Genomic DNA, 72,089 nt, shown 5'->3' with positions numbered 1-72,089 from the left:
CTCTATCGACGAACAAAGACCAAACTCCTTCATTTTTCTCGTCCTCAACTCCAGCTCTGAAAGTATCCGCCGGTGGAAGCAGAGGCAGAGGAAGAACTCCACTCTGTTGAAGAGATCAAGTGGAGAAGAACCTGGCTGCACTTGGTATCTCGAATAGGCGCCAAATTGCGAAAAGAAGAAACGACTGGTCCGCTGTTATTAACTCGGTTATAATGTGTAAGCGGTCTACCCTACTAAGAAAGAAAAATCACGAAATTTAAAGGACAACCCTCGTATGTACGTTTTCATATTTGTATATTTTACACTAGTATCACCTTAGCCACTTCTACCACCGTCGAATATTGTCACGTCAAATCCATGTTATTTAATTAATTTTAATGAAATCTTAAAGTTTTTGCTGCCTGTTTTACATTTTTTTAAATTTGTTTACACATTCCCATTGATTTGGTTGTTTGCGTATTTTTTGCTTCACGAAGCAGCGCGGCAATATGTCAGAAAAATTGATCGCTAACACGAAAAGCATGTAACATAAACATAAGTGCATTAAAGCCGCCGAATTGCCAAATGCCGAATATAAAAACAAAAAAAGCAATAAAAACAAAAAAATACACAAATACAAATAAGGAGCAATAAGCCGATATTACATGCATATGTGAATGTGTGCATAAACACATTTCACGGTAATTCGCCGCAATTGCTTTTAAAGGCAAAAATCACACGCAAAATCCAAAAGCAATAACAATAACAAAAACAATGCCAAAAGACGCTCAAATAAAATGCGGATTTTTAAGAAGTCTGTTTGGTGTACTTGCATACATACATATATACATGTGTGTATGTAAGTGTGTGTTCGCTTATAAATTTACAACTGCATTTTCATCGCTGCCGCTTAATTTGTTGGTGCGATATGCAAATTTGCCAATCATATGCCATACATACATACATACATGTCTACATATATCGACAAGTGTTTGTATGCCCTTGAGTGTGTACGTCTTTATATCTCGCACTAAGCCGGCTAAGCAAATTATGCAATTTTATAGCGAATTTCAATTTGGCATTGCAATCAAATTTTGCCTCAATCATATTTTACACCGACGACAACGCTCAACACTTTTATGCAAATGGCAATTCGTTTGCGATTATGTGCGATGATCTATTAAAAATCGGTTATAAAAGTCACACTTCACAGTTTGCGTTTATGGTTTAATGTTTTGGAGGATTTCGTAAATAATTATGAGTCTAAAAAGTAAAACAAGATAAACCGAAGCTATAATACCCTTCACAAATACAAAAAAAGCAATACAAGAACTTTGATCGGTCAGTTTGTATGGTAGCTGTATGCTATAGTGACTCGATCGGAACAGTTTCTTCGGATATTACGAGTATATCGTTGTCGCGCACAATAAGCCATGCCAAATTTAGTGAAGATATCTCTCGAAATGAAAAAATTTGCCATACAAGCACTCGATTCCGATATTTCAGTTTGTATGACAGCTATATGCTATGGTTGTCCGATGTCAGCCGTTCCAAAAAGGAATAAGCTTCTTGCTGAGAAAAGAACGAGTGGAACATTTCAAATTTATATGTATCTCAAAAACCGAGGACTTCGCATATAAACACACGGACGGGCATGGTAAAATTGATAAAGAGAATGGCGAACTCGGGCAGAGCTAGGTAGGGCTAAAGCAGTGTGGGGGAGAAAAAAAAACGTTGATGAGCTCAGCAGAGCTGAAAAAGCCAAAGCCAATAAGAGAATGAGCTCCACATAGAGCTGGAAGATAGAAAAAATGCCAGTATGAGCCAGTGAGTGTCAAGCACTTTCTAAAAGATGGAACCAAGGGCGATGGAAATATGTTGATTATGAATCTTAGGAATCTTAACCTTTTGAAGCTTTAGGTAAAGTCCGCTGAGAACTAGTAAGACCTACGTAGAACCCAGAAGAGAACCCAGAAAAGAAGTCCGATGAGAGTCAAAGAAAAATTTGATGAGCAGAATAAAGCTAGACAAAGCTAAAGATAATAAGGAATTGAGCGCCATATAAATAGAGCTGGAAGATAGAAAGAATGCCAGAAAGGACCAGCGAGTGTCAAGCACTTTCTGACAGATTGAACTTATGGCGATGAAGATGTGTTGATTATGGATCTTAGGAGTCTAAACATCTAGAAAACTTGAAACTTTATGTAAAGTCCGCTGAGAACCAGGGAGAGCCAATTAGAACCCAGAAAAGATGGGAGAGTTTGGGCAGCGCCAGGTAGGGCTTAAAAAATCCGGGGGGATTCAAAGACAACCCTCATGAGCTAAGCAGAGCCAGAAAAAGCCAAAGATAGTAAGGAAATGAACACCACATAAAGCTGGAACAAACAAAAAGAGCCCAAAAGGGGCCAGCGAAGATCTTTCTAAAATATGAAAACTATAGGGATGGAGATATGATGATTATGGATCATAATATTCTTTAAATATTCGATTTTTAAAGCTTTAAGCACAGTCTGGTGAGAACCAGTTAGAGCTACATTGAGCACAGATGAGAAGGAAGAACTCGGGAAAAACTAGGAAGGACTAAGGAAGGCCAGGGAGAACCAAGGAAACGTAGGGAGCTGAACAAAGACAAAAAAAGCCAACGAGAGTAAGTTAATGCCACATAGAGATAGGAGATTTAAAGAGAGCCGGGAAGGGCAAATGGGGTCAAAAAGTGTTAAATAAAGTATGCAGAGAGCCAGAAAGGATCGAGGATAGTCAAAGAGTGTTGAAAAAAGCCGCAAAGAGCAAAGCTGAGGAGAGCGAAGGAAATATGAGAAGAGATCAAGAATTTCAAAGAGAGCCGGGAAAGGCAAGTGGAGGTCAAAGATAGTTAAATAAAGTTTGCAGGGAGCCATAAAAAACCAAACTTAGTCCAGGATAGTCAAAGAGAGTTTAAAAGACATGTTCGTCTCCACATGAGAAAAAACTACTTATTTGAAATTATGGATTTATATAATTTTCTAAATTTAAAATATAACCTCACATTTACGAGTATGCTGTTTAAAAGCAGCTATGCTTATCGGATCGAAATTCAGCTCAATCAATGTCTGATGTCTGCTGGTTAAGCGCTTCTATTGAATTTTGCTACTCGGCCACTCACACCTCGATTTTGCTTGGGAACCCTTCTCCACACCGCCCACCCAACTGCTTTCGCTCACAAACGAGATTTCATGATCGCAATCACCTATAAATAAACAGCAACGCTAATGAACATTTACAACAAGCGAACAACAACCAACGACAGCAACAACAAAAAACAAAAATAACCAAGCAAAGCTGTGACAACAGCCAACTTGTCGCCAGCCATGTTTTGCCCGTTGTGCGCGTACAATTGTTGCTAAATTCTCACATAATGCCACAACAACATAACAACAAAGCGCCTGCGGCGTTGGCTTGTATACAATTATACTTGTTTTTGTAATTATGATTGGTGTTGATTGTGTTATTTATTCAAAGATTTTTTTCCTCGATTTACTTCATTTAATTGTAAGTACGTGTACTTGTCATTCGTTTCAGTTCGCGCGTTGGTAAAAAAAAAGTCGTTTAGTAATATTTCTCGAAATTTATTATTGACATTATTATTTTTTATGATTATCTTTCTCTTTGTTGTAATGAATTGCAATCACAAATCACTCAATTAATGAATTAATGAAAATCAATTTATTTTGCTAGGTGACAATGAAGTCCGTACTCACTCGTCAAGTAGGGCGTGGCGCAAATGGCAGGCGATTAATTAATGACTGGTGAGTAGAAACGCTTTGGAATAATATTACTAGAAATATACATATATTTACAGTTGTATTACATATGTATATATATGTAAATTTTGTAATCGCTTGGAGATGGTTTGAATAAGTCACAAAGTTCGTTTACTAAGCGGTGTGTTTAGTTGTATTGAATATCCTAGAGGGATTGCTGTGAAATGAGCTGTCAAAGTGAACAAATATTTCTAAGTATTTGTTTATTCTACTGCGATATATTATTGGACTTTTTAACTCGTTTGAAGCTGTTTAGAATGAGTCACAAAATCAATGGTATCATAGGTTGTTTTGGATTTCCTAGAGGGATAGCTGTCAAATGAGTTATTAAAGTCAGAAAATTTATTTTTTTTTATTAAACTTCGATAAATTACCGGAAATTTTCAGCTCGTTTAGAGATGTTTTGAACAAGTCACAATGTCAATGATACTACAGAGTATTTGAATTTCTTAGCTGTCGAATGAGTTGTCAAGGTTTGACATGTACATGACCTATTCTGAAATAACCCTTAGAATGCACGGAGTTTTCAAAGCTCTGCTCTCATTCATTTATACTTTTAGCGTCCACTTATCTTCAATGAGGAGATGCATCTCTGGTTTATGACATATAAAAGTGAGAAAATATACCACAATTGAAGTTTTAACAATCTGGAAGACATCCTAGATACCAGAAAAGCGAATATCTGGTGTCTTTTGCTCTTCCAAAACTGAAGATAGAGCTAATACGAGTATAACGTTTCATTAACGTTGAACACGAAAAGCAAATGATTTGCGACTTTATACTCCTCAAACTACTTTGGTCACATCATTTGACTCCGCGACACAATTCTTTGTGGGAGTACGTTAAATTAGAAGGTAGTGAACAATCGATAGGATAGCTTTCATGAAACGTAGTCCCGTAAACAATTTGCCAGTTAAGCGGAATATTCACTAAAGGCCATAAAATTTCGAGTTTTTAAAGAATATGGTCGATTCTAAAAAGGATCTCATTTGGACAGCTCACAACGCCGGACCTATTGTGGTTTCTGAAACTCTATAAATCAATAATCATAATTCCGCAAAGCGTTTTGAGCCGATCACAAATTTGTTATGGCGGTCAGTATCGACTATGTCTTCTATTTCGCCAAGAGTATGACTGGCGAGATGTTTCAGTGTCAGTCTTGCAAAGACTGGACAATGGAGAAAAAAGTACCTGGATTTTTCACCTAACATTCTTCTATACAACCTTTAAAAACAAGCGTCCAACAATTTGATTGCTACAAGATTAACGGTTAAGCGGTTCAGTAGATCTCCTACGCTGTATTATAGGCCAGAAGGACCTCACAGTCGCGTAGGATCTGGTCGTTGACCATCATATGTTAAGCGCACGTGAGATCCATAGATCTAGTGCTAGAGCGCAAGATGATAACGGAGATCCGACTCATTTCCACTCCGATGTGGGCAGGGTACGGATGCCCCAGTTTGAGAGCTTATCGGGTTTATAGTTTCCAACGATTCCGTTATGACTAGGCTCCCAAACGAGTCTGTTGATGAAGTAACTTGATGTTATTTTTAATGAGAGACAGACACCTTGAACAATTTTGAGCGCAAAGCTTACGAGCTGAAGACTAATATCGCCGTTCTGCTATCGAAGTGAATTCTCACTTCACTGAAAGAAGCTGCTATCCCGAGCAGTGCGTTTACTTCTACCATAATAACAGCCACTTCTGCCCGAAAGACCCTACAGTAGTCCGGTAGTCTAAAGCTAAGCTTAAGGGAGAGCTCCTTACAGAAAACTCCCTCTCCAAGCTTCTCTCCTATCTTCAAAGCATTCGTGAAAAGCTCACTGCGTCTTTTCTCCAGCGACTTCTTCCAGTTCACATATCCGTCGTGAGTATTTGAGCATAGAAACAGCCAGTAGGAATAGCCTCTATAACGCAGTAGTCTAAGTTTTCATGGATCCAACTGTAGAAGGAGAGAATTCCAGCGGGACTCTGTGTGGACTCGTTTATATATTCAGCTTCCCTGAACCTTGGAGTTATGAATAATAGTTTTCTTCCTATTTGAAAAGGTTAAGGTAATCTGAACATTGACTCGGGTGTACCAAAGGAAGCGACCGAATGTTCTACTACCAAAAATTTTTGAGCACCTTTAAGAACAGCCGTAATACGCATATACATATGTACATTCATACATATAATGAAACAGGAAAATTCTCACATGACTGCACTGCAAAAGACAATTTCAGACAGTGCGTCTGATATGACAGCGTTCCCATGAAACGCGTCGGCTTTGCGCTCACTTATTGTCCTAAGAGACGCTTGAATCCTGGGATGTCTGTCAAACAAATGTCGCTTTATTCGAATTACCAAACTAATTTTTAATTTCTTCTTTTAATTCTTGATTTCTTTCATTATTTTTTGCAGCGCTGCGGCATCTTTGGTACTCATTGTGTCCGTACGTTAACGCAATTACTCCAAAAAAAATTATATTTAATTTTAAGATAAAAGGCTAAGTGAGTGTGATTATTGTGGCATGAAAAGCGAAAATATGCAAAATTACAAAAATAAAATAATAAAGCCACTCAAAAGTGGAAGTGATATTGAAAACTTTCAGAAGTTGCGCCAACAAAGCGTTGCCGCCTGTCCACTTCATTGATCAAATCTCCAGCTCGTTCTGTACAAAGTGAATTTCGAGTGCAGCTTAGAGTCGCGTAGACTTGCTGTCGCTCATCAAAGACTCGTACATCAAGACGCGTCCCATTTATCAGTCAATGCGCACAGGTACACAGCGAGATCTTCCTATCTTACGCTGATGAGTTCGCCAATGACGAGCTTAAATGTCGTCAGTATGCGCTACATACAAGCTGGCTCTATCGTCCGATCCGTCAAGATCAATGGTACGCTGTGCGCAGCATGCCAAGCAGACATGCAGATCCGCTTAACATTTTGTGCTTGCCGTCCGTCTGTCGGTTACTGTGTGATCCTTTTGTTTTAAGCAAACCTCTGCTGACTGATCCGACTGTCTAACATCCGTGCGGCCAGCTTTTCGTTTTGCATAAATCGTAAATCCTTTTCTTTCACGGCTCGTTTGATTTTTGAGTTGTGTGAATTACAATCGCGGCCGGTTTTTGATGTGACCAAAAATTCGGGGGAATGCAGTGCGATAAGATGAGAAGTGTTTTTCGGGATCTTTTTGTAAATATTTATTTTCTTTTTCTATAATTTTTTTCATTTGTTAAGCATCCAAGCATTACCTGCTATTGGTTTCAAATTAGTAGCACTCAATTAGGCACGAATATTCAGTGTGATTCTTCGAAGAAGGTTCTGAAGAGATTTTTCTGGAATATTTCGGTGACAAGCATAGGCAGAACTTGAGGAAAATATATAAATATATAAATGTATGTAAGTTCCAAAAATGGTGTATGTGATCTTGTAATAATATGAAGGCACATTATTCGATTCATTATAAAGGCCTTGCTTCGAAAAAATTACATGAAAAATTCTAACCTTCTACTTTTGCAGGCAAAGATAACTAAGTTCCTATAAACCCCCATAACTTATATATATAAGTAAGACTCCGAAATTGCTTCATCGAAACAGTCAGAGCATATAGACTGAAATTCGCAAGAAGCAGAAGTTGCGACGGACCATCGAACGGACGACCGACGGAGAGCTGCGCACAGCTTTTTATCGTTTGAGATAGCATAACGTTCTAGAAACCCTACACTCTAGAGAGTTGTTAGAAGAAAAAAGAAGTTTAGACTCCGAGCTCTATCGATTAAAAACGGAGAGTATTCCTCTAAAGTTGCAGCATTTTTGAAAGAGTTTTACAATAGAAAAGAAGCTATGGTCTTCAAGAACGACGCATATCCGTTGCGTTACTTCATACAAATAAGTGAACCGAACAGCTTCTGAGGACAAGACTGTTGAGAAGACCTATTTTCAAATACATACTGATAATCGTGACAATCTATGGAGTTATCTTCTAGTTTCCATGAAGTTTCCCCAGAGACAGAAGAGCAAAGCCTATAACACTAGATAGAAGAAAGATTCAGTGAAGAATTATCTAACCAAAAGGCCTAAAGAGAGAAATAAGCTACTGGGAATGACTTTAGAAGAAATTTTCAAGGTTTCTACTATATAAACGAAGCTAAATCGTCACCATTGCTCAAGCAAAGCAACAGAATCAGACCAAAAAGTGAAACAGTTTGACTTCGATACTCAAATAGCAGAAAAAAAGAGAGAGCAACGATGATTACGCTTCGGGCTGACAGAAACCTCGTTAGCCAACAGGACACCGGATGTGTGCCAAACCGACCAGCACGCTATGCGCATGCGTAAACCCATAAATACGCAAAATAAACCGAAAACAAATATTAAATGCAATTTAAGAAAAAAATATGGACAAAATGCCGAAACCGCGAAATGTTAAACGGATACAAAATGTCTACCGCACAGATGATGCGCATGAGTTAATTAAAGCTGTCAATACCTACGCTGAACCAACTAATACATACAAACGCATTAGCCGGCATTTAGGCTTTGTGTAGCTGCCAACAGCGCTATAAAATGACAGCACTGCCACCACCAACAACAACAACAACAACAAGAGTAATAATTGCAACTAAAAACCACGGCCACAACTATAAAGTCATTTCTCAAAGTTTCCCAGCTCTGGAGTGTGTGTGTGGAGTGAGGAGCCAGCAAGCATGCGACCACCACAATTGACTTCTTCAGTGATGCCCACCACTTTGGTGCGTCGCTTGGTTGAACTGTCGATCAGGTAAATTGTATGTAACCTGATTCCTATTAACTCATCAACTCGACCGACCGACCGACCGAACTCAAAGGCGACCGAAAGCCAGCAGCCCCAAATGTTGTGGCTAAAGGCGCTGATTGAGCCGAAATCGATGTGCTTTCAACATTTGCTGCCGCACTGCAGCCGTGTTTGTTGACTTTTTTTGTTGTAAACTTGAGCGACTTTGAAATTTCGGACGTTTGCGATGGAGTTTTGGGTGTTCGCGCGCGCGAGCGCTCTCGGTCCCAAAGCGGCAAATTAATGGTCGTGTTGCTGTGGTGTGGTCCTTTGGCGTGCGGGCAACCAAGCTGCCTCGCGCGCCTGTGTTTGTGTGTGTGTGCGTTCGGTTGTAGACTCGCACACCTTACTAATAGGCCATAAATAATAACCAAAGAGGTCACTTTATCATAATATCGGCTGTTCGGCTGTTGAGGGAACACACACAAGTGCTGCGTTAAATGGCAAGGAGCCTCATGTGTCTGTTTGTGTGAGTGTGTTTGTGGAATCGCCGCATGTGTCCCAGCCATGCAATGTAACAAAAAGTTATAAAACGAAATATGCGAAAAATTAAGCAAACATTAAAATGGATCGACCGAAACAGAGCAGCGAAGAAAATAAGGAACGGCTGAGTTGGGCAAGCCTATGATGCACTGAGGGAAACATTTGGCCACAGCTCAAAGTTCAACAGTTCAACGCACGGAACAGCGAACATTAATATCATGGACCTGTGACTAGAATCTCATGGACCACGTGCCACAAAGTAGGTCTTAGGGGATCCCAAGAGTCGAACATCGAAACCTCTTAAAAATATCTAGTAAGATAAGCAAATAACTTAGACTGCGTTCATGATTATTAAAGCATCGGAAGTAAGTGAGAAAACGTCGTCCATTATGATATTCTAAGGTGGTAGAGTGATTGTGGATCACACGAAGTCCTACCACAGTGCTTTCTCTATCTCTCTAAGTTGATAATGGCATTAAAAAAAAACGAATCGAACCGAAACCGAAACCGAAAGTGTCATGAGCTTTATTAGATTACCTGTATGCCTTGGCGAGCTTGTAGGCTTACCACGCTTTATTGCTACCAAAATTTTTTCAGTGTACGTCTTGTGTGGACAACAAATTGGCGCAAAACCATAGGGACAACAGCTAAATTACGTTTAATGGAGCGTTGTGGCATAAAAACCGCAACACAACTTAATCACATTGTGGACCGCAAAAAAAGCGAAAATCAAAAATGTCGGTATCTCATGCAGCAACACAGGCTGACTTTACAGGCATTCGCCGCAGTACATTTCTACATACACACACATTTCCCAATTGACTTTGGCCACCTAATGAGCCTGATTAACCACACACATACCAAGACAATGTTGCGATTTTGCAAAATCTTGCAGCACTGAAGACGCTACGCGGCAATAATATATATATAAACATTTATCATGTAGTCCCGAAATTTCGGGATCCCGAAAAAATAACAGTTTAAAATAATATGTAATGTCGATCAAGCCTTTTTGAAAAAACGAGTCCTGAAAAAAATACCGAAATTTCGGGGTCCCGAAAAAGTAACAGTTTGAAATAATAAGTAGTGTTGACAAATCTTATTAGCACGTTTCAAAAAAATTAGTCCCGAAAAAATCCCGAAATTTCGGGATCCCGAAAAAGTAACAGTTTAAATTAATAAGTAATGTTGTTCAAATCTTATAAGCATAATTTAAAAAACGAGTCCCGAAAAAATCCCGAAATTTTGGGATTTACAAATTACGTGCAATATTGAGTATACATATATACATATTCTGTTTTAATTTAATGCTTTTCACCGAACTCCATTTGATACGCTTTTTTGACCTCCATCTGCTTTAGAAATTAATTTATGTTGAGTTTATGAGGGCACTGCAGAGCACACCTGGTTGGCATCTACGGTTAATGTGCAATATGTCATTTGGCTGTGGTTTTCACTTTGCATTGCTCAATTTTACAGCTAAAACTGCTTTTACTCATGCTATTCTTCAAAAATATTTATCCTGTGACTTAAACTGTACGTAGCTACTTCCGCTGTGGCTGCGTGTTTACTCCTTTACCCTTTGTGATTGTAGACCATTCGTCTTCTACTGGTTCCTTTCACCTTGCTGCTCTCCCTGTCTCTACGGCTATTAATATATTGTCTCTGCTGTCGTAAATGATGTCATTAAATCGGTTCATTTTCGCACTGCGGTGGTTTCACCGAAACCAACACCAACACTGTTACTAATGCAGCAGTTACCAGTCTGAGCCCCGATAATTTTATGCACAATGTTGAAAACATAAATTTTGCAGACATCTGCTGACAGATGTCTTAATTGAAATTTAAGGTGCTGTTGCTTTAACAAACACACCAACCGATATCGATAGCAAGCTTTGCAACACTTTTGCTCCGGTGTAGCTGACTCTGGTGTGGTCCTCCGGCAAGGTGTGTGCACCAACGCTTTACTAGCTGGGAACCTTTTTCCACATGCTGCATTCTTCTCCCATTAGTCATGGCTACAGTTGCATTATCTTCAAAATGTGTTTAAGCTTGTGTGAATATATAAACCAAATGAGGATTGTGAAAGTTTATTTGGGTCAGAGGTAGGTATACCTACACAAAATGAGATAAGCGTCAAGCTATCAAGGAAGATTTGATAAGACCACGTTGATAAAGAAAGTAGTAGAGTTACAAAGCAGAGGAGCTTAGATATTTACAATTCATAAAACTGATGAGAATTCTAGAGTCTTTATAAATTCGTGAACGAAATTACATATATCAGAGTCTATACATAAGTCATCACATACTGGAAGTTCAATTCTAAAGACCAAATAGTGTGAAGACAGAGCTACAATCCGATATCCTACTCTCTTGAGAGATTTTTAAAGTCTACTTTAGCGGGAACAACAGTAGGGGAGTAAAAACTTGTTTTAGGGTTTATAAATGATTAAATATTGAATAAAAATTGCCGTTTTGACATTAGAGAGATGTTAGATGCATTCAACAGCTCTTATCGATCTACTCGTCGTATTCTGGTTGTACTTGATTTATAAAGAAAAATCAATAAAACTTTTCTTTGCATAAAAATAACGTCAATTTGAGATCAAAAAGTGTTTTTCAGCAAGTCCATATCATCCAATTCGGGTCAAAATTATTCGGTTATCATTGAGCGGTAGCAATTTCCATTCACAGTAACATACCGGTCTTGATCATCACGGAAGAAGTACACCGCCGGTCCATAAACTGCACCAAACCGTAATTTATTTGCAATGGTGCAACCACCGAAGAAATTGTTCATATCGGGTCACTATAGCATATAGCTGTCATACAAACTGAACGTTAGGAATAAAATCCTTGTTTGGTATTATTTTTCATTTAATCATATCAAGTCACTATATCCCAGTTGCAATACAACCTGAACGATCAAAGTGCTTCTAAGCAATCTTTTGTATTTTTGACTGGTATTAGAACTTCAGTGTAACCGAATTTAAGCTATTTTCTTGTTATTAAAAAATCCGTTTAAAAAATGAGACAAACATGCATGCCAAAATGTTTCCTAATAAATTCATCAACGCTCACATCACTTTTTCCTAACACCCATGCTACCCGGCCGTTGCATAAACAATTAGACAAGCTGCACTTGCCCCTGAGGGATACATTTCCATCGTGCTGTCGAGCTGCTGATTTCGCGGTGACTTCGTTATCGTAATTTATGCACTTGTTTGCTTCTAACTCGATAACTCAGCGCACAACAAAGGGCCAACCAAGTCAGCAAAGAATGGAAATTACAACAAAATAGCTGCAACAACAAAATGCTAGCAAAGATAAAAACACTTGAGCATTAAACAACAATAAAAGCGGTAACAAACTACACAGATCTTATCACGCGGCGATCATCAGAACCAGAGCAAGCCACAATAGCGCTGACACACACACACACACATGTAATGTGTAGGTCAGCGACAAAAAGGTAGAGTGTGGGGGAAATTTTTGTATAAAAGGTAGCCCGACAAAGCGTTCACTTTGAATATAGAAAAGTGGTGACTACAACAATGTTGCTTTTGTTATTGTTATTGTTGTTGTTGTCACTGCTGCTGCTGCTGTTGGTGGTGGTGCTGTCGTTGTGTTTCGTTATCGATGGCATGTTCTGGGATAATGGCTGAAAAGGATCCCCCATTATGCGCTACAATAACAGCTTCATAAATGTAAATTAGAGCTCGTTTAGCAAGCGATGGCCCAGCCGTCTCTTTCCTCGGCTGCCTGATACTTCTTTCTCTGCAGCGCGACCAATTTCAATGGCCATTGAGCTCGTAAATAAATGCCAAATGACATCATTATCGGTTGTTCGCGTTTTGTTGGCCCCATTGCTTTTGTGCGTCGTCGTGTTGTTGTTGTTGTAGTTGCTATTGTAATTGTTACTGCTAGCAGAGAGAGATATTGTCAGTGTGACGGTGTCAGTGTCAATCGTATTGTTGTTGTTGGTTATGTTATAGTTGTTGTTGTGCTTTGAGATATTGTTGTTGTCGCTGTTGATGTTTTTGTTTTTTTCAACTGCTTCTGTTTCATGTTGCAATGATTTTAAATGTTGATGCTACTGATATGATTGCAACGGCCAGCGAGATAGTGACATGCGCTGCTAGTTGTTGTGGCTGGTTGATTGTTGTAATTGTTGTTGTCGTTTTTGGTGGTAGCGGTAGCACTAACTGCGTTGTTGCTAGTTGATGGTGGCAACAATGACCGCACAATGCGACAAGACAACTGTTACGCATGTGGCATGCCACCGCCAACAGCCACGCCGGCTTGTGTGTGAGTGTGTGTATGTGTATGTTCTTGATTGCGACACGCGCTCTTATCACTCGTTCACATCAGTGGAATTGGTGATAATGGCATGTAAGTACAAAATGGCTTGTCAGTACGTTGAGTCCGTCGAAGGGGTTCACAATTAATGGTGGCTCTACAGTTGGACTTACTAAAAAAAAATGTATGCTTATTTGGGGTTTCACATCGAATTTCTTCGTATGAAATAGTGGTACGTCATAAATACTCGTATGTATAAGAAGTGGTTAATCAGACGAAGCATGGCAGATGAACTATCACTTCACAGATTTTTTTGATATTCGTCATTTATGTATATTTTCGAAAACTAACAGAGAAGTATATGAAGATTTCTAAAAAAGTTTGTAGGTTACTTTACACTGGCTGGCTTTCACGGCTAGAAACATACGATGGACACTAGATATCTAATTTTGGTACTGGCCAACTAGGGTAAAGCTTAAAAATTCTACGAAAATAAGGGGCGACTCACAGAAGGTTTCAAGATCGGAGCATACTCTTGTCTTTAGCCCCCCGAGGTGATCTAGTTACTGATGCCCAGAGAATTCTGAAATATGGAGAGAACACTTCACCAGTTTACTGTATGACAGTGAAAGCATAACATCAAGAGATGACCAACTCGATTCCCTAATCGATGGCGATGAAGCAGACATTCCATTGTCCGGCTATGAAGAAGTCCGATTAACAATTACCCTTCCGAAGAGCAACAAAGCGACGGGGACCGATAAATTGTCGGCGGAACTATTCAAACACCGTGGCAAAGAACGAATAATGCTTCTTTGTAGAATATGGTCGGAGAAAAGCTTGACCGACGATTAGAATTTAAGTGTGCTCTGCCCAATCAACAAAAAGAAAGACCACACAATCTGTACCAACTGCCGTGAGATAAGCTTCATAAACATCAAATATAAGGTTCTATCGAGCTTATTGCGTGAAGCATTAAAGCTCACCGTCAACTACCTGATTGGACTTTATCAGTGTGGCTTTAGACCTGGAAAATCAACAACTGACCGGATATTCACCATGCGCCAAATCTTGGAAAAGACCCGTGAGAATCGAGAGAATCGATACCTCTCCAACTCTTCATCGAATTCAAAGCTGCTTTTGGCAGCACGAAAAGGGGCTGCCTTTATACCGCGTTGGCTGAATTTGGTATCCCCACAAACCTAATACGGTTATGTAAACTGACGTTGAGTTCCGTCAGGATCGGGAAGGACCTTTCCAAGCCGTTCGATACCAAACGAGGTTTCAGACAAGGCGACTCCCTATCGTGCGATTTCTTCAATCTGCTGCTGGAGAAAATAGTTCGAGCTGCAGAGCCTAATCGAGAAGTTACCATCTTCTGTAAGAGTGTACAGCTGCTGGCGTACACCGAATACAGCGGTTGCTGGCTAGCCCATGTCGTCAGAATAAACGAAAACACTCCAGCTCTTAAAGTATTCGACGCAGTACCGGTCGGGGGAAGCGGAGGAAGAGGAAGACCTCACTATGTTGGAAAGACCGGAAAGAGAAGGACCTGTCCCCTGTATTACTAAAATTCATTAATTGTTTACTAAATGTAGAATTTTGAATTAAAGACGAATATTTCTTCAAAAAAATTATAAAACATCAGTTGAGGTTCCTAAGTACAAGCCTTAGGCCAAACTCATAATAAACCTAGCATTTCTATACAAAATCGACGTAAATCGAAAAGACCAAATTAAGTACTCATCCATGCTGTTTGTTGTTGTTGCCAAGCGAGTTCACTTCGTGCCATGATTTATGTGGCAGTCAACACCGAAAGGCACAAGTCCAACCACAAACCAAAAATAAAAACGAAAACCAAAGCCAAAATTGCCTCACAATATTTTAGCTATAACTTTTTGGGTGGCCGCGCACGAAACAATGCGAATTGTTCTTTGAAAATCGGCAATAACAAAAACCAACAGCAAAAACTAAACTGCAAGCTTCTGCGCTTCATCTGCCGACAAACGCAGAAACACGCCACAATCCCAGGACGCATTATATTTATTATATCATTGTGTGTATATCGGCAGCGCAGATAATGCAACTGTGTGTATGAGCCTTCCCCTTCTTCTTCTTCTTCTTGTATACCAACCAGCAGCAGAAGAGAAGACCAAGAACGGCAGCCGCAGCAGCCATCATCAACGGGGATTGACCACCGCGATCTGCTGGCCAGCCAGCCCGAGACGTTGCCACACACAAGCACGCGCACACCCATACACGCCCATATGAAGTGCTTATTGAGTAGGCGTTACGCATGCGCAGCGCATTTCAGTTTGACTCTCAGGTCTTTTCGAGGGCGAATGCGTGAAAAAAGCTCATCCATTTTAAAAGATCTGACAACTGGATACAAAACGCTTGGATTTGTTTGCTCTTTATGTCTTAATTTGCCGCGACCACCAACATAAACACTTTATTGTGCATCCATTGTGTGGTTGGTTTGCTATTATTACTTGATTTTCGTAATTTCAACGGTTTTGCTCCCGGTGTATGACTGGTCTTTATTTCTGCTGCTTCTAGGAATTCTCAAAAAATTGCGTTAGAGCTTAGTAAAGCTCAATGTACCTCTTCTTCGATTAATTAGAGATATGGCCAGATGGAATATTCTTATTAAACTGCTTTCATGTGGGTTCTCAGGTTCAACTCAAAAGTGTATAGTTCGCAAAAAATAAATTGTTTTGAAAAATAAAAAGTTTAATATGATAGTCTAAAAATCCAAATGTTCAGTTCTGCTTAAAATACTGGCAGACATTTTATTATGAAAGCCTTTTTGAACTTTAAAGCTTTCCTTAAAAGCTCTAAATATTTTTCGTAGGGATTTCTTTCAAAGTAATAATTTTAATAAACTTGGATTTTTACTTTGAAAGCTTTTGAAGCCTTTTTGCTCTCTATAAAAGCTCAAATCAAGTACCTATATGAAAGAGGCTACACATTTTTAAATCTAAGACTTAAAGCAATGTGATTATGAAAAGCGTTTTATATGCAGGCGTAAAAGCTTTCTGTGAAAGCTACAAGTATTTAACACTCTGAAATTTATTTGAGTAATGAAATTAAATTAAAAACGTTGCATTTAAGGTTAAGAAAGCACATAATAGCCTTTTTCATAATAGCTTTAAAGAGTTAGATTTTTACTTTGAAAGCCTTTTGACCTTTTAAAGCTCTCTATAAAAGCTCAAATCAAGTACCTAAATAAAAGAGGATAAAATATAGAGCTTAAAAGAGTGTGACTGCGAGCAGCTTTTTATTAGCAAAAGTAAAAGCTTTCTGTGAAAGCTCTCCATGTTTGATTTTCTAAATTTATTTGAGTAGTGAAATTTAAATTAACATTTGAGATTAGGAATGCATATAACAGTTAAAAAAAACTTGACAGTTTATCATGAAAGCTTTTTTGAACTTTAAAGCTTTTCATAAAAGTTTTAGATATTTTTCGTAAGAATATCTTTCAACGTAATAACTTTAAAAAGCTTGGAATTTTACTTTGAAAGCGTTTTTGCAATTTAAAGCTCTTTATAAAAGCTCCAAGTATTTTTCTTTGAGGGTTATTATTTATAGCTTCGATGCAGCCGAAGTCAACGTTTTTTTTTAATATTTTTTCGAGGATTTCTCGAATTGCGGTTTCTATTATATGTCCCATATTGTTATTGTTGGTATTCCAGTCGTCTTTATAGTTGCTTGCTCATAACCGTTATTGTTAATGGTAGCAATATTGATGTTTGTGTAATTATTGTAGTTGTTGTTGTTGCAGCTTGTCGCTGTAAATGCCACAATATTCACTATGCAGTTATGCCACAAATGTGCAAATGTTGCAGCTTGCGCTTAACAACAAGCCGACGCACATATGTACATATGTACATGTAAAAAAGAAAAAAACATTGTCACACACACATAGAGAGCGGACTGACGAAACCCACAAACACACACTCACATATACACACACAAAAATGTGTTTGCAGCAAATATCAGCTGCATGTTGTTTCCAGTCAAGCTTCATATGCCCATCTGTTTGTCTTAACCACACTTAAAACTGCACAACAACAACAGCTATAATAACAACAACGGCGTTCGAGTGCAGGAAATTTCAATTTCAATTTTTACTTAACAACCAAATCGTGCAATGGCGTCCGTTTGTCTAACTCCGACCATTATTTGTGGCGGCTGTTGCAGCAGCAACAACGCGCGACAACGGCAGCAAAAGCCAGAGCGATGTAAAAATAAAAACAAAAACAACAGTAAAGCATAGTAGAAGCAACTGCAAACTCATCGCCAACTTAATTTGCAGCTGCAAGCGACGCAGCAAACGACAAACGGGCAAAATATATGCAACAAATCGAGCAACAAAAGCAACTTGCAACATTATCAACATCATTATTATTGGCAACATTTTTGTCATGATTATCATTTTTATGCGCATCCAAGTGCCTAGGCACCCCTTCACCAGCACACCACACATATTTTGCCACATCATCACACACACACGCACACATATACAAAGGCAAATACAAGCAGTTAGTTGCTGTAACTACCTTTTTCTGTGGCTGAGCGCACTGCTTACATATATTTTGTGGCATGTTCGCATCATTGTGTCTGCCACAGCATGAAAAATGCAATTTCAATTTTGTTTGAATTGCTTTGTTTCACCTTGTGCCGCACCGCACCGCATCGCAGTGGCAGCCAGCCAGCCAGCGGCTCTTCCTGCATCTCGGTTACTATCGCAGCCGCAACCTTACTTAGCCTTCGTTTATTATTATCTGCTCGTATTTACTTTTCGCTTATTTAAGCTAATGCAGCAGCACATCTGCCATTCAGCCGTTTGGCCATTTGGCCATTATTGCTGCAACAGACTAACAGTCGTCTCGCTACAAAATGTCTAGTGCAACATGTGGCTGCGGCTTCCAAGTGGATACATCTGCTGTACTCACATATGTATGTATGAAAGCGGACGAGTGCTGGTTGTTGCTGTTGTTATTATTGCCGGTGATAGTTCTTATAGCCAACATATGCCGGTTGATGCCACAACGCACATGCACACATGCACATATACATACATACATACGAACAGGGTAAAGTATTTTGCAACAGAACCTTCGTTGATGGGTGTGGGGTACAAAGCTACACGCTGCAAGCTGGCTTGAAAGGCTTATAGACAATTAACCCGTCAATGGTGAGGTGAAAATTTTTATTATAAATCTCGGTTTTGAAGGTTGAAAGGAAAAAATACTTTATAATTGTACCAAAATTAGTTTGTTGTAGAGAAACTTATCTTTTCATGGATTTTTGCTAAGGAATTAGTGCTGTTGTCGAAGTAAGAATCCAGAAATAGAGAAACTCAACCACTATCGGTCAAGTTCTCGACCCCGGCAGTGAATAATAGAGAACCCCAACTACTATCAGCCCAGTTCTCGACCCCGATAGTCTATAATAGAGAAACTCAACTCCTATCAGTCCAGTTCTCGATCCATTTTTCAAACAACCACGTTATCATTAGATCCAAACCTGAAGAAATCTAAAAACACTATAGGCCTCATAAAGTCGAAAGAATGAGTTCTGCTGTCGAAGTAAGAATCTAGTAATAGTGAAACCCAACTTCTATCAGTTCAGTTCACGACTTCGACAGTCATTAATAGAGAAACCCAACAACTCTCAGCCAAGTCCTCGACTTCGACAGACAATAATAGAGAATCCCAACTCTTATCAATCAAGTTCTCGATCCGTCTTTTCGAACATCCACGTTCGCATTAGATTCATTCCAGAAAGATTCATCCAAGAAACAAAAAAGAGATTTTAAGCCTCCTTCGGAACTACTTTAACCTTTTTGTGGAACCTTCGGGGTAAAAAATTGCCGAATGAGAAACCGCGGAAGATTTATTGTGTGTTTTTATGTAGAGGATTGATAGAACAGGCACACAAGTAAAGCCTTTTGAATATAATATATATATATCCAACGTATCGGACACATAAGGTAGAAAATTATAGAGCCCTTCCGGCTTTTGAACCTTCCTCAAAACTACTCAAATCCTTATGTCGAACCAGTAGGTTAGGGTAAATAATTGCCAAATACACAAACGCGGGACTTAGTAGTTGAAGAAGCATCATAGAAAGCTCAGAAAAAAAAGCTCGACCATCATAAATAGCCACATTCTCTCTCAAGGATCGCACCAACTACCTTGGACAGCAAACTGTTTTGGAAGCACTATGTGAAAGTAAGAGTCAGGAAAGCCAGTAATGCTGACGGCTCTCTCCATCTCTCAAGCACTGGTGGCGATGGAGTTGGTGCGGGAATATACCGTCCAGAGAGAGGACCACTGCAGTATATTTCCTATTGCGAAAGCAGCGAAGCTAGCCTCCAATTTCAGGCAATTCCAGAGTCGACATCTACGTAGACAGCCAAGCAGTAATCACGGGAGCAACCTCGTGACGCATATCGGCCAGAAGTCACTTGGGAAGCAGGACAACAGTGGAAAGTGTTGCCAGAAGTAAGCAACTTCACTTCTACTGGGTGCCAGGCCACAAAGACATCGAAGGCAATGAAATAGTGGACGAGATTGCCAAGAATGGTGTACGGCTAACATCCGAAAACGTGATCAACATTGGGAAACCCATGCATTGTCTATACGATGATCTCAACAGAAGCATGGTAAAAAAATCTAAACCTGATGGAACGAGGTGCAAAACTGCCAGTAGATCGGAAGTACACCAAATTCCTATTTGCACTCGATAGAAGAGACTGTTGGAGCATGATGGGAATACTAACTGGTCTGGTGGCGACACACGCCCGCAAGATGGGGCTGACAGATCGAAAAGACTACAGGAAATACCTAGAGCAGGGCACCAGGGAAACAAAGGATCATCGCTTGTGCACTTGTCCCGCATTGGCAAGACTACGTTGTAAGCATTAAAGGAATAATAATTTTCGGACGATCTGAGGTCGGGAAAAGGAAGAAGAGAGGCGTAATTAAACTTTTAAGGGCTAAGAATGGTTTATCTCGATTTCCGATAAAACTACAGGGCCTACAGAGAAAAGTTTTATGACGGTATTGTAGGAATGAAAACATCTATAACTCTTATATAGAGACTTTTTTCATATAACCAACACTTTATCAAATAACCAAATTATAAGATAAAAAAATGTTCACCAACCACAAATAACCCACCCACGTTCACCACGGTGTTAAAGAATGCATACAACTGCTTATCCACATGCTAGACCACCACGGAATTCTTGAGGCTTGTAAGTGGCGTTTGCAACAAGTCACTGCTTGCTTACCATCAAATTGTTATTTTAATTTATTTTCTTGTATTTATTTAGCTTTTATAAGCACTTGTTGTTATCCCTGCGCCGCATGCCAGTCGTATCACCTGCACACACACACACACACGCACACTCACATGCATGCTAGTATGTCGGTGATGCTCCTAGTTTTTTGTGCGCTTTTGTACATTTGCTGCCTCTTACAAGCGTTTAAGCACAACATTCTCTATTCAATTTATTTCTGTTTGCATTTCGACTTTTGGTTTTAGCTTTTTGTACAACTCAACAATTCAACTCAATCGACCGCAGAAAGCAAATAACATTATAAACACGCAAGCGAGAGAGGTGTAGAGAATAGGCGAAAGAGAAGAGGGAGGAGGCGGGTGAGTGTGGAAAAAAATGCCGCCACATCGAGGGACACACGCGTAATTGCGCCCTAGGGCCGAGTGTGACAGCAGTTGAGGGCGCAGCAGCAGCAGCAGCAGTCAAAGGATTGTGGTTAGCACGATGGTGAGGGGTGATGAATGCGACCAGCGAAGTGGCCACTCCAGGCCACAACAGCAATAGCAACAGCTACAGCATCGACTTTGATTCTATTTGTAATTCTCTGGCATTTGTAATTCCTTCTAGCTGCTGCCGTGACGACGGCTGACGCGCTTGGCCTGTTGTGGCATTATACACAAGACAAAAACAATAAGCGCAACTTCAATCCTGGTGAATCTGCAACTATTTAAAAGCATTGCTTTGTCTTAAGCCATGTACGATTATGTGCAGCTAAGGCAATAAGCATGAATATAAATTGCATTACAACAATTACAAAAACAATTACTGTCTGCAGGGTTGCCGTGGGTTCGGTGATTCTTTTTTTTACAAAATTTTCTTGAAGGATTATGTATTTACTTTAGTATTTTTACAAGAGGAAACATTATTGTAATATTTTATATATATTTATAAGATAGTAGTAGAAAAGTACATAGTATAATGCGTAATAAGTAGTATACATTTTGCAATACAGTAGAATCCCGATTATCCGAACATCGATTATCCGAATACCCGATTATCCGGACTCATTCGTCTCGGCTCTAGTTGTCAATCGGATCCCATTCAGTTGTTACAACTGAAACGCATCAGGGGCTTGGCTGCAATGAAACGATGTGATTCTTTACGTCAAAGACCAATAACAAGTTATTTCCAACCAAAATTTCAAATTATATAGGCATTATGTAATACATTATTTATCGTTATAGCTCGGTTTTTATATATCGTACATATTATCTAAATTACACTTGTAAAACTTACATAATTAAACTTTATTATATGTAATTTAAATACTGTTTGATTTGCTTTGAAATCGATTATCCGGATTTTCGATTATACGGAATACCGCTGGTTTTATTTGATCCGGATAATCGGGATTCTACTGTACTAATTAATGTAAGAACTGAGGTGTGCGTCTTGGATAGACGACTGAGCAAGAGTTATGGCATTCGGCTACGAAAGCTAAAAAAGCTATGTCTGAACAAAAATGAAAATGATTTTATAAAAAAGTAGTAGAATCGGAGTATATTACTTTTGCTTGACATTTTTGTCGTTTTCACGTCTTCATATAACCTCATATAGTTTGTACATTGGTAGAGAATATATTACTATTTTATATACCAACTGATCAAATTTTACCCGGACTCACAAAAAACTACACTCTCGCATACTTTATTACAAATCTTTATTATTACTTTAAAACTAGTCTCCTGAGCCAATACAAGCTTGCTGAAGTTAAATGCAATTACTCACACTCTTGTAGCTGGGATGGCGTTCCGTGTCTTTGGGAAATTTTGTTTTTTTTTTTTGCGGTGTCATTTCTGTAGCGCCATTCCCTACATTGTTGCATGTTCATTTTGATACATTTAGGGTTCTTAACTACGTTGTTAAGCAACTCTTTTGTGACCTCAAGGTTAGGTTAGGTCATGAGCTCCATCATATCAAGGATCTCACTTGGATAGCTTAGAACGCCGGTTTGTTATGTTATCTAAAACTTCTATATAAATAGATCATAAGACCCTTAAAAATCGAAAAAGGGATTTGAGCTTATCACAAATCTGTTGAGACAGCTTATGTCAGTCAAATCAATGGGCTATGTCTTCTAGTTCATTCTTGGAAAGGCTAGACAATGGAGGAGAAGAGCGACTCCTACTCGACATCGTTTTAGCAGAAGATCTTAATTTTTAATGATTCTATCATTGACAAACTTCATACACAATACATGAATGTTGGTTCGATTCAATAAGAGCTGTAGATCCTCTGCTGCCTCTCTGGCATTAACACGATGATTTCACGGCCTCCACAGAATGTTTTCTGCTACTCAAATACTTGTATTCCTGATAAGGTAGACTCTCCATAATATTTCTGTCATATATTTAGTGATTTCGTTGCGGTGATTCCATCGGTAGCTCAAAATTTCCCTCTCTTTTCGATTTCATATACATTTTTTTGTAATAAAAAATAAGAGTAAATAATAACTTAGTGGTATTACTAAGATATATGAATAGTTCTCATAATATATATTCCAGCCGTGGGGAGATTTTAAATAAATTAGTGCACCCATCAAAATACCAAAATCTTTCAAAACCTCTATAGTGGTTCATTTCTAGGCTAAGTGTATTAAAAATTTAACCCTACTGGTGGTTGATGTCTACGACAGTAAAGAAGAAGAAGATAACAGATGATTTCTTAAAAATTTATTATATAAGGAACATATTTGCGACTACTAAGGATATTCCACTTAGAACATGATCTCGAATCCATACTCCTTTTTAGATATTCAAAGAGCCACTGCATGGGTCCCTGGAGTTACTAACCACATTTACTACTTTTAAATCTTGAGTAGATGAATAATATAATTTTTTCCCATAATTCCGTCTCTTTTACACAAATTTATTATTGCTGGCAACCCTGATAGCAGTAATACCACTAACAAAGGAATTTTATAAACAGAAAATGTTGCTGACATACAGAAGCAGGCAGCATTATTTGAGCTATCTTATACTAATACCACAACAACTTGAATCAGAAGTAAACAACATAAAAAAAAAACAGCAACTGGGGAAAAATCAAAGTAAACAAGATTGCTGCTAAAACAAGAATTAAAAGTTAATGATGCTTTTAAGTTGGCTCAAATGGATTTGAAAATAATTATGTCTGCAGAGACTTGTGGCACACACACACCGAGGTTGAAATGGAGACGAATATTTTTATATATGTAATTATTGTTGAGGGGGCTTGACGCAAAATCAACTTTTATGTTAGTTGTGTTGACCAGACCAGCTGTTACAGCTCTTAAAAAATGAATGAAAATAATGAAGGAATTCGCTATATTTTCCAATTTTTGCATAAAAAAGGGTAAGAACGCCACGCAAGCCACCAATGAAACTTGTGAAGTTTACGGAGTCGATGCTGCATCAGTTCGTGTAGCGCAACAATGGTTCGCTCGCTTCCATAGCGGAATTTTTGATGTGAATGATGTACCTCGATCTGGTCAACCTATCGTTGAAAAAGTCGATGAAATTATGAAAAGATTCACCACGACCAGGTCACATAAGCAGTCATGACATTGCTAAGGAACTTAACATTCATCGGTTTTGAACCATTTAAAAAAGGCTGGCTACAAAAATAAGCTCGATGTTTGGGTATCACATGAATTATCTGTGAAGAATTTAATGGACCGAATTAGCATCTGCGATTCTTTGCTGAAACGAAATGAGTAATACCAAACTTCTTACTATAATAAATAAAAAAAAAATTATACGAGTAACAGGAAGACAATATAGAAGGTCTTAAGTTGAAGATCTCCAGTCAGTCTAAATTTTTCATATCCCGTACATTTTAACCGCCACTACATTTCGTTTCGTTCAATGCAGAACTTCCTTAATGGAGTAAAGTTGGCTTCAAGAGAAGCCTGTGAAAATTACTTGTCGCAGTTTTTCACCGAGAAACCAAAAAAGTTTTGCACTGATGGAATAATGTTTCTAGCGGAAAAATGGTAAAAAGTGGTCGACCAAAATAGTACATAAGTATTTGGTTCATTAATGTTCATTATAAATATGAAAAAATGAAGTTTGATTAGAAATACGAAAAAACTTTTTCGACTACCAATGTACATGTGAAGAAACAGTTAAAATTTAAGTTACGCGCGAAGTTCTATAAAACAAATGCTACGCAAAAGCAATGGAAACAGACAAAAAGTGTATAGATACATGCATATTTACTTACATTCTATTAGGTATATACTCTTCTGGGGCCAAAGCGTCTGCATTACATTCGCAGGTAATTAATATTTGAAAGCAAATTACGTTGAGAATTAAGTAGTAAAAAACTAAATTGAGTTGAGAAATAAAAATATGTCTATGGTACACGCCCACCAAGGTCTAGTAATTGATTGCAGAAGGAAACAGCAAACACTAAAAACAAAAAATGAAAACAAATTTCAAAAAAAAAAAACGAATTGAGCGCTCAACCGCCGTCAAAATTTGTAAATGGGAAAATGATAAATGAGAAGTGAAAATTTATAACTGAAATGAAATGCAAAGTAATCTTCCGCTGCTTCGGTAGCGACACTAAACAACGTGATTAATTACACACACCAAGAGAAGTTGAAATTTTCCAGGAGTTGCATTTGCCTTCCGCCCTTCACACACTCACAAACACACATGCGCACGCACATTCTTCAAAAAGCGCCGCATTGCATTAAACAAAATATAGAAAATTTAGTGGAAAAACTATTAAGAAAAAACGTAAAAAACGACAAGTGAAAACTAAAAGAAATGAACACATTACACAACGTTAACAACAACAGCAACAACAAGAGAATGATGGTCATAATAGAAATAACAAACAAAATAGCCATTAACTGTTCGATAATTTCACTGATTATGCGCAGCTAATTGCCCTGAAACTACCCCAAACAAAGCGTGGATATGGCGAGCAACGGCCCAGCAGCGGTGGCAGCAGAGCGACAACAGCGGGCGCCGGAATTTGTATTGCGTCAGGTGCGCATGCGCTTCACAATTCTTATCTATTTGTGTGTGCGTAAGGCCGATCATTCTACTCGTATGCAAACCGCTGCTCGCTCCCTTTGGGTCTACTAATTTAGTTATATTTTTTTGGCTTGAAGTGAGCAGCTCAAGTCATTTGTCTTGTGGAAATTTTATTTCCCAGCGCCTTTTCGTTTTATATATATATTTTTTTTAATTATTCATTTGTTGTTTTGTTTATTGGTTGCTTTAAGCGTGTAATTTGTGCGTCTAAGTTACCAGCGGAAAATTGAAAAACAAAGAAATGCACGCGGTGAGTCAGCTGTTGGGGAGAGATGTGTGTGGCAGCTCGTTGAGGAATGAAAAGGAATTACGTAGTGCATCTATACATATACATATATAGGGTAGTCGAAAAAGTATTTTCGTATTTGTAATTTAATGAGCCAAATATGTACCATTTTGGTCGACCACTTTTTGCCATTTTTTCGCCAGAGACATTATTCCACGAGTTATAACTTTTCTGACTTCTCGGCGAAAAGTTGCGACAAGCAATTTTCACAAGCTTCTCTTGAGGCCAACTTTACTTCATTAAGGGAGTTCTACATTGACCGAAACAAATGATCGATCCGATGGTGCAAGGTCAGGGCTTTATGGTGGATGCATCAAAACTTTCCAGCCAAGTTGTTCCAGTTTTTGCCGAGCCATCAAATATGTGCGTGGTCTAGCGTTGTTCTGATGGAGAACGAAGCCCTTTCTGTTGGTCAGTTCTGGCCGTGCATCTTTCACAACGAAATTTCCAGAACGGAAGCGAGCGAACCGTTATTGTGCTAAAAAAACTGATACAGCATATTGTCTCCGTAAACTTCACAAATTTCAAAACAATTTTAAAATTTCTGCTTAATATTTTAATATTGTATATACATGCCTCCCCAAACATTTTATTTATAAATACAACACATCGAAAAGCCACTTTGTTGCCTTTTACGCATTTCAACCGCCTGCAAGTCTTATCAGCGCCAAAGATCGCTTAATTACTTAATCATAAAATTCTCTAATCGTCCGCTTGCCGTTTTCTCTTTAGCCTTTGTTCTTTTCTTTCACTTAAATTTTCAACATTTTTTCCCCATATAGCAGCCACTAATTTACTAATTGACTACCAATAAGATGAACTGATGAAATTAATTGTTATGAGCTTGCAGGTGAAGGTGACATTCCTGGCGAGACAGTGTCCCAATGAATACGACACGAATAAGAAGAAGAAGATGATGAGGAAATATGCATATGAATAATATAGATACGTACGAGTACAGGCTAAAATAAGTCTCAGGCGACACGAAGTCAAATAATTTACAAATATAATGGCTTGCGAGGCAGATATAGTTCTAAATATAAACAACTGAGGCTACTTTAATTCATATTTCTGGTAAAGTTCAGATACTAACTAGTGACTAGTTTGGTTAAAAAACCTTTAGATACTGGAAAACCTCAAGACGGATTGCTCTACGTTCTCGCAAAATTTAATAATCAATTGAGCATGAATATAACTCATTAAAGTGGTATAAACACTTAAGACAGAGAGTTATGCCAGTATCTTTGCATTGTAACAAATGTTTGTTCGATTCACCACTCTACATAGTTCAGAGCAAGCGAGGTTAAGTTTACTGATATTTTTAGACTTGTCTTAAAAACTATCTGATCAAATTTAACCCGGACTGGTCCGAAGTCGCATAAGAAATGCTTAACAACATATTTGAGGACCCTAGATACAAAACGCCTCATTAATCGTGACAAAACCTAGGTTCACGAATATGACGTCGAAAGTATGCAACACTCTAGCGAATAACGCTCCAAAAATGCGTCGAAATCTGAAAAACCAAATTCGCTGAAGGTACTGAAGACCTCGCAGCCGAAGCTTAAATATCCTACTTATCCAAAATCGACTCCGACGTACTTTATACATACATATATTTATATATATGGTAAATGTGTTCTGTGCAAAGAGTAACCGTATGACTGTAACCACCTCTTTGCTTGCCCAATAAATCCCATTTATCTATCATGGCTCTAACTATGGTCTGACCCCGTCGAAAAGTTTCCTTGGTCTTTCATAATATGATTTCGATAACAGCTAACTAACGCATTGCCGCCTAAACGGAGTCTAGTTAAACGCTAAAACAACAACATTGTATTATCTCTCGGTATACTTGGGATGACTCAGTCCGGGTAAAATTTGATCTGATAGTTTTTCTATGGTATTCATATCTTTTCTGTTGTGAACTTTGTGTAAGTAAGGTTTTGACCGAATCGGGATCAAAAATTCGCACATAATCGAGTTTTGAGTTTTATGAAAACTCACTCGTAAAAATGGACCCTATAATATCTATATCCGAAGAAGCTCTTACGTTTTTAAAGAAAGTTCAAACAACAAAATGATGCAAAATTGTTTTATCTATCAGTATACCTGGAATGACTCAGTCCGGGTCAAATTTGATCAGATAGTATTCTTATGGTATTCATATTTTTCCTGTTGTGAACCTTGTATAAGGAAAATTTTGGTCGAATCGGGCTCAGAAATTCTTAAATGATCGAGTTTTGAGTTTAATGACAACTCGTGGACCCCATCATATCAATATCTGAAGAAATTCTTGCGTTTTTAAAGATAGTTCAAAGATTTTTTTTGAATCTAAATACAGTTAAGCTCAAAATAGCAATTATTAGGACCTGAAAATTTCATGGAATCAAACTAACCCTTTCTCAACACAAAATCTGGAATCTCTTGTTTTCAGAAGTGAATGAAGGGTACTACAAGGACGATCTAGAACCATTTTAATTCTCTTAACTTCTCTTTCTACACTCCAATTTGTACTAAACACTAACACAAGATCAAAGCAATCGCCCTAGAAAACAACTTTGCGCCAAATTAGAATTTCTAACCTCAAAATAGAATGCGTATAGCTCAATTCTACAAAGTAAACCTGCTTACAGCAAAGCTGAAATTAAAAAGAAAACCACCAGCCACTACCGCACATTTGGCCCTCACCGAGATCATTAGCCAAGTGCGCTCATGTTGAAAATGCCAAAATGATTTCCAGATAAATTGCATGTCAAACAAACACACGAAATGAAATTGTTACAAAACGCAGCAGTGGGGCAACAACAAACCAACCAACAAGCAAACAGAAGGCGCGGACAGACTGCGCGGCAGCCAGAGATATAGAGATGCCAGTGAATAAGCAGCAAGGCACGCAGTGTGCGCCCATAAAGCAGGGCACCACCGAGCAAAGGACTACGAACAGCGAACAAACAAATGCACACAAATACACAGGCAAGTGAATTTCAGGTTATCTTGCGCCATTAGGCCCATTAAAACAAATAAAACGTAATGCGATCTACAAATGCCATAATGGCTACGGGCCAACTGCGTCATGTGATCCCGCTAATGCGCGAGCGATCCACCGAAAAGCAAAAGCAAATCTATCTTTTTTAGCTACAGCAAGATCAACATCAACCATCAACAACAAAACCACGGGAACCTCCCAAGCGCACCGATCCCGTCTTCTCAGCTACGGCTAAGGCTAAGGTTAAGGCTGTGCGCCCGTGAATGACGCGAACTGCGACGGTGACCGCGAGTTCGCCTCACTTTATGATCGCGTATCTCAAGTTTATCGCTTCATTTTCCATGTTTTATGCGCATTTTATGCTCGCTTGCAAAAACCACACACATACACACCGAGATGGACAAATGCAGGGGCAGAGGCAGCTAGCCAAAGCTGCCACGGCAACTGTGTGCCATCATGTGCCGCGCATTTACCGCGCCACACCTTACTTTGCCCTTCACGCTGACGAACGACCGCAACCAAACTGTCTGCCATCTACGGCTGGTACGGGCGGCTGGTGGCCACAGTCGTGGCAGGGCGAATGCCAGTCACAGCTAACAGCCGCAGCAATGCGCGCATCCACAGCTATTATGTATGCAGGCAAGTAAAACAAAATGAAATAACCGAAAAACCGAAATAAAAATTACAGTAGAAATTCACACTCATAGAAAAAACGAAGTTTGTAACTCAATCCTTACATTTTGGCTGAGATTTTGGTGAAAGAAGTTGCTCATAACTTTATCTGCGCGTGTGTGCATTTTCGCACAATAATTCTGTGTGATTTCAATGTTTGTTTTTTTTTGGCGCACAATAAAGTTGGCCAACATGCGCCGTCATCTGCCCCTTGGGGGTGAATGGTGAATGAAATGTTCGGACCCACCAGAAGCACCAACACCACTTTAAATATTGAAATGCACTAATGCAAATGTGAAGTTAGCATTGCAAGCACTTGCAGTTCGCTTAAGCTCAGCTCTAAAAATTTTAAGCGGAGCTCTTCATTCTGCATTATTTATGTATGTAAGTAAATGTACTGTAGGTACATATTGATGTACAGTTTTATTTGATAGCCAGCACGTTTTATGCCCTCTGTTAAGATACACTAAGAATTATTAAAGAAGCTTTACGCTTACTGCATTTTTAGCCAGTAGTGAACTTACTGCCAACTCGTACTTTTAATCGTACAAAACCTTCTGAAAATTACTTCTAATACTCAGTGGCGCATCCAAAATTTCTTTCTAGGGGATTCTGCAGAAAAAAGTCTCCTTCCAATATATTTCTAACTTTAAAGCCACTTCTTCGTCCTTTTCTTCTTCTAAATTGGAATTATTTAGAATTATTTTCGCCGGAAACCCTCCATAGATCCGCCACTGGCAGCACTACATCACAGAGATATATACGGAGATGACTTACCTGAGGAGAGAGCAAAAAAAGCATCTATTGCCTTATACTGCTGCAGAGGAGCTATTGGCAAAAGATGGGGTCTCTCACCGAAAGTGGTCCTCTGGCTCTATGACACCATAGTAAAGCCCATCTTGTTCTATGCTGTCATCATGTGGTGGAGGGCTTTAGGGAAGACCACACTGGCCAAGAAACTCGAAAGCGTTCAACGGGCTGCGCTAATTAGTATATGTGGTGCATTAAGATCTACCCCAACCATGGCACTTAATGCAATTTTGAATATAATGCCGGTGGACATTGCCGGTAGGTACATAGCCGCGAAGGTGGCTATCAGACTCAGAGAATCTGGCTTCTTAAAGGAACGTTGGAGGAGGGGGGCAGCAAGCTTTTTCATGGATGGGTCAAAGCTTAGGGGGAAGGTTGGTGGGGGGGTCTACTGTCGGGAGCTCCCGACAGCTTCAGACTGCCCGACTGTGTATTCCAGGCTGAGGTCGCAGCCATCAAGGTAGGTAGCAGCTGATTTGCTGCTACGGAGTGCATTCACCTTTAGAGAAGTAACTATTCACTCAGATAGTAGAACGGCTATATTAGCCGTGAACTCATTCGCAGTGCGTTAAGGTTGGTCGAAGAATGTCTAACGTCTTTATCTCTAGCAGCTAGAGTTTCTGTGATTAGACTGGTGTGGGTACCGGGCCGTAGCGGAATTGCAGGCAATTGCAAAGCTGATGAGTTAGCAAGGAAAGGTACCCTAGAATCATTATCGGTAGAATGGGAACGGATCGGTGCTTCTGTTTCTTTTTGTGGTCTACTACTAGATAGCTGGGCCACGCGGATGGTCGTCCAACACTGGGCCAGCACCGGCACCTGTGCGGTTGCAAAAGCCTTCTGGCCCAGGATAGATCGTCGGAGATCCAATGATCTCTTAGCCCTCAGTAAGGCTTACCTCTCATTGTTAGTGGGTCTTTTAACAGGCCACTGTCCTATTGGCCTACATGCGGTAAGAATGGGAATCTTACCGGATGCCGACTGCAGAAGCTGTTTGGAAGAAGATGCGGTAGAAACAAGCCAGCACTTCCTCCTTGACTGTCCCGCTTTTGGGAGGTCAAGACTCAGACACTTGGGGACGCATACCTTTGGACACCCCACCGAACTGGCGGGTGTTGAAGTTAAGCGTCTGTGTAACTATGTATTGGCTACAAAGCGTTTCGCCAATCTGTAAGTCCGAACACGGGAGTTACTTTTCAATGGCATCACAAAGGACTAATTGTTAGTCTACGTGGGATCTTTGATCAGCCATCTTACCTAACCTAACCTAACCTACCTGATAAGCCTTCTATATGAATACAGGGCAAAAATATCATTCTTCGCGCTCAAAACAATCAAGAAAAACCTAAACTAACACAAAAAGCAAAAAAAAAAAGAATTAGGCAGGCTATAACTGTACAAAAAGAGAAGTAATGAGAGGTCAAGAAGAGACCAAAACTATTACTAGAAGTTGCAGCGAACCGAGGTGGAGTTAAGATAGAGCCTTTTAGCTCAAACAGCCAAAAAAAGCAGAAAAATTACTCCGAGCTCGGCTTGGACTCAACGCCAGCACGGAGCAGAAGAATACAAAGCAATCGTTCCCACGACAGTCAAGCCTACGTAACCGGAAAGAACTCGTACTTTATCAGACCAAGGACTGTCAACTCGGCAGATTTCTGCCGATACAACTAACTACAACAGGATACACAGCAATCCTGCGGCTAGATGTTGCTCTGAAAGTGATGACATTATTAAGCTATTCCTAGCCGGTTAGATCCACGAAATAACAGACCTTGGCCGAACAAAATTCAGGTCAATTCCGCCATCATAGAACCGGCTGTTGTGAGAATTGCTTTATTGACTCCCTTCCAGTGAATGGCGTGACTTGGAGTCCAAAGACCCAAAGAGAAACAACTGTGAACCAAGCGCAACTCCGAGCTGGGTATTGTAGCAGATTGTAACAGATTTTTTCGGCAAAAGCCACGTGACACAAAGTAGTTTAAAGAACATTGTACAAAACTTGAAATTCCCTTATATCACGTGATGATAAGGCTCTTCAATGTAATATGTTACAGACGATGTGATATTACTGTACTGTATAATCGAACTTAATAAAATTGTTAAATCACCATTTCGCTATAAAGTCATATGATATGGATGTGACATTAACATGTGATGTGATGGGACACAATGTAAATAATTGCATACGAAATATAACAGACTTTTTCTGAACAAAATTCACGTGACATAAAGTAGTATAATGAAAAACTAATTTTACTGGACAAAAATCACGGGACATAAAGTAATACAATGAACAGCTATATTACAATGCACAAAACTTGGAATTGCTTTATGTCCAGTCATGTGATAAGACTCTGAAATGTAATATGTTACAGATGATATGACATATCTACACTATCTTAGCAACGATGCATAAACATGTAAAATTAACCAATTCTTCAGCAAAGTAAAATATTTACAGTGTACTGAGGGAATTGCAAAAGCAAACATTGAGTCACTATCAAAAACACGACAACTAGTCTACCAACATCCATCCGCAGTCCAAACTTGGCACAGCCACCAGATCGATGGTTACTCACCGCCGATGAACAATCGACGAAAGAACTGTGTATGTTGAAAGCGTTTGCCAGTGTGCGCGTAAAACTTGCTGGCCCATCCTTATCCTGAGTTAACACAGCTTGGCATTGGGCCACAATGTTACGGTACGATTTTCCATGGGCAAAGTGTTTATTTGTTTTATGGATTTTCCCAGCGAATGCTACGCTTCTTGTGCGGCTCTTCCGCAAATGGAAGTATGGTATTTACATTAACATGATTACATTGATATACAATTGAATGCTAGTGAACACAATAAAGGGTGCTTTATATACATATACATTTTTGATGGAATATATTCGGTAGTCGAAAAAGTCTTTTCGTACTTTGTCAATGGATTTCGTTTCAGTCGTATATCTTCAGTGCTACCAAACACATTGTGTCATACCATACAGTGTTGGAAAGATGAGATTTTCAGTTTCATTTATCCAACAAAAAAAATATATTCGGGGAAGTTGAAAAAAAGTTACAGCTGTTCAAAAATTAGGGAAAAAATTGAAGAAATTCTTATATCTTGAAATTTTTGATTAAAAAGCCAAGCCACTAATGAAATTTGTGAAGTTTTCGGATGCTGTATTAGTTCGTGCAGCACAACAATGTCTTACTCGCTTCCGTTCTGGAAATTTCGATGTGAAAGATGCATCTCTCTGGTCGACCTATCGTTGAAAAATTATTGGTGAAATTATGGAAAAGATTAACCAGCACCCTCACATAAGTAGCCATGATATCGCTAGGGAACTCAACATTCACCATCAAAGGGTTTTGAACCATTTAAAAAAGGCTGGCTACAAAAAGCAGCTCGATGTTTGGGTACCACATGAATTGTCGGTGAAAAATTGAATAGACCGAATTAAAATCTGCGATTCTTTGCCGAAACAAAATGAGATCGAACCATTTCTGAAGCTAATGGTAACAGGAGGCGAAATCAAATACGACAATTAGGTGCGAAAAAGATCATGGTCCAAGTGTGGTTAAGCTCAACAAATATTCGCAAAGCCAGGATTGACGCCTTGAAAGGTTATGCTGAGTGTTTGGTGGGATTGGAAAAGAATCAGCCACTATGAGCTGCCCCAGTCGAAGGATTTATTCTACATTTTACTGCCAACAAGTGATGAGATTGAAGCGAAAATCGAAAAAAACGGCTAGAACTGATGAACAGAAAGGGCTTTGTCTTCTGTCAGGACAACACTAGACCACACACATTTTTTATGACTCGGCAAAAACTAGGAGAGTTTAGCTGGGAAGTCTTGATGCATCCACCATATAGCCCTGACCTTTCACCATCGGATCGATCATTTGTTTCGGTCAGTGAAAAACTCCCTTAATGGAGTAAAGTTGGCTGCAAGAGAAGCCTGGAAAATGACTTGTCGCAATTTTTCGCCGAGAAGTCAGAAAAGTTTTACACTGATGGAATAATGTCTCTAGCGGAAAAATAGCCAAAAGTGGTCGTCCAAAATGATACATATTTGGTTCATTAAAGTTCGTTTCAAATACCAACTATCCATCGCCTACCCAACATGGACCAAAGAAATGTACTTAAGATGATCGGTGAATCTTAGGATTTTTAGAGAGGAACCCCGTCGAATTCATATCAGCACAGCTTTGAATAATATCAAAGGATTCGTACTAATCTGCTTTCATATTCATAATCTCTATAATTGGATGAGTGATCACCATTTCTAATATCAAACCTTTAAAGAATCCAACGGATGAAAAATAAATTAAACACATTATCAAAAAATTAAAATTATATACTCATACATATATATATGTATGTGTGAGTGATCAGTGCCATAACTAGGTATATATGCACATACATATATAATTGGCTGTCAAGCATTCCTGCGAGCCATTCAAAACTTCAACACTACCGCCCATTCATTTTCAACTAACCGCAAATTTATACTGTTTTTTATGGGTAAAGGAAATGGCCAAAGCCATAAAATATCTGCAATACAACCTTCGCATATACAAGTGTGTGTACATATTTATAAATAACTACATTTGTATGTGTGTATAAGTCGACAAAATGGCTAACAAGCTGCTAACAATATGATCATCGTCACTGATACAAAGCAAATTGCCAAACAAACATATAACGCTACTCATATTAAGAATATATATGAGTTGTATGTGTATGGGTGTCCCATCAAGCATCTCTCCTACGAACGATTGGTGCGCATGCGCAACGCCATAAATACTGATTAAGGCGGCAAATAAAACACAGCTTACACACACGCATATACCAAAGGCACACGAAGGAAAAAAATGAACGCTAAATGAGCAATATATGAAGGAAGAGACATTTATTGTGTTTCACTTCTTCTTGTTTGGCGTAATAATTAACGAGTTTGTTCAACAGTTACAAAAAAAGGGCCACCAGCGAATTCAAAAAATATAAAAAAGGCTAAAAATAATAACAGGGAAGAGTTGGGACACATATGTATATACATATGTATGTATATGTATAAACATATGTCTAAAATTCCTCTGTTGCAGGATGCGCCACCAAACGGAAGCGTCTGTGGCAATTTTGAAGCAGCTACAAATTGCTTCTACCAATATTGATATAACAAGGCGTAAATATTGTTGACAAACCGTTTGACGTTCTGACTTGTTGCGTTCAGTAAAAGATTGAAGAACAAACTAGAATCAATATATAGAAAACAATATACGCTGAAGTGACATTTTTCTTGCCTTGAACCAGTGTCTCACCTGGTAGTTCTAATTGGAGATAGGCTGCCACTAAAGCTCAATCGTTTTGAGTATACTCTATTTGAAAAAATGTTTCATATTTGTACTTTTCAATACCAAAAAGCGTTACTTCTAAGCGAAATATGGAAAATTCACAAAACTAAAAATATAAAAGCGGACCTTCCACCAAAGTTACGTCTCATACGGATCGAATTTAAAGATAAATATGATATCGATAAGCTTTCACATGGTTAGTCATGCTAGAGGTAGTTACTTCGAAAACTTCTTTCAAGCCTATTTTCTTATCGGTAAACGAAATTCGAAAAATCCTCTCAAGCCTTTTTGACACAGTTGTTTTCATCATGCTTCTATAGGCTATTTTCTTATCGGTAAGAAACTTTATAAAGCTATAGCTGTTGTTGTAGCGGCAGAATTCAGCCGAGTTGACAGTCCTTTGGAGGATAAAAAAATTCAGGTCCATACCGGTTACGTAGACCCGACTGTCGCAGGAACGGTAGAGATATACAGGGTTCGTTTGGAAATTAATAGGACTGAATTTCTTCTGCCAGACTGTACTTCGTAGCGTGCGCGTACCGACTGGATTCGGTAGAGGGCGCTCCTAGCTAACGAACGATCGGCTGATCAGTTGTCTCCGAGCACCGGGAGAGTCAGCACTGTGAATGATGCAAGCCGCAAATTTCGCATAACTTGCAGGTAATATTCCTTATTGACCATTCTTCTCTGTGGCAAGAACTCATGATGCACCACGCTCCTGCAAGCGAAGAAAACTGTCAGTTACGATTCGCAATACTTTTTGAACACACCTCGTACGCGATTACAGGCCTTTTTATAGGACCGGGAATGAATGAATGAGCAAATCCAAAGTGAAAACGATGCTCTTTGTTTTTTTGACATCAAAGGCAGCGTCCACCATAAATTTGTTCCTCCTGGACAAACCGTCAACGCCAAGTTTTACGTGGAAATCCTCAAGAGACTCAAACGAAGGGTTAATTGGGTCCGACAAGATATCGCAACAGATTGGTAACTACACCACGATAACGCCCCGGTTCGCACCGCCTTTCTTGTGAACAGCTATGCCGGCATCCCAACGCTTTCGCAGCTGCCCTACAGCCCAGATATGGCCCGCTCCCGAACTTTTTTGTTTCCTTGCCTGAAAAATGCCGATGAAAGGCAAGCATTTTGAAACGACAGCTCTCAAGGCTATGCCGGAGAATCAGTGGCGGATTAAGAGTATCAGAGCCTATGTAGGCCCTCTATTGCTTAAATGGAAATGGAAGGAATGGAATGGAAAGTAGAAAATGAAAGTTCATCAAAGTAGAAAGTGTAGTAGGTATAATTTAAAACTAATAAGTAAATAGGTAAATTTATTTGTTTTAAATTATCAATTATAATAATATAACACGGCTATTTTATGCTTTTTATTTGTAAAATAACGCCAGGTTTGGTAGAGCTTCGAATAATTTTACATTTTACATATTAGTGGTATCACTCCTCTCTACTGTCAACTGTACTGTTCTCCTGTACATCAAAAGTGACATTTCATATACTTCCAAGCTTAAGCATGTTCAGCGAGCAGGGCGCGCAGCGGTCAGGGCCCTGCGGGGGTGTATGAAGGGTCACTCCCGAACTGCTCGCGCTTTGTGATTTCGGACATATTTATTGTGGACGAATCTCGATAAAATGTAGGTATAAAGTGAAACGCCAGCAGAGGATGGAGGCCCCTGGAGAACAGAGGCCCCAAGCACGTGCTTGTAGTGCTTATACGTTAATCCGCCACTGCGGAGAATGCTTTCCGTGACGCCTTCAATGCTTCGAAATCGCGCTAGCAGCGCTACATCGACGTAGAAGTATCATATTTTGAAATTTTTAAAGGTTTGTAACGATTGTTCATTAAATTTTTATAAATCGACTCAGACTTTCCGGACAAACCCTGTAATTTTTGGTGATAGTAATGGATCTAGCTTCGCACTACAAAGACTTTGTGTTATATGGGTACATTATTTGTAGGATAAGACTAATATTCTGAAAAAATTGCTATAAACTCAATACAAATACACTTCCCAAGAAGAGAAAAAGTGGCCCCTTCCTGTATGGGAATATAGGCATTTCTACACTTTTGGTTTTTTGACTTTCGAAGCGAAAAAAAACTATATGCGCCAAGAAGAATTCGGACAAAATCATCCCGATCTGTATATATAAATATATTCTAATAAATATGTGCTAAACACATAGCTTCAACAATGAACTTCATGCAAGTGACCGCCCCTTCAAAAAGACTATCCTTTTCACCACTCCTTGCCAACCAACAACAAACACAAAGCGCCAACTATTTAAGTATATTCGCACAAAAAGCGCCAACCCACGTCACTTCACTCACACAGCTAAGCACAGCCACCAGAACATACACACACATAAGTATAAACATACATACACACAGTCGCACAGCGCTACACGCCGTCAAAATGCGAGAAGCTATCATCATTTGGTGTAGTGTTTTATTATTGTTAACCAGTCAGCGAACGCAGCAGTTGTATTGGCATTTAATACAACAAACAAGCACTTCAAGTCAATGGTGGCGCTTGGAATTCACAGCGCCACCAAAAACAAAACGAAACAGAAGTTATGAGTGGCGCACAAATCTACATACAAACATACGCATGCAAGTAATATACAAATGTAGTTGGGTGTGTGTGTGTGTGTGTGGCTGTGAAATATATTAAAGGATTGACGCTGATGGGTAGCGGTTACTAACTGCGTTTGGGGCTCTTGCTGCACTGTTTTGTGACTCAATGATTTGTTTAAGCTCCGCTTGTTATGTTATTGTGTTTGTTGTATTTGAATTTCGGAATTCGTTCTGGCTTGTTAAGAGTTGTTAAGATTATGATATACAGCAGTCTGCGGTCGACGGTGCGCGCCACGCATAAGCACAGCACATACAGACACAGGCACTCGTAGTTATATAGGTGTGTGTGTGTGTGCTTAAGGCTCAACGCATGCGGCGAGCGGCCATTATGGCGCACAGCAGGCTTGTGGGAAACCGTATTTGAGTTGGACATGGGAATGAAATTTTTATTAATTTTTTATTTCACTTTTTTTAGCGTTTTTTGTGGTATTTTATTTTTTTGTATACCCTGAACAAGGTATAGGTATCTCGGTATGTCCCTCCGTTTTATATATGTGAATTAGTCTCTCAGTTTTTGAGATTTCGATCTGAAATTCTGCACACATCCATATTTCTCCAAGGTGCTGTTTATTTGCTAGGATCGCCGATATCGGACTACTATAGCATATAGCTGCCATACAAACTTAACGTTCAAAATCAAGTTTTTGTATGGAAAACTTTTTCATTTGTGGAGATATCTTCAAGAAATTTGGTAGGGATTGTTATTGAAAGTAACGGTACAAATATCTGAACATAATGTTCAGATCGAGCGACTATAGCGTATAGCTGTCATACAAACTTAAAGTTCGAAAACAAGTTTTTGTATGGGAAACTTTTTCATGTGTGGAGATATCTTCAAGAAATTTAGTATGGATAATTATTATAAGCAACGGTACAACCTCCGTACAAATTGTTCAGATCGAGCGACTATAGCGTATAGCTGCCATACAAACTGTGCGCACAAAATCAAAATCTTGTATGAAAACACCTTCATTTGTGAAGGGTATTATGGCTTCGGGTCTCGTTTTTTATTGCTCATTCAGAAATGTATCGTTTTTTTCTAATTTGAATGCAGCGCATATGATTTGTATGTTTATATATGTGTGTGTGTGTGTTAGTTCAATATTTACCCTTTCGACGCCCTGTTGTTGCTGTTCTGTTTGTATCTCACAGTTGCAACATATAATCGATTTATAATTTTTTTCCATGCGCCTCGCTTCGTTGTTAGGCAGATTTGGACTGTTGTTGCTATTGTCATCACCATCATTCTTATTGTTATTTTTTTTTAATATTACTCTTTTAAGGATAAGGGGGTGTGCAGCGCGGGGTATTCTATGATTTGTTTCATTATTTCTTTTGCTTATGCCTTAGTGTTGCTTTATTATTGCTTTTGTTGTTGTTGTTGCCTTGACTTCCACTATTGGTTTTGGACCACCGGCGCTGCTGGCCGCTGCTTCAGCTTGTTTGCCATGTTTTATTAAGCATTCCTCATTCGACTCTTGTTACCTTTATTATATGATTGTCCATTTGTATGCATAAAAATCAAATGTTGTTGTTGTTGTTGGTGATATTTTTGGTTTTGGTGCATTACATGCGTTTCATTCGCCAGCACTTACTTTCAAATTACTCTTGTTTATGGTAACATTTAAATTGTGTGTGAGCGCCTGCGCCTGCGCCTGGGCCTCGGTCCAGCATTCTCAACCTGTGCAATTGATAATCACGCTACTTTTATTTGCCTGCTTATACTACACATTTTATTTGATTTTTTCTTCATTTTGTTTCGAAATTTATTTCCAGCTCCCTGGGTAGTCAGTCATTACGGCGTTAACGAAAAAAAATCTCTGTGGCATTTGCGTCGATAGCACTAAAGTGCTTACGTTCCTGCTCCAACCACTTTTTCTGCTGTCTCTACCACTGCTGCTTCTTCTTTCTTTCTTACCGGCTGCTGCTTGAGTAGTGTGCGCAGTATGTGGACATTGCTGGTGGTTTATGAATAATCATTGGCCATCAACGGCATTTCATCGTCGCAATCACTCTTCGACAAGCAGCATCATTTCGTGCTTAAGTGTTAATTAAAACCATTATGGAAGTTGTACGATTTCTAGGAAATGCATTTCTTTATTTCAGTGCATTTTCTGAAGGAGTTTTCGGTTGAGTTTTTGTTGGTGTACAAATTTTAAGTGCCGCACAGAGGTTAATACCATGCTGTAGGGAGTTTATAGCCGCAGAATGTGTAAATACCGTCACATTTGGGACTGCTTGTAACTAACTTGCTCGGAATCAAGTAAAGAGTTATGTATTTGGAACCAAAAAGTCTTGACTGAAATCGAAGTAGATAGTAAAGTACCAGCATAGAACAAGCAAGGAAGAAAAAATTAAAATTTTTGCAATATCACTTCTAAGCAACTAAAATCTTATAATTAGCAGCCGCTCTAAGGGTTGCAAACTGAAAAAAACAACTTTCAAATTATCACCTTTTGTTATCAAAATTTGTGTGTAAAGTTTGCAAAACCTTCAGACAGGCTCAAAATTTTCAACCCCCATGGAAGTTAGGGCTATAAAAAAACTGTTTTCTCATTAAATTTTTCATTGCTCTGTAATTCACAGCGCCTTTTTCGTCAGCGAGTCACATTTATAGCATCATTGTACAGTGAATTATCAGCGGTCCGTAGCCCCGTGGTTGAAAGGGTTGACTGCATTTCCCTCCCCAATTGCAGCAAAGCAATAAAAGCAAATACCAATTCTCACCTTCGTGGATCATTCGGCGGTGACTTTTCTGAGCGAAAGCTTCTGTCACCGCTACCATCGCAGTGTCAAAGCGCCGCAATGTAATAGACTCTCTAATTGCGGTGAAAAAGCACTCGCTGGCGATCCCCTAGGCATATATGCCAAGCCCAATTCGCTTCTACCACTGAGCAGAAGCGACAAGAATAAAATATGGATAAAAAGTAATTAATTAAAATACTATAAACAAAAAAATCTCTCATATGAATTGCAAAAATTAGCAACCAACAAATTAAAAACAACATTAATTTGCCGTGACCCCTCTTAAGGGAAACGGTGCCAGTGGGAACTACGAAAAAATGTGTGTGATCGCTTTTTTGGAAAAATTAGTCTAGATATAGAATATAATTTAAGAGCACAGATGGTTATTCGAAAGATGGTTGATGCTGGAGCTCAAGTCAACCGTAAACTTTTCTTCATTTTTTTATGACAAGCAGAAAAGCTCAAAAGTCTCAAACCCGAAATATAGCAACGTTGCTCTCACTCTCTTCTATTTGCGCTAACATCTTAGACAACATCATAAGCATGCTCACTCTTCACAAGAAAACAAGCAAGGTATGGAAACTCACAACTGCGAGAAAAGGTCATTAAGGCGGTCGACCTTGCACACTTTGTCAGACTTTATAAATATGAAGACCTAAGAGTCAATCACTTCAACAGAAGCCAAATATAGATTGGCAATGATGATATCAAGTCCGCGACAGATTCCGCTTCCTCGGTGCCATTATAAAAACTGATAGTGGAACCGGATCGTATGCCTACTGTAGGCAAGGCAAGAGCGACGTTTGGATGCAATTGAAAAGTAAAACCCTCTTTCGGCGGGTAAAGACCAAATTCTACAAATCCTTCATTATTCCCGTTCTGCTACATGGTGCTGAGGCATGGACAAGAACATCAACTGATGAGCCGGCCTTATGAGTGCTCGAGTAAAAGTTTTTTCGGAAGATTTTCTTTGTGCACTGGCAACAGCGAATACCGAAGTCAGTGGAGCCTTGAACTGTACGAGATATACGGCGGCAGTAACATAGTTCAGCGAATCAAGAAACAGTGGCTAAGTCTTGTAGTCTCGACGAACAAAGACCAAACTCCACAAGTCCTTCACTATTCCCGTCCTGCTGCAAGGTGCTGAGGCATGGACAATGACATCATTTGATGAGTCGGTCTCAGGAGTTTTAGATAAAAAGGTTTTGTAGAAGATTATTGGATAGCTAAGAACACTCCAGCTTTGCAGGTATTCGATTCACTACCCGTCGTTGGAAGCAGAGAAAAGAAGAAACGACTGGTGCGCTGTTGTTAACTCGGCTATAACCGCGTAAGCGGTGTCTACGTCAGTAAAGGAGAGGCATCCAAAAGCTTGACCGTCATTGGTAGATCCGGGTTTGCTATAAAGGGTCAACTGACAAAGAATCATTGGTTAAAAGTAGACTTTACTCAGTATCTTCTTCAACTATCTTGCGAAGTTGTACGATCTTTGCTTTCAGCTAATAAGAAACAATTATCCGAAATTAAAACAAAAAAAAAAACAGAAGTTCTCAAGGCTGTTCGAAAGTTCTTGGCAAACATACTTTAATAAAGAAGTGTTAGTATGAAGAAGAATATTTCCCGGAGACAACATGAATATTGATAAAGGATTGAAGAGACTTTGAAAAAATTGATATTTTAAAATCATATCAAACAACCTCAAACCATGACAATGACAAAATAGAAACATTGAGAGCGAAAATATTCAAAAAATACCTAATCTAGCGCTCATTACTTAATAACTCATTCAACTTAAACAGAAAATGTTAATAACATCCCTACAAATATGGGCTATTTAGTGTCACCACTTTAATCTTCGTACATATACATATGTACATATGTATGGCACTTGCGCACAAACTGCACATTGCTTAGACACAAAACGATTACACTTGAAATTCTCCAATTAACCAACTTGGAAAGGCAAAAATTCCCACCAGCGCAATTAACACTAGATCAACGACAACAACTTAAATGTTAACTGAATGCGCTCAAATCAACACTATAGTGTACGTTAAAGGCCTACAACAACTGCATTTGTACTTATGCCCAACTATGCGCCGGTAAGATTTCACACTCCAAGTATTATGGACTGCCATCTAGGTCCAAAAAAGGCACTCCGCTTGCCGCATTCCATTTAAAGAGTTAATCACGTTTGCGGTATGTGGTAGCAACGCCATGGCATGAGGTGTTAAATGCTAGTCCCACACACCCAAACAAACAGGCAAAACATATGTACGAACAACATGTTGCAACAACATTTAGAACACTGTTGTTTACAATCGTATACACAGCGTTAAACAGCAAAATAAACACGTATGTATGTATTTATATAAGGGTGTGGTTAGACGTGGCAAAGAAGAGGGCTTTTTCAACTCATTTTGTCCAACAAACGGAAAATTCTTTTGGAAATTAAGCGTTTTTCTTAATTTTTCTGCTAAAGGTATATGTGACCTGGTCTACGAAAAGGGAGCTAACGTGCGAAAACTAGTTTTCTGGGAAACAGCTGTTAAAAATAAACAACTCATTTCGTCAGTTTCTCGTTATAAATTGATTTTTTGACACCTAAGCCCCCTTTCCGTAGACCAGGTCACATATATAATCTTCGGCAAATTTCCAAGTGCTTTATATTGAGTAGTCGAAAAAGTATTTTCGTATTTTGTCATTATATGTCGTTGCAGTCGTATATCTCCAGTGCTACCAATCACATTGTGTCATACCATATAGTGTTGCAAAGGTGAGACTTTAAGCTTCATTTGACCAAAAAAATAATTAAATTCGGGGAAGTTGAAAAAAAGTTACAGCTGTACAAAAATGAGTGAAAATAATGAAGAAAAAATGTTGCTACTGCAAACAATTTTCAAAAGTCGTCTTGTCTGAACTCACCTTGTCTGAACACACCTTAAGCTATGCTTACAAATAAAAGAATTTCGAATGGTTTTGATTGTGAGAGCGTTTAGCTATTTTAGAAAATTGTACCAATGAATTACGCTACAAAAAAACACTTTCAAAAAGAACTGCCACAGCGTGCACATAACTTAACATCCCCCTAAGGATAAGCGCCGTAGCGTGTAGGTTATCCTAGTTGCATGTAGTCGCATGTCAACATATGTTTGTGTGTAGAAAAATGTGCGCTATGACGGAAAAAAGCTGCCTGCGTTACGTCGGTCTACGCTTGCGCTTAGCAGGAACTTTAATGCATTAAAGTTCCAATTTCAGTTGAAATGAAAAATTCCAAAACACAATAGCACATACTCACGCACGCCGTTTTTGCTCCTGCCAAGTGCGCGCCACACACAGGCCATAAACAATTTGACGCGCTCGCCTGATATCTACGAGCCAAGGATGCTTGTTGCCGCTACTTATACACAGTTTGGTGGCAAAAAGCATCTTAAAGTCCTAAAAATGCGCACTTGATGTGACAGTGACAGTTTTCACATTTCAAATTACCTGACAATTATAGTTTGTTAATTTTTTATGGCTGGCAAGTGGAGCGAAACGTAATGTTGTGCGGTTGTATTGTTGTTGTTCGTATTGACTTGGCGTGTTAACAAATTGAAACACTCTTTAATGTGTTGGCTTTAAGCCAACTACTGGCTGCTGCGCATGTGTGTAGCGTGTGGTTGGTTGTAGTAAAAATGTTTAGCAATTTATTGAATTGGTGGTTATTGCTGATGGGCAGTGATCATAAGTTGGTTAGTTTATTAGTTGTGTGCTTGATTGTGTGGCGCAGGCGCTATAGTGGTACATTAAGCTTCACACGTAACCATTCGTATAACACTTGTTTCTAACATGAGCGATAGATTATGGAAACAGTTTTAGCTTATATAATGTATACAAATATGTATGTGTGACAAATAAAAGGCCTTTGAAAGCACTGCATTTATTCCACGATCTATAAAAAAACGATTTCAGCCCAAAATATACACAAGTGTTCATGAAAATAGTAAAGCAACAAGGCCAGAAAGTATGTCCACCCACTTCCAAGCGCAATAATCACACTATCAAAACTTTCCAGCTAAACATTATGGTATGGACTTGCATTTCCTACCATGGTGTCGGTCTTATATATTTGATGAGTGACATCGTGAACAGAGCAGAGTATACTGAAGGATGTCATATTACCATTTTCAAGCTGGAAAATGCCCATAAAACAGCCGTTTGGACAGTCCAAAGCATACGAGCACACTAGCTAATGAGGCAGAATGCATCTAGATAATGGCCTGGTCAGCGCAGTCACTGAATCTGAATCGAATCGAAAATTTCTGTGGATATGTTGAACGTAACCACGCACACTTTTAAATTCCACTTGATTATTTTACTTTGCAGTACACAAAACAAGAACCAATTAATATAACGGATTAAACATTGCACGAATAATGCCTTTATGCCACCTTATGACCAAAAATTGTTCAAATCCAACAAACACTGTTCAAGCGCTCAGGTACCGAGTGTTTGGAACCCGATACCTATAGTTGATTTTTCTTCGAAAAATAATTCAATAATTGCAATTCAGGGATAGACATACAATGGTATATCATGCAATGTTAGCATTGAGTTGAATCAGACCAATACTTCCCTCAGCCCCATATAATATAAAGATAATCGAACTGCCGGCAGACGTTGTACCGCATATATATCAGTGTTAAGAAAATGAGCTGGCGTGTTTTCCTCATAACAGTGTATCTTTGTAACTACCTAAAATAGATAATTTTAGCGAAAAACTTGGCATACCACCATATATGTATGTACATATGTATATAACTAATGTCAGAATTTTCCGAAAAATGGCAAAAAGTAGTCGACCAAAATGGTATATATTTGTTTTTTATTTAAAATAATAAATAAATAAACAAATATATAATAATAAATAAATAAACAAATATGTTAAAATTTGATTAAAAATACGAAAATACTTTTTTGACTACCCAATACATACATATATAATACCTAGGATATGCTATAATCAAACCTCTCATATCAATTTAAAGTAAATTAAATCACAATGGCTCTCAAACTGTTGTTTTTGGAATTCCACTGTTCACATTTACTTAACTGGGAATAGTGAAGATAACGTAATTATAGCAGCTAAAAAGGGAATCCACAATAACAGCCTGAAAGTATGCAAGCATTTATTTCCACACACCGTATTGCTGTAGGATGTGGAAGCCTTAAATAAATTGCTGGTAAAATTTTTTTGAAGCTTCACATTAAATGCATTAATTCAACCAGAGAACATAAAAAAAAGAAAACACAAATAATAAGAAAATAAAAGATCTTTCTCTGTGTAGAAAATTCCGTGCGAGAAAGGGCTTGTATTCAGCTGATTGTCAATTGGCGTAAACTAACGAAAAGAATAAAATGATTTAGATTATTAAAGGCACAGACAATAACACTTGAGATGGTTAAAACACCAGTCACGTGGGGAAACAGGCGCCTACGATTGTCGGGCTTATGTAACCGAAACATACGAGGTTTGTTTTTAAGGCTTCAAATTTACACTCAATTCATCTAGAGAATTTCATCGCTGTAGCTTCCCTTTCGCGAATGAAAAATTGTGTTGTCAACAAAATGTTTAAAAAAGCATAAAAAATGATAATAAATGATAATAAATATTATCGCAAAATACAACGGCTGAGTTTTGGCTTCTTTTAAATACCCAATTTCACAAACTATTGTTTAAATATATAATTTTGATATGCTGAATTGTTCAAATAAAATATATGATTGTATATAAAATGTTGAAAAATAGTAAAAAAAAAACTTTTAGCACCTCTGAAACACTAAAAATACCTAAACTCTTAAAGTCGTTTTTCTCCGCTCTAAATTACGGCTTCTAGCCTATAATGCACACTTGAAAAACATTTGCTATCATATTTTATTTGAATACTAAGGGATAATAACACTTATAAACACTGTTCACTATATTGGCTCCCAAACTGGCAGAATAAATCGTTCCCAACTCACATTTGAAAATGATTATCGAACAATTTTGAAGCAAAGTACTTGCAAGCGCACAAATAATAGCAACAGTTTGAGCACCACCGCAAATTAAACTTAAATCCAAGAATGATGTGGATTATAAAATATGGAAAGTATAGAAAGATCTACAAACAGGATACTTTCTACAAAAGCTCCTGTCAACTTGCAAATAACGAAAAAAGCTCATCAAAGCAAATCAAGGAGGAACAGCAGCGAAGTGTGCGCAGCTTACAAATTGTTGGGTACACACCTGAAAGGTGTCATTTATCATTTTATCTCAAAATATAAGTAAATATAATCGAAACTATTGTTTATTATATTTTGATAATTATTAGACTCTAGCGCCATCTATTTTTTATATTTAAGCCCTCACCATTGCAGACCTTAGTAATAACTCACTCCTCATAGTGAATGGTAAAATTTTTAGTCCAGGAAGTGCAACACTGTGCTTTGCCATGATCCGCCGCCATTAAATCAGTTCCGTAAAAAATTCCGTGCGCGTTTGATGAAATTTGGTTATTGTCGTAAATTGTGAAAAATATAAAAGTTTTTGTTTCAAAATCGACAGTTAAGTGATCGGGAGTGTGTAAGTAAGTGAAATAAATGAGAGTGCAGTGTTTTCTTATAGGTTTGTTAGGAAAATGTGTAATTATTGGTTCGTTAGGAAAGTGTGTCAGTGTAGTGAGTGGTGGCAGTGCGTTTGCAAAAAGAAAAGGTTTGAAAGGTCTTAGTGTTATTGTGAAAAATAAGGGAAAAGCAAACGTCAGCATTGGATGTGCAGTGATTTCTAATATAAGGTAAGTGCTTCCTCATCAATTTCGATATGAGACTCCTTTCAGGTGTGTACACATAAATTTGTAAGCTGCGTACGCAACGCTGCTCTTCCTCCTTGATGTGCTTGGATGAGCTTTTTTCGTTGCTTGCAAATTGAAACGAGCTTTTGTGGAATGTATCCTGTTTGTAGATCTTTCTATACTTTCCATATTTTATAATCCACATCATTCTTGCATTTAATTAGCAGTGGTGCCCAAACTGTTGCTTATGTATGCGCTTGCAAGTACTTATGCTTCAAAATTATTTAATAATCATTTTCAAATTTGAGTTGAGAATGATTTATTTTGACAGTTTGGGAGCCATTATAGTGAATTATGCTATTATTCCTTAGTATCCAAATAAAATATGATAGCAAATATTTTTCAAGTGTGCATTATAGGCTAGAAGCCGTAATTTAGAGCGGTTTTTGATAATTGATGCAAAGTTAAATGATTTGTTTAAAATCATTTGTATTTATATTTCAAGAGCACACAAAAAAAAATCATAATGTGGAGGCTACTCAAAAATTACAGGCCGATTTTTTATGAATTTTTAACTTTCTTGAAATTTTTAAAAATTATACTAATTAGTAATCATTTTCTGTTCATTCAGACGATAGAGAAAGAATATCAATTTCAATGATCAAGCAAATCGACAGATTAGAACTGGAGATAACTTGAGAAAAAACACTTTAAGAGCTTAGGTATTTTTAGTGTTTCAGAGGTGCTAAAAGTTTTTTTTTTACTATTTTTCAACATTTTATATACAATCATATATTTTATTTGAACAATTCAGCATATCAAAATTATATATTTAAACAATAGTTTGTGAAATTGGGTATTTAAAAGAAGCCAAAACTCAGCCGTTGTATTTTGCGATAATATTTATTAGATTTTTTATACATTTTGTTAAAAACATAATTTTTCACTCGCGAAACGGAAGTTGGCACATAACGGACTTTTGGCATCCGCAGCTTGACAGCGACGGTGTTGCCAGCGATGAAATTCTCTAGATGAATTGAGTGTAAATTTTAAAGTGGTAAAAACAAACGGAAGTTGAAATATTTTATTATTAAAATATATGTACATAGTATATATGCATATGAATTTACATAAAAACGGGCTGTATCATATAGAAACAAATATTTTATATAAAGCGAAAAATTATAATAAATACTTTTAAATTGCATGTTACTATTGAAAATCTAAGCAAAAATAACATAAACATATATTTCTTAAATAAAAAAATAAAGTTAAAATTAATAATATATTAAACAATATATTTAAAGATATGCCAAAAAAAGGCAAATGTTTTAATAAAATAAAAAATTATATGACTTGATTAAACATTTGTAACTTTAAATTATATGCAATAATTCTTAAAAAAAATTTAGACGTTAACATTTTAAAACAAAAATCTAATACAACAGTGTGTAGTGTTGATTTATTTACAAAAAATGTAAATTGCTTGCATTTCAACAGTTTGACAGGTTTTACAGGCAATTTAACATCAACTCTCCATATGTTATTAAAAATGTAACAGCTCACCTGATTCGTGCGCCTATGCACATACTTGCACATGCATGTACGAACGCGGCATTTTCTTGCTACTGCTTGCACATGCATTCCTTCTTTGATAATACGTTATTATTGCGAATCACCGAATAATTAGACACTTGCTTATCTATGTAAGCACTTTTACATAAAAACAAAAGCATTGCAGCTAATTTATCAAAGATGCATATCTTTTCACTAGCGCAAAACCGACCCGAACACATTAACCGAACACAATATTTAATAAAACACACGCGCACACACCATTTCACGCTTTTCTTACAATAAATGCATTTAATAACATTATAACTATGCAAATACTTCACTTGATATGATATTTTTAGAGATTTTTACACATTTATACACTTTTTATTAACCACAAACTGAATTTTTCACCTTCGAAAAGGAAACTGAAAAATAACGGCATTTTTAGCGGCAGCAGCTTGACATCGACTGGGTTGCCGTTAGTGTGTTTATAGAGATGATTTATGAAGCAAAATATTGAAACTTTAAAATTAATTAAAATAAGTAAAAATTATTATTATGTGTATGTGTATGTATATATTCATATACATACATATGTAAAATAAAAAGGAAAAACTTTAGTATACAACATACATATGTATATTGTCGCTTATAATATATAAATTAAAGTTTTTGATTATAAAAATTGTAGCGGAGAATTTTTTGATATATTATAAATTCATTTGTATATATGCATGTATTTTTTTCTTACCCTTCCCTTTCAACAACAAAAATAACTCATACAAAAATGAAATATACGCACTTTATATTTATTTTGCTATAAATATTTATTACTTCCTTTCAATTATTGCATAAAATAAATGTAATCAAGCTACATACTGATATAATAAGGCGTAATTTATAAAATAATAAATTTTAAATATTTTTATTTCAATAGTTTTATGTAACCCCATGCAACTCAGTTACATCTGGGCTTTTATTTAGGTTTTTATATACATAATAAATTGTAGAAAACAAGAAACCAATGTTTACAAATAAAAAGAAAATGTGCTATAGCACTGAAAGAACAGTGTGATGGTCATAAGACGCCGCCAGCACTACAATATTTGCAATTTATTCGTTGATAAAAAAAAAAGTGATAAATTAGACAAATGATCAACACTACACTCTTTTTTTTCGTTTTCACCGTTCAACAGCATCTCAATTTGGCGTGTACCCTGTATCTGCTTTGCCGTTCCTAACTCAAGACTGGCGCCTGTATTTCTCTCCCCAATGCCGACAGCTCTTTGAGGAAAAGTTTCGCATTGCTCAGCGTCGATGCACCATAGATGATGCGTTTATTGACATTCGCCGTTTGCTTTTGCTTGATGTAGTCCACCAAATTTTGGTATTCAATATAATTGCCACCGCCTACGATGAAGACGACCGCATCTTGGAATGGTGCACGATTCTTTGGTAATACATCGCCGCCTTTTAAGAGTTTCGGATCCAAGTAAAGATAATCATCGGTTTCCGAATTGCTGCGACATTCCATGACCTGTTCGGTGATTTTCGTTACCGGCAGGCTCTAAAAAGTGGGAAAAAGAAAGCGTAAACAATTTATAGCGCTCATTACATACATATGTATATTTTCTGTACATACATGTCTTTTGACCACCAAATTTTTGACACCCTCCATCACAAATGATGAGCCTTGCGATACCAATTTCGAGAACATAGAAACGGTACGTGTACCACCGCCCTCGTATTGCGCAGCTTGACTGAGTGCCGGTGAGCGATTCATAATACCCTTCCAACGCTGTACATATGCAAGTGGCGAAAGATCACAGCCGGCCTCTTGCAGCGCTTCTTTCATGCGTTCAATTTCAAATTCGGGTACATTTTGCGCACATATATAATAAATGATGAACAATCTCAACTTATCTTCGGGTAAACCGAATTCGGGATCTTTAAGCAATTCCAGCAACGGTCGATCGAGCGTTTGTTTCGACATGATTTTCTCCTCTAACTCAAAGAAAGAGTCCAAACGACGCGCTTTTATATAGTTTAAGATTGCAGTGGCGATTTTTGTGTGCATATCTATAAGACGCTTCTTTTCCATCAATTGTGGCAATGAATTGACAGCGTTGGTAAGACGTGCCGTGGTATCGTTAACCATGGAGAATGCCACTTCAGTTTCACCATCAATACCCATAGAGGTTTTCAGGCGTTTGATTTCGTCCTCCGAATTGCGGTAGGATTCTAATTCCTCTTGTATTGCTTCGGCCACTGTAGGGAATGGACTGCCTTTGTGAGTCACCCAAAATCGATCATTGCGATCAAGATCGCAAGCTTTTGGTTTTTTACGTGTACCTAAAAGAAACAGTAACGTTTATTAATAAACTAACCTAATATAAAAAAATAACAAGTACCCGTGTTTGTTGCACTATCATCCTCGACGTATACTAAATTTAGACCCAATTCTAGTACATCGTGCACTAATGCTTGATAAGACCATGTGTGATGTAATGGTGTGGCTAAATCTAAATTTCTATCCAACAATAGCAGCACAGGACGCTGGAAACTAAATACACCACCACCGGCTTGCGTGGCATCCATGTGGAAAAGATTGGAGCGCGAATCCCATAGGTTCTCACGCAATTTTTTCTCTAATTTACGTGCCACCATCTCTGCAGCGCTATTACGCGGACAACGTATAATTGGTACGTTGCCTAATGTGACAAATACGGCAAATAGTGAATCCACTATAGAGTCCATTAGTGCTTCCATTTCCTCATCGCGCGTATTTGCACGATTTATTGAATAATATGACAATTGCTCACTCTTCTGATGTTTCAATATGAAAAAGTCATCTTCTAAACTGATAAAGTTCACATATTGATCGTATACACGATGTATATTAGCCACACAACCGGCTTGCAGTGCGGCGGCAGCCAAATCTTCAATTTTTTGTCGCGTTATGGGCGCCAAAAAATTTAAATGGTAAACATCGTACAACCCGTTACCAAAATCCTGCTGAATACGATCCAAATTTTCATCGGTTGGCAAGCAAAAGTAAACGGCAGGCACATCTGGTATAGAGTCACGGTCGGAATGTAGTTGTCTAAAATAGAATTTGTATAATGTGCATTTTTGTTGTGGTGCCTCATAAAATAATGTTTACTGAACTCACACATGTAAAGTCACGCCCAGTTCGCGTAACTCTTTAATGGAAATTATAGGCGAAATGATGTCCTGTCCCACCCGATCAAAGATTAAGATTTTCCATACGGGCTCTGCAGCTAACATTTTCGGCTGCTGTGTATTCAAATTGAGCATCTGCTTTATAGCATCTGAAATGGTTAATTATAAACTTTCATTATATATGTGCAAAATATATAATAGTGAATAGATACTCTATTTTGCTAGTTCATCCTTCTGTATATAAATTTTCTTCGGAGGTTTTTGTATTATAAACTTTGTCTGTGTGACCAGCCACTTACTTATTTGTCTGTCACGTAAAGTTAACATGTTTTATGGATTATTACGCAGCTTTTAAAATATAAATTATATACACTTTTATCTAAAAACAATTACTAATCATCAACCAATAAGTTTTTTTACTTTTAAGCAATTTTTCACATATTTGATACAGCTGTGAGCTGTCAAAACGACTATACCACGTATTCATTCTAACAAAACGCATGGTTGCATTGCCCGTTCAAAAGTTTTTGAAATTTGTAAAAATAAACACTACGCACATTTTATATAAAGTTATTAAAGATTTGCGTGTTTTATCGGTAATTAAGATCGACATTATTGGAAGCATTGTAAAGTTTATAAATTTGACAAGTTTCTTTTGAAATCTAGGACACTTTTTCTGTACAAAATTTAAGCGTTACCTGAGAAAAACAATTATTTAACGAATATTTGGAATGATCCAGCATCAATTCAGGACAACATCGCAATCCAAATATTTTCCTAGAGGTTTCATGGTGGCATTGTTGATTTTTTATACATCTTTATGAAAATTTAACAGAAAATCCTTCATATGTAATACTGTAATGTACATCGTATTTATTTCAAATATATATTCATAGTTTTGCCATTTCCAAAATCTTTTAATTTAAATTAAAACCAAATATACTCGCATTGTAGTATTTAAGTTAGCAAATAGTCTAACACTTCTCCTTTCGAAATGCTTCCTAATAGTTACAAAACATAGCCAATTGGCAGCTATCTTCTACGCTAGTGGCTCTCAAACTTTCATACATGCAATTTGGAGACTTTTTAAAGGCTTCTTCGCGAGCATTGCAATTTCCTGCCAGTCTTTTGGAACATGGCGGATTAATAAGACGTGAAATTAGTGTAGTGAGCGTTGCGAAAATCATTAAAAATGAAGAAATAAATATGAAATAGCGAATTTCCTTAACATGTGCACCTAGTTAATTTTAACATACGCTAAATATACCAAGTTAAATAAAGAACTTGCCGTAATAATTTTAAATATCAAAATTGTGAAATGCCAATTATGGTTGTCTCGTGTTAAGTGACGCTCGTGCACGAAAGCAATGCTTCATTGTACTGTGTAGAATTAACGCCGTTAGTTCGGAGAAAATGTGTTTATTACTTTGCTGAATCCCAAGTGCGCTTTGTATAATAATACCAATGTAAATTACCAATAAAAAATATTCATAAGATAGTGCATAACTCAATGCATTTTCGATAGAAGAAGAAATAGTACAAAAAATTTGTGTTGCGGTTATTATATGCATACGTATATAGTAACTATATAGTTGTGTATAAACATGTGTTTGTGTGTAGGCAGTATATGCAGCATCACCCCACTAACCAGCGTGCTATGTCTGCGGAATGGAGTCCAATTCAACTTTATGTTGATAATATTTTTGAATCTTTTGCTGAATTCACGCAGTCAATTGCTCATCAACGTACAAAATCAAGTGGGTGTTGTAAAATATTACCAATTTATTTATTTCCTAACATATTTTTTTGTAATATTTATGTACGTACGTACATAGGTGATATGTTTGAAATTTTTATTCTTAATAATTTGCCAATAACCATGTATGATAGGCCATAGGTCGACTGTACTTATATTTGCTTCAAAATAATTAACGGAATCTTGTCTATACATGTTCCAATATATTTCGCGAAAGCTTAATGTGTGAATTTAGAACTAGTTTTTGTAGCGGTAATAATAGTGGAATAAAAAAAAGAGACGAATAACTCTCAGCTGACTGCGACAATAGCGCAAAATTTCCAGCTCTCCAATGCATGTAAAAGTCTCCATAAATTTGCCGAACTGTGTATATTGACGAAAAAGAGGCATAAAGCAAATTGGACAAAGGAATTTAGAGCTTTTTTTTTTAATAATAATAAAAAATAAATTTCTATACATACAAGTATTTAAAGGAGTTTTCAATTCATCCACTTTTACATTTGCTAATGCCATCTGTCTACAATAAATGCTAGACGCCAGCTGCCAATTTGCTTCCTTTTAATACTTACCTATCTACCTACCTATTGTCCGTTCAGGCTTGTGGTTATTATAGCAGAACAAGGGTAAGGAATACAAATGAATGCATATGCATGTTGTCCTTGAACTTGTGAGATTTTTTAAAGGTTTTATATCCCAGTTTTTCAAGTAATTTTGAGCTAATTATAACTGGCATGGAATATAAGGGCTTGTGTTGAGTATTTACAACAGTTTTGCGATTTTGTTTTGTTTTTAAGAATATATCGTAAATATATTATTATTTTTTACTTAGTCTTTACATCGTCTTAAATTAAAAACTGGGGAATGTTTACGTTCGAAATGTGAAGTTTTAATTCAGTGATATAGCACAAAATTTAGCGGCTTAACATGAACGATAGCGTGTTCCTCTGTTTTAGATAAAAGCACGAGCTAATTATAAGTACCGGTTCGTTTGAAACCACAAATTGTATTATGAAGTGCAGCAATAAATACAAATAAATCGTATCCCCATTTAAAAAAAACATTTATGCACTCTTCTGACTTAAAGCATTATACATATAACTTTCGCTTATCGCATGTAAAAACTGCATTCAAGGTTAGCTTTTCTATATGCAATGCCTTCCGACACTTTTTAAGCTTAAGATTTACCTGATTTGCTAGCCTTCGGCAAGTACAAACATTTGAGTTTCATAAGTCTTACTACAAAGGGCAAGTACATAAGGAAACAAGCAGCCATGAACTTTGCGCTTTTTCGCTTTTCAGCAGTTCATTTATTGCATTTGCTTATCTGGTAACGCCTAGTATACAACGCCTGCTGCCAAAAGCCATTAGTTTGGACCAAGCCAAGTGCTCGCGGCTTTCTAATGAGCCTCTTAAATACACACAAAAGTTTTTCTTTCAGCTCCTTGTTGTGTCTTTTGTTTAGTTGTTTTGTTGTTACTAGCTGTTTACACTAGGGTCAACTTAAATTAAGCTATCATATTTAAAATAATGTGGAAATGTGAATATAGTGAAATAAATAAGTTCAGTTTCCAGTAACCTTAATCGATGAATCATTCTATTTTATACATCTCTAATAAAATTTTTAAAAATATAGCTTTTAATCTATAAATTCGCTGAAAAGTCTATTCAAAAGACTTGAAAATGTTTTATTTTGGCATAGTATAAAGAAAATAGTAATTCTAAGGAATAGCCTTTTATCAATTTTTTCATTCCAAAAATGTTCCAACACTCAAAATGCAGTTTTCATAAACCAATTGTCCGACAGGAGGAAGGTTCACAGATGTACAAATGTTTTGAAAAAATTAGGTATAATATAATACAATTCAAATTAAATGTCACCTTCCCTTTTTTCCAGCGTCTTTGAATTTTTCTTTACTTACACATTTTCACCTTCAGTCTTTCATTTTTATAGCTATGAATTAAAGTACTTTAATACCTTCTTTTGTTTCGCTCTCTTTTTATACAATTTTTCCCTAAGATTTAGTTCATGGACAAGTGGTTTGTTTTGTTTACCTTTTGTTACCACTATGTTGATATTGTATTTAACTACTCTTCTCGCAGATTTAGTGCATATATACGGACTAAATTTGTGTTTACTTATGTTTGACCTTTAGCTGAGACTTTGCTGGAAATATATATTTATACGTATATATTTAGGAAAAATACGTAGTGCAGCTTTAATTTGTTTCCTGTGGCAAACTTTTTTTTTACTTTTGTGTGAGAAATTAAATTTAATCTGCGGTCTACTAAAATCGATTTTTTTTCTTTTCGCCGAAAGAAAGTTTTTGATTATTTTAGGATAAGTGCTATAAATTCTTTCGAAAAAAGTGATTTATTTAGATACAGTTTAGAAATTTTTGAATTTTTTGGGCAGTTTTTGTGTGGCAATATTTGTGTATTCACAAATATTCCAATTTATTATTTTTCTCATTGTAATGATTTATAAATAAAATCTTATTTCTTATTGCTTAACTATTGCAAACTTAATTGGGCAAAAATTATTTTATATTAAGATATTGTTGCCCTCTGCTACATCTATATGAAACTATTTATATTCTACAAATTTATATTTTGTGATAAGTATTATTTTATAGAACCTTTAAATTAATTTTATTTTTATTTTTGTTTTTCCTGTTTTCTTTTGATGAAAAGGGTGGTGAGGTCATACAAGAGAGCATCACTTCCAATGTCAGCGAAGACATAATTACTTTAGAGTTTCAAAAAACAGACGGCACGCTCATCACACAAGTCATTGATTTTCGAAATGTGAGTACTCTTATAATATGAACGTTATCTAAATATACAGTTAGGTACTAATCCGCTCACGAATATATGAAAAATGTAATAAAATTGTATTTATGGTTACTTCAAACTAATAAGTTTTGTCTACAGTGACTACTAGAAACCATCAACTAACATTTTTCTGGTAACACCTTTTTTAAGTAACAGGATTTTACAAAGTACACGGGATAATTACAAATTTATTAAAATCGAGACTTATAAAATGTGTGTGAAGGCTTGTGCGCTACAAACTTTTTTTACTTACCTTTTGGTGATTTCAAATCTACTTATTTTGCGGAAAAATTCAAAATATCTCTCGGAATCATTGCATCATTAAATCAAAACATTGTTTAGTAGCCTATTAAGAGACTAGCGGTTGTCTCAATAAGCCATCTTCGACGATAGGAACAAAATCGTTTCAGGTGATACAAGCACCTCCCTGGAGATCAATACAGTTATTAAGGAGTTCCATAGAGTTGATGTCTATTACTAGAAGATTCGAAGTTCCCTAAAAAAGGACGGCCTGTATCAGTTTTTAACAAAAACATCATAATTAATGCTCGCTTAATATTCGGTACAAATAATGAAGAATGGAAGGAGTACCAACAAGAACTCAACATTTTCGTCGGTGATGTCAAAATTCCGAAGGTAAACAAGGTTTTTGAAAGACAGTTTTCAGCTGTTTGGTGAGGAGACTTCCTCCCAGTGAATGCCGCACTTAAAGCTTGAACTCCAGATATCGCAGAACAAGAGCCCGAGTTTCCGCAAAAAACAAGAGTGACTAGCGCACCTTCGCTCTGGGTATTGTAGCTCCTGATCTGTAATAAACCCTGACATACAAAGTATGGCCTTTATGTATTCATATTTTTCTTCTTAAAAAATACCAAAGGGGATTAAAACAGTAAAAAGCCGCAAGGAGGACATACAAAATCTTAAAATTTAAAGTCCTTGGCCGGAAGAAAAAATCTTGGTCCATTTTGATTACGTGACCCCGACCCTCAAGGGAACGATTTTTTTTTGTGTATTTGTGAACGGTTTAGTCCCTGAGTATATATTTTTGTCTAAAAAAAATTACAAGAAAATTATATTTCGTAAGAATTTACTAATGGCCGGCATTTTCTCTTTAAAAAGGAGGTGAAAATCGTGAAAGCGCTCGTGCTGGGCGAAGAAGAACGTGGTCAAAGTCAATATCAAGTCATGTGCTTTGTTACGAAGTTTAATAAAGGTGATTTTATATCATCTGATGCTATGGCTAAATTGCGTCAAAAAAACCCAAGTACGATACGTACTCCCGAAGAGGATAAGGGACGAGAAACATTTACGATGACATCTTGGGTGCATCTTAATCGTTCGTTGCCAATAACACGCCATCTGCAAACGCTATGCGCGGAGGCGGCAGATGCGACTTATGTGCGTAGTGTCGATTTGAAGGCGTGGTCTGAGTTGCCAGGTATGTAAGCTTTATTTAACTGTAAATTTATCTTATGTATTTGTTAGATTTTTAAAGTCGTTCTCTAAATGTACATATATGTAAAGGGTGATTTTTTAAGAGCTTGATAACTTTTTAAAAAAAAAAAACGCATAAAATTTGCAAAATCTCATCGGTTCTTTATTTGAAACGTTAGATTGGTTCATGACATTTACTTTTTGAAGATAATTTCATTTAAATGTTGACCGCGGCTGCGTCTTAGGTGGTCCATTCGGAAAGTCCAATTTTGGGCAACTTTTTCGAGCATTTCGGCCGGAATAGCCCGAATTTCTTCGGAAATGTTGTCTTCCAAAGCTGGAATAGTTGCTGGCTTATTTCTGTAGACTTTAGACTTGACGTAGCCCCACAAAAAATAGTCTAAAGGCGTTAAATCGCATGATCTTGGTGGCCAACTTACGGGTCCATTTCTTGAGATGAATTGTTGTCCGAAGTTTTCCCTCAAAATGGCCATAGAATCGCGAGCTGTGTGGCATGTAGCGCCATCTTGTTGAAACCACATGTCAACCAAGTTCAGTTCTTCCATTTTTGGCAACAAAAAGTTTGTTAGCATCGAACGATAGCGATCGCCATTCACCGTAACGTTGCGTCCAACAGCATCTTTGAAAAAATACGGTCCAATGATTCCACCAGCGTACAAACCACACCAAACAGTGCATTTTTCGGGATGCATGGGCAGTTCTTGAACGGCTTCTGGTTGCTCTTCACCCCAAATGCGGCAATTTTGCTTATTTACGTAGCCATTCAACCAGAAATGAGCCTCATCGCTGAACAAAACACGCGCGCGAAACACATTTCGAACCGAACACTGATTTTGGTAATAAAATTCAATGATTTGCAAGCGTTGCTCGTTAGTAAGTCTATTCATGATGAAATGTCAAAGCATACTGAGCATCTTTCTCTTTGACACCATGTCTGAAATCCCACGTGATCTGTCAAATACTAATGCATGAAAATCCTAACCTCAAAAAAATCACCCGTTATATATTTCTTTAATTTGGTTTAGTTTGAGTTGACTTTTTATAGCAGAACTCTAAAATACTAACAATTTTCATTTACATATGTGTATTATATATTTTTTAATATGTTTCTTTTTGCATATTTTACGCTCTCCTTGCAGGCTCCTCCATATCCAGCCTCGAAGCAGCAACTGAGAAATTTCCCGATACACTTTTCTCGCGCTGCAATGAGGTTAGCGGTCCGTGGGCACCCTGTCTTTGCACGCTCGAAACTTGTATTGGCTGGTATCCATGCGGTTTGAAATATTGCAAAGCAAAGAATGGCGCCGGCGACTCGTCAGCTGCACAATCCAACTATCGTTGCGGCATTAAGACGTGCCGCAAGTGCAGTCAATTTACCTATTACGTGCGACAGAAGCAACAATGTCTGTGGGATGAATGACGCGGGCTGCATATGGGCTTTGGCAGTTACTGCAATCATAAAACTTGTACAGTGAATCAGTGGCCAACGACACCAACGCAAACAGCGGCAGTAACAACCTCAACAACAAGAACGACAACGGCAGTAGTAGCAGCCGCAGCAGCAGCAGCGGCGGCGGCGGCGATGGGCAAATCGTTACCGCTGTCCGTGTCACCACATCGACACTGGTATGCTAATAAGAATATATATTGTGGCAGCAATAAACACTGCGTTTCGTACAACAACAATCGCGACTTTGCCACCGCGGTGGCAGCCAATCAAGAACAAATGTTTCTGCTGCAATTGCCATTGCTCTTCGTAGTATCGTCTTCATCGGATTCCGCAGCAGCTGCGACGACAGTAAACTATTGAAGCTGTTTTCGAAAACAAGTAAACCTTTTCTTTTCCTTACATTTAAATAGTTTTGGTTTAGTTGCGTAGCATAGTGTAAATACGTAGTTATATATATACATATATATATATAAGGAGTTATCGATATAAGCAATTTTTAGTATATTCGATAAGCATCAATTGATTTCCGATTACGCGACAATTGTGCCATTTAAAATGCATATTTCTCAAAATTTTCGTGTATTCCTTGAAACGTCTTCTTGTTTAAACCTCAAACTGTATTTCTTTGAAAAAACAAAATCTATTCAAGACTGTTAATGTGTTAGTGTTGTATAGTATATAATTATAAGTGATATATCATTTGCGTCGGTTATGTAGAATATCCCAAAATTCGAGTATTCCTCTACGCACACAAGTTGAAAATTATTTTGCGTATTTCTTTCAGTGTTTTTTATAACATTGTTCCTTTATTTTATCTAACCTAAAAACTTTAGCTTTTTATTTCTTTTTCAAATTAAAATTAATTCTTCAAACCGGCAACACTTGTGATGTAACCGGACATTCCACCTGCATGACCTTAATTCGTAATCCTTAACCCTCTAATGCATGAATTTTTGTTTCGACTGTGATTTTTATATTAGACTATATTCAGGTCTGTGAAGACGAATCTGATGTTAGTTTTTTTCGATTTGTCAATTTGTGTACCTTTTACAGGTAAAATAAAAATCCCGCGCTCAAGGCGGACCTATGCATTAACCCTTATTGTTCTTCATATAAATTTATGTTTTCATTTCTTCTTTATTGTGATATTTGAAAAAACAATCTTTTGCCGTTGAATTGCATAAATTAATTTTACATTTAATGCAAAAATGCCTGAGTTTCTGATTTGCATCCACGAAATTTGCACATTTTTTTGCCTGAGCGGTCCAAAAACTTACACCAGTGTCCTATTTGATCGTATCTTATATTTTCTGATAGGTGATACGTCTTTTTATAGCTTTTGGTGGTGGAGGTGTTAAAGACGATGGACGACCACGTTTTTACAGGTTTTGTCGAACCAATCAAACAAAGTGTTTCTGCCACTTCTGATCTGAAGTCAGGAAGTTTACACTTTAGGACGTCCTTATTTAGTCGGTTATAAAGACAATATGGCATTCACCATACTCACGTCCAGCATGTGGTAAAATAATTTATTTGTCCATTTTCTGGTTTTCATTTTTATGTGGTATCGACCAATCAATCCGTCAACCAAATCCACACCACCCATATGCTGGTTGTATTCTTTCACAATAGCTTGGACAATCCACCTCAACATTTTGTTTCAATTTCGATCCCAACGATTTGCCTTTAAGGAATATGAACTTTCATTATGTACAAATTGCATCTGTTTCCTACGTAGGTGGATAACAGACGAACTGCTCTTGTGTCGTACCACAAAACGCTGCTTATGTCTACTCCAAAAACACTTCCCACGTATTCTTTCATTTATACCCACGTGCTACTTTTTTTTGATTGCAGCTCTGCGTCTGTGGAAAGTTTTATATTTGGTACTCGATTTCCTCGCACTGTACCTAAACTGTGAATTCCGCGACTTCTCATATATAATAGCAATCCCAATGAGGTATAAAAGTTGTCAAAGTAAATAATATGATTGGCATTGTTTGGTATGACTTGTGACAACCTAACTACAACATTGGATGCAGCACCAAGATCTGGACAATTTGGCAAAATTTTGTTATCGCCGGCGCCACAATAAACTTCAAAGGAATATACGAATATCCAAAGGAATCGCAAATCACGAATATAGTTTCGCTCCCCATTTGTGAGGTTTTGCTGGCATATATTGCCTCACTGGGTTTCCACTCATTTTTCGTGGCACACATTTGCTCATCAACGCAAAGTCTCTGCCGCATTGGAACTGAAGAAAAACGTTGGTTGAAATGTTTTACTAGCGGCCCTTATTTTATACAAGAGGTCATAACCAGGTTGACCTTTCTCTATACGAGACGCATCATTATTGAAATGCAAGTGGTTTTCTAATTTCTTCAAATCGATTGCATGTCATGGATAAACGTATCGGATCTAATCCGTATTGTCCCCAATATGAGGCGACTGTTAGGAAAGCGATAAACAGACGTAAACAACAATTATTCCCAAAAACTTACGCAGCTCTGGTGATCGATACAAAACTTTGAAGATATATCTTTTTGCTTGGCATACAAGTTCATCTGTAAGGCTATTGCCTGCAAAAATTTTTATTAAAAATTTAATAAACTGTTATATATTAGAAATTACCTTCAGAAAGTCTTCGGTCACAAAATATGCAAAGCAGTCGTAAGGTGTTTTTAAACATTTTTAAAAATCCGGCATGTCCTGGCCTTGAAAAGCCAAATCTGCAACACTCAGCTGAAGTTTTTTCTTCTTCCAAAGAATCGATCTTATCGCACTCATATCGTTTCTCAAATCACTTGCAGCTGGTAGGACTCCGATTTTTTCTTGCGATTCTAATGCTTTGTGCACAGAACGTGTCACTGTCGACGGTAAGAATACACTAGAAGTAACGTCACAAACAGCAATGGAGGAATCGTGGCAGCTCAATTATTTCAGCATTTTCTTCAAAGTCTGTCACATTCAAACTGCCATTCGATTGCGTTTTCGCATCATTTCTGAGGAGTTTAGCATTGCATCAATGATCGTATCATTTTCCGGTAGTGAGTAGGTTGGATCCATATCAGAATCGTCACTATGCAAAATCGCATTCATTGTCGGAGTATCAGTTACCAATTGCGACTCTTCGAAATATTGGTCGAATTTCTTCATCCGTCATATGGGTCTTTAGAATAACGCGACATATCTGATTATTATTCAATAATAAATAAGAAAAATTTTCAATTGTACACAAATATTTCATTTTACTTGAAAAAGGTAGGCAGCGCAATGCATGAGTCCGCCTCAAGGCGGAGTTCAATATTTTCGAATTTACTCACCTGCTATTAGTTTTTTTTATTATAATCGAACACTATCATAAAAGAGCACAAAATTCCACACCCGTAAGTATTTTTTTTCAACTTGAAACGACACAAGAATTATATATTTCTTGTTGTTCAGAAAATTGTGTTGATTGCAAAAATAATTAAATTGGCGGGAAAGTGGCTAATCTGTCACTTCAAATTGACAGTACGTCAAAACTAGAAGTAGTATTGCCAATCTGAAAAAACCATTACGAAGTTGAACTTTAAGCGTTCTTTTGAAAAAAAAAAATCCGAATTTAATATTAAAAGAAATATTTTATATCTGATTTTGAAAACACCCCGTCTGTAGGCAGGCATATGCACTAGAGGGTTAATGCGTTTGCCATGGTCCTCGTTAAAAGAGGGGTTTCTCTTCCGAGGCTGTTGTTTCATTTTCATTGGGGGGACCTTTTTCACGAGGCGGGTCCCAAACCCAGCTGGAACCGCCAGCTGTGCTTATGCTTTTGTACAGTACAGTACAGCTGCTGTGATCTGTCTGGGCTTACTTCGTCTGGAGCCCTTAGGTTTTGTAGCCTCCACGGGAGCGGGTGCTGAGGATGCTGGCTGCTGTTGTTGTTATTTGAATTATTCCTGCTCATATTTTGAAAGATTTGAGATGCTTCTCATAAAACCATTTACACTAGCAACCGCCAGCTGTCACCAGCTTTGGCTATCCTTCTATCATGCCATGGACTGTTGCTATGAAGTCCAAACTGGAACGCTGTCCCCAGTATTAAACTAGGCCCTGTTACTCGTCTGCTACAGAAGCCTTCTTACCCGTCCGTCTCTGGAACACACCCTACTAGCTGTGTCCGCGACCCTGGAGATGTAAGATCTATCTCAACAATACTAGATGCTACTTTTCTTCCCGCTCGCATCATAAGACTGGAATACTTTTCCACAAGGTCATCAATTGAAACCGGTCCAACTCCGGAATGCCGCTGGTCAAACGGTAAACCGAACACATATCGTCCATCCAATGCAGTCCCATCAGGAGGGGGACGAACGAATATCCTTCTACCACTTTCAATTATGCCTGAGTCCACTAATCCAGCAGGTATCCCCATCGGTGCGATCTTTGGCACGAATAACTGTTCATCAATAACGGACAATCCAATTTGATCAAGGTAAACAGCAACATTCTTGAAGCTTTTGGTAAAATGCTTCTCGACTCTACTAATAAAAGGGTCATTTGCAGATGTGTCAATAAAAGGCGTCTTCCGCCGACAGACCTCCAACTTCGCACGAGCCTGAAGAGTGATAACTTGGGTAAGCGTCTGTTTATCATCATCTTCAATTTCTACGCGTCGATTCTTTAAATAGTCGACAGTACTTTCAGCCAGTTTATCCACAGCTGTGAGCTGGATTTCTACTTCTGCTGGTTTTTTGCTCAATAGTTTCCCCTTTATTGAGAGATTGTAGAAGTTCTTCAAGGGATGCAAATGGGCACAGTTTCTGTATTGTGTCTGATATATATTCTTTTGTCCGTGCGCGCTCCTCTTCGTTCTTTTTTCAAACGGAACTTCTCTGCTTGCTTACTCTTTGATCCTTTACCGCGTCGATTCGGTTGTTTGGATGTCTGAGGTACAACTACATTTTCAGTGTTGTTGGTAGTGGATGAATTATCAACTTTAGTTTCCATTGTAACTTTAAGATGATTGAAAATTATTTTGCGTATTTCTTTCAGTGTCTTTTATAACATCGCTCCTTTATTTTATCTAACCTAAAAATTTTAGCTTTTTATTTCTTTTTCAAATTAAAATTAATTCCTCAAACCGGCAACACTTGTGATTTAACCGGACATTCCACGTGCATGACCTTAACCCATATTATCCCAAGGTGTGATATTACATAGAAAAATGTTTTTTTTCTATGTCTATCTAGTGAGTAGGCTCTAAATAACATGAAAATAAGCTTTTATCAAAAATATTTTCTATACTGGCTGAAATTCAGGACCGCACCTTAAATGGGGCGCTGGGAAAATATGCCTTCGGGTTTTGTATGCGAAGTCGGTTATTATTTTGAATGGTTTTTATTAGTAAATAAAGAATAAGTACACAAAAATTATGATAAATCACAATATATAAGATCAATTATAAAACGTAAGCTAAAAATCAAAGTTGATATGAGAGAAAAAAAATTACTTTATGGTATGAAAAGCTTGAGAACAATGTTGATGGAGGCCAACTCCACATTTACTGCATTTGAATTTCGTATTCTTGTGACATTCGCGGCATCGAATTTGAGTTTCGTTTCTAATGATATAGTGTTCCTTCCCATCCAGCCTTACCGAATCTGGCAGCTTACTTTTCGTAGTTAACGGTGTCTTGCCTCCAATGCGTTTTGCTATGGATGTAGAAGGTTTGCCAAGTATCAAATAAGTCTGCACAATGTATCTTGTAAAAGACAAGAAATCATGAGCGTCTTTAGCTTGGCCTGCTGGTGAAACTCGGTATAACTGAAAAAGCATTATTAGCACAGGCATTTATGGGGAACATTATCATTTGCCAATACCATCTCTTCAGTCTTATTGAAATTCTATATTTTCCAACATTTTGGTCGAGTCGATCGACTCCGCCCATATATTTGTTATATAATAGATAGCAATGCGGTTGATCTACGTCTACTCTTTTATTGCCGCACCATCTCTTCACCTTACCAATCGGATGAACACCGCTTTCCGTTGAGGCAATAGTTACGATGTTGTTGTCGTTGTAGCGCACTAAAGTCATGTTGGATGATAAATCCGTAATTTGGTGGTGCGAACCCCGTGATGTCTTTTTCATCTCCTTGATGTCTTTTAGCGGGGCACCTTCTGTTCTATTAGCACGTAATGTACCAGTGATAACATGACCCATCTGACTTACTTCGTCTAGTAAACGTAAAGAAGTGAAAAAATTATCAATATAGAAACTGTAGTGGTTATCACTTGGCAGTTCGAAATCAAATTTGTCACTACAGAGCCTCCAACGCCTAGATTTGGATTGGTGTTACCAGTTTTAGCTCCTTGGTAAGGTTCTCCATAAATAAGATAACCCAATCGTGTACACAGTGACCAAATCTTATAGCCAAAACGTATTGGTTTACCGTGAATATGTTGTTTTGCGCCATGTTTTCCAAAATAAGGTACCATAGACTCATCGATAGACAAATGTTTGTCTCCGGGATAAAACTTTAGCCATCTCTCATTCATAAGATTCCACAGTGGCCTTACTTTTGCAAACTTATCGTCAGAAGGTAGGCGGTTGTTATCGCATGCATGAAAAAAACGTAAAAGCTCTTCAAAACGATTACGAGTCATGCATGATGCAACTCCTGGATGATGAGTGTCAATACTTTGATCCCAGTATAATCTATAGCGTGAAGCGCTATTGTAGCCTGACAAAAGCAAAATACCGATAAAGTTTTTAATTTCTTCAACAGTGACTCGAAAATTGACATGTCCTTTTGCAATTGCATTTTGTTCCGTGCTAGACCGCAGGAGCTCGAAAACTTCTTCGTCAAAAAACATCTCAAAAAAATCTAATGGATTATCCTTATCTAAAACGAAATCAGGTTGCATCGACTCCCTTTCAGGGTTTGCAGCTATATCTTTTTGTCTCCACTTCCTCGTGACAATAGTCTTAGATTTTTTTGCAGGTGGTTCATTTGACTGAGACGCGGACGGCTGTTGTTCCTGTTCATCCTGATTTATAAATGGAATTCCATCTACGGTTTCCAGGACCCCATCTGCTGATGGTAGCTGGCATCGCACCTCAGCTTCTGCTAGTAGTTGCCGACGCGTAAGATTACCTATTTCTCCCGCTTCTTCGCTTCCGCTGTCTTCATCGCTGAAGTCATTGTTTTCAGGTGGTGTGATAAATATATCTGCAGACAGTATATTATGATCATCTTCTAATGCCGATATAATTTCGTGAACGTTCAACCTGTAAATAACAAAACATATAAAAATACGGTAAAATAGTTCTAAATATAGTTTACTGAAGCTGGGAGTACAAGGGCCCGTAGCAAAAACCACGGTGCCTCCTATTCCCAGCGCACCTCAAATGGGGCGGTACACAAAACTTAGTAAAATGAACACATAAAAGCAAATTTTCGTCAAATTCATGATGTTAACTAATAGACTAGTTAAAACTTAAAAAAAAAACGAAAACGGTAAAATTAATTATAAGTATAAAAAAAGTTTTTACTTACCCTCTCCTGGAATTCATGATGGCTGAAATTCACAGAGTTTAAATAATTCCTGAGAGATAACCGAAAACAATAATCACTTTCAACAAGTTTTAGGTGATAATGACATACGTCAAGAACCCAAATAAATTATAGCCTCTACCAACACAGAATAAAATTTGCGTAATCTGAAACAAAAAAGAAGTGCACCTTAAATGGAGCGCTGGGATAATATGGGTTAATTAGTAATCCTTCATGCGTTTGCCATGGTCCTCGTTAAAAGAGGGGTTTCTCTTCCGAGGCTGTTGTTTCATTTTCATTGGGGGGACCTTTTTCACGTGGCGGGTTCCAAACCCAGCTGGGACCGCCAGCTGTGCTTTTGCTTTTGTACAGTACAGTACAGCTGCTGTGATCTGTCTGGGCTTACTTCGTCTGGAGCCCTTAGGTTTTGTAGCCTCCACGGGAGCGGGTGCTGAGGATGCTGGCTGCTGTTGTTGTTATTTGAATTATTCCTGCTCATATTTTGAAAGATTTGAGATGCTTCTCATAAAACCATTTACACTAGCAACCGCCAGCTGTCACCAGCTTTGGCTGTTTGTCACGGTCCTCAACCTCCACGCGTCGATTCTTTAGGTAATCAACCGTACTATCAGCCAATTTATCGATAGCGGTAAGTTGAATTTCAACTTCAGCTGGCTTGTGTTCAACAACTTCTCCTTTGTTCAAAGATTGGAGAAGTTCCTCGAGGGAAGCGAATGGGCAAAACTTTTGTATTGCATCGGAAATGTATTCTTTAGTTCGTGCTCGCTCCTCCTCATTCTTCTTTAGGCGAAACTTCTCTGCCTGTCGTCCTTTAGATCCCTTACCTCGTCGGTTAGGTTGCTTGGAAGCTTGAGGTACGACTCCCGATTCGGGGTTGAGGTTTGTTGTTGAACCGATCTGACAGTCTCTTCTTCCATAGGTTGCGCAGCTTGTACCTGCTTCGGCTTGCGGCGACGGGTCTTCTTTTGGGTTGACTCAGCAGGTGCTTGTGCTGATGTGGTCGCCTGTTGTTGTTGCTGATTATTATTAGATGATTTAGAACTCATATTTATTGAGGTACTACTCATAAAACCATTTACCGACTCGGGGTCGTTGGTAGTGGATGCCTTATCAGTAACTTTCGTCTCCATTGCAAAGATTAAGTGACGTTAAATTTTTTCATATTTACTTAACAATTGATTCAGATAAAAGGCATATGTTAAGCATTTATTATAAACTATTTCAGTATTAGTTTTCAATAATGGAAACTCAATCTTCCTCTCCAAGGTATAATGCTTTCATCAATGACAATATTTTCTCCTGGCATGTAAACTTTCTGGAAATTAGCCTGTAGCATGTCTGAAATTGGGCTTATTTTTCTTAGTTTATCTCCTGGAAGAATATCTCGATTGTCGGCAAAACGTATGAAGTTTAACAAAAGTTGGAAGCGATTGCGAGACATTTTTTTTGTTCGTCTTCAGAATCAGTAGCTGAATTGGGGTCATCATTTGGTAGCCAATTAATATCAATTTCAGAATTGTCTCTTGAAAAATCTCCATCGTCGTCATCGCTGTCCGATGTTATTATATCTTGCAATACATCTGCAATCTCGTTATCCTTTACATGTCTTCGCGTCATTCTATAAATTATTCTGAAATTGAAAAAATGCATAAAATAAAACCAAAAAACTACAAAAATTTACCGTTGCACATTTTCGTGCGACGTGGCCCCACAACATGTTTTATATTCTCCCAGGCCATGTCATACGAAAATGTGCGACACAAAAAAACAGAATCACTAAATTGTGACAATTAGAGACACAATCGTGACAAGCAGAATACCGGCATAAGTTAAGGTTTTTCTACTTTATACCCTCCTGTTGGGATGCCAAACAAAATGTTTCTTATAATAAATATATTTTTAATATAAAAATTTGGAAACACACTTACCACGTCTGGATCAGTTGAGCTGTCGCAAAAGAAGTCGTTTGCGACTTTCTCTCCATTTGTCAAAGTTGTTCGGAAGTTTTCCTGGTTCCACCCAGGCACGGAATCGAATATTCCAGTCATGAGGGGCTCTTCCGCGAGTACCAAAATAACATAGTGAGCCATTCGTCTGCGACAATATTCGCTTGACTCGATAGCGAAACAGACTTATCCCAGCGCACATGTGAACTGAAGATTGGGCGAAGAACTTCCTTGTTTGTTTGTTGTTGTGCAGTTCGGACGACCTCTTCTTCTACTGGTTGGGCAGCTGTCACTTGTTTATGCTTCCTACGACGGGAGCCTTTTCGGTTTAGTAGCTTCAGCTTGAGCTGGTACTGAAGTTGCTGGCTGTTGTTGTTGAGTTGACTTATTTGTACTCATATTATATATAATATGAACATCCTTGTTCCTTTCCTCTGGCTAATGGGTGGCCGACTAGCGCCAGAGAGACTAAGTGTCTGTTGACGTTGTTTGTTGAACAGTTTTAACTACCTCTTCGTCTATTGGTTGTGCGGTGTTCACTTGCTTAGGCTTTCTACGTCGAGAGCCTTTCTTTTGCGTAGCTTCAGCGGGTGCTTGGGCTGAAGATGCTGGCTGTTGTTGTTGCTGATTTTGTTTAGATGTATTTGCGCTCATATTGATTGAGATGCTACTCATAAAACCACTTTCATAAAGAAAATGTATACTTTGAATAAGACTAGGTGTCTCATATCTATTGATGAATCCAAGCTGTGCGAGTGATCCTTTAAAGGTCGTGGATTCCGAGTGGGTGTTGTAGGGGCTCTTCGATCCTGATAGGAGTTCGGAAATCTGAAGGAGAACTGGTCGTAGGAAGGGTAGTTAAAGCAAGGTCTGATCGCAAATAATCCTGGAGTGTGAGATAGTATGTGAGTCCGTTGTAATCCTTGATAGTTTCTATGCCGTCTAGGTAATATCCCATTTCATCTGATATTGCTAGAGAAGGGAGCTTCATTTCCAAGCCGTTATAGTCATTTATACCCTCCCCTCTCTCCGTTCTGACAAATTTTAGTCGCTTCTATAAGAGCATAATGCAGTAATATTGATACCCCGAGAAAGACAGGAACTCGATCTAAACGTGTCATGACATTGTAACTACTCCTTATTATTTGGATGTACTGAGAAAAATCTAAAAGAAATTTTCTGGTACGTGCAGATCCTATTGCTCCATTTTGACCATCTACAAGAATAGCGTCGTTCAAAAGGGGATCATTGCGCTCAATTGACGACGTTGAAGACAAGTGTGTAGGTTTAAAAGCTGCGGTGTTGCCACGTTGAATTGGTTGACCATATGATGCCATGAGTCCCTGTTTTCGTCAAAGTTGTGCGGAAGTTTCCCTGGTTCCACTCTGGTACGGAATCGAATACTGTGTCGACATTTGTATTCATTTATCCCCTCGCCTATCTCCGTTCTGACAAATTTTAGTCGCTTCCATAAGAGCATAATACAGTAATATTGATACCCCGAGAAATACAGGAACTCGATCTAAACGTGTCATGACATGAAATAAAGTAACTTTAAATTTTATTCTTTTTGTCCCTGATCTTTACACTTGTACTCTCGTATTGCTGAATCTACTGACTTACGGTTTTACGTTTGTAGTGTCTAACTTTAAGACAAATTTACATCCTTACGCGGTTATAGCCAAGTTAACAACAGCGCGCCAGTCGTTCTTCCTCTTCACTATTTGGGCCCAATCGGAGATTCCAAGTGTAGTCAGGGAACTCCCCGCAGTTATAAACCTGTAATTTACCCTTTTATCAATTATGTGTGTAATATACAAATGACGAGGACAATAACTATTATTTACTAATACTAATATTATTTGATTTCTTAATATTATTAGACGGAATAGAAGTCTCAAAATAAGCAATTACTTCGAAGACTTAGTCTTACCGTCCCGCACAGACTTATATTGCTCTTGCCCTTTAGGCGGATCACGAGATGAACACCCTCCTGGTTTAAAGTCTGAATGATCGGGCGGGTACTGCTTATGCTTCTCACCGTCTTTACACCACTTAGAATTACGGTTCGGAAGTAACGTCCATTGGTCTTCTGAGGATCCAAAAACGCGATGTTGGTGGAGTGGACCCTTTTATAATTAATTGAAATGATGGCGTCATCATTTCAAGTGGCGCCTTATTTCTTTGGTCGCAAATGTGATCGTTTAATTTCTTTAGTTGTAAATATGACCGTTTTACGACTTACAATAACTTATGCAGTACAAATTATTGAGGTATTATCAAAACATTTAATGTTCAAAGCA

General features: G+C 37.8%; 3 protein-coding genes across 3 annotated transcripts; 1 reads left to right on the top strand and 2 right to left on the bottom strand.

Annotated features, from left to right (window-relative positions):
* Positions 1-50,404: 50,404 nt before the first annotated feature.
* Positions 50,405-53,270, bottom strand: LOC105225113 (protein sly1 homolog). The gene is made up of 5 exons (XM_011203451.4): positions 53,085-53,270; positions 52,775-52,934; positions 52,014-52,705; positions 51,245-51,954; positions 50,405-51,169 (listed from the first exon to the last, which is right to left on the bottom strand). Exons 1-5 carry the CDS (start codon positions 53,110-53,112, stop codon positions 50,840-50,842), a joined length of 1,920 nt encoding a protein of 639 aa, XP_011201753.1. The 5' UTR covers positions 53,113-53,270; the 3' UTR covers positions 50,405-50,839.
* A 632-nt stretch (positions 53,271-53,902) lies between these two features.
* On the top strand, positions 53,903-61,179 carry LOC105225114 (out at first protein). Its single transcript, XM_011203452.4, has 4 exons — positions 53,903-54,542; positions 57,233-57,346; positions 58,493-58,811; positions 59,968-61,179. Exons 1-4 carry the CDS (start codon positions 54,390-54,392, stop codon positions 60,246-60,248), a joined length of 867 nt encoding a protein of 288 aa, XP_011201754.2. The 5' UTR covers positions 53,903-54,389; the 3' UTR covers positions 60,249-61,179.
* Positions 61,180-66,054: 4,875 nt separating this feature from the next.
* Positions 66,055-67,978, bottom strand: LOC125778120 (piggyBac transposable element-derived protein 3-like). Its single transcript, XM_049454564.1, is given in 3 exon segments — positions 66,055-66,569; positions 66,572-67,554; positions 67,823-67,978. Coding segments are annotated over 3 exon segments (1,515 nt in total). The 5' UTR covers positions 67,840-67,978.
* Positions 67,979-72,089: the final 4,111 nt, after the last annotated feature.

Source organism: Bactrocera dorsalis, chromosome 1 (genome assembly GCF_023373825.1).
Source record: "Bactrocera dorsalis isolate Fly_Bdor chromosome 1, ASM2337382v1, whole genome shotgun sequence".
NCBI classification, from domain to species: Eukaryota; Metazoa; Arthropoda; class Insecta; order Diptera; family Tephritidae; genus Bactrocera; species Bactrocera dorsalis.
The sequence above is the reverse complement of the archived record's forward strand: the minus strand, read 5'-3'. Positions and strand labels throughout refer to the sequence as shown.

Excerpts from the sequence above, each read along its gene's own strand:
- LOC105225114 (XM_011203452.4), top strand. The coding sequence starts at position 54,390 with ATGTGTTTGTGTGTAGGCAGTATATGCAGCATCACCCCACTAACCAGC. Across the intron at positions 57,347-58,492 it reads AAGTCATTGATTTTCGAAAT|GAGGTGAAAATCGTGAAAGC; the intron begins GTGAGTACTCTT and ends CTCTTTAAAAAG. Across the intron at positions 58,812-59,967 it reads GGCGTGGTCTGAGTTGCCAG|GCTCCTCCATATCCAGCCTC; the intron begins GTATGTAAGCTT and ends CTCTCCTTGCAG.
- LOC105225113 (XM_011203451.4), bottom strand. The coding sequence starts at position 53,112 with ATGTTAACTTTACGTGACAGACAAATAA. Across the intron at positions 52,706-52,774 it reads CTGGGCGTGACTTTACATGT|ACAACTACATTCCGACCGTG; the intron begins GTGAGTTCAGTA and ends ATTCTATTTTAG. Across the intron at positions 51,955-52,013 it reads TGATAGTGCAACAAACACGG|GTACACGTAAAAAACCAAAA; the intron begins GTACTTGTTATT and ends TGTTTCTTTTAG.